At 38.1% G+C, this 72,089-nt stretch overlaps 1 protein-coding gene across 3 annotated transcripts; it reads left to right on the top strand.

Annotated features, from left to right (window-relative positions):
* Nucleotides 1–17,454: 17,454 nt before the first annotated feature.
* LOC139478228 (transcription factor atf-2-like) lies at nt 17,455–40,772 on the top strand. Of its 3 annotated transcripts, none has more exons than XM_071260632.1 (2): nt 17,455–17,650; nt 33,720–40,772. In XM_071260632.1, the coding sequence occupies exon 2, from the start codon at nt 33,763–33,765 to the stop codon at nt 35,380–35,382; it is 1,620 nt and encodes a 539-aa protein (XP_071116733.1). In that variant the 5' UTR covers nt 17,455–17,650; nt 33,720–33,762; the 3' UTR covers nt 35,383–40,772. The 3 variants fall into 3 exon arrangements, with proteins under 3 accessions (XP_071116733.1, XP_071116732.1, XP_071116729.1); XM_071260631.1 differs by lacking the exon at nt 17,455–17,650 and adding an exon at nt 17,972–18,196; XM_071260628.1 differs by lacking the exon at nt 17,455–17,650 and adding an exon at nt 18,207–18,342.
* Nucleotides 40,773–72,089: the final 31,317 nt, after the last annotated feature.

The raw sequence follows: 72,089 nt of genomic DNA on the forward strand, positions 1-72,089 counted from the left end.
TATTTGACAGACACCCAGTGTGTGTCCCAGACATATTTGACAGACACCCAGTGTGTGTCCCAGACATATTTGTGTGTCCTAGACATATTTGACAGACACCCAGTGTGTGTCTTACACATATTTGACAGACAACCAGTGTGTGTCCTAGACATATTTGACAGACACCCAGTGTGTGTCTTACACATATTTGACAGACACCCAGTGTGTGTCCTAGACATATTGGACAGACAATCAGTAAACGTGCAGCACATTTTCGGCAGGAAAGCAGTATGTGTCCCACGCGTATTCGTCACGGGGAGGCAAGGTTACAAATATTTCAAAAATATAATATGTTGTGCATTCAGTAAACGATGTATATTATTTTGTTTTCTGAGCGTGACTGTCAGAGGTCCAGGGTTTTCATTACTTTAATACACATTCACCCACTTTGTTGTATTCGTCGATACAATTGAAGTTGTGTTAACGTAGGTACTTCAACTTTAAATTCACACGTATCTATATATATGTACCGATATATCTTAATAGTGTTTCTATACATATGCAGCTATGAATGATTAATAGAATTTATAATGAAACGAACCTTTTTCCAATCACACTCCATCAATATCAATTGTATAAGCTTAAATGTTACGTTTCTGATATCATTATATTCGCGATATATTTTCCCACTTCGTGGAATTGTCCTGCGCATTTGTTGCACCAGCAGTAAGCACAACGTAAGCTGTAAGCTGTCAGTGCTACACAGATAATTAGTGTACTTTATCATGAAATTGTGACCGAAGTAATTTTTAATTAATTTACTTCATTAATGCATCGTATCATATTTGTACTAAGAGCATAGTCCCCCTTTTTTAAACGAAATAAGAACATTGTTTTGTTACGCATGTCTAGCGACTCTATTCCTGCATTAAGGAGACTAGTCCATGTCAGTATCGATAGATCACATTAACTCTATTTTCACTGAGCGCTGATTCGTGCAGATAGCTGGTTTAAAACGGAATGTAACACGTAATGATAGGCTCTAAATTACGAAGCTTGTGTATAATATAGGATCGTTCGTCCCAGTGAGGTCAGTCTTAGTTCTGTTAGGGTATCTGTAGCTGGAATTTAATTTCTTAAAGGATATGACTGATTAATATTAATCTTGAAGTGTGTTTTGGTGCATAGTGGTTCAACTCCGCTTTGTATTTCACTTCTAGTTCCTATTGATAAAACTGAAAAAAAGGATTCATACATGTAGGTCACAGCCTTTCATCCTTTTGAGGAAAGCACGAGCTTGTGTGGAGGTGACAAAATAACGTCATAATCTGGACGACTCTTGGCTTAAGACCCATGGTCACCAGACCATGTAAACTAAGAGATGTAACCCTCACAGTGAATTGCGGTGACTCAAAACGCGTGACCGCCTCCGTGGTCTAGTGGTAGAGCGTCCTCCCTTCGATCCCCGGCCGCGTCATACCAAAAGAAATTAAAAGATGGCACTTGTTGTTACCCTGTCTGGCGCCAATTGTTAACTCATGCTTTGTTGTCAGTTTGTTTACAGGGTCATTCCGCTTTGGACCTGTGTGAAAGTAGGAAGCCATTTTTTAGGTCTGTAAACCTTTCATTAGGTATCCATCGTAGGGAATATTCTAGACTAACATTTAGTCTCTGAAATCTTATATTACACAATATCCTTCTTGTCTCTAAAAATAAAAAAAATTCACTATGTTGATTGAATAGAGCTAGCTTGAGCTGGCTAGACTTGCTTATTCCACGGTCATGGTGCAGGACTAGGAATATTCTTCAAACTGTATCTAATAAACCATGTATCTATGGTGGTATGTATCCAGATATATTTGTGTTTCTATGGTGATTAATTGTATGATTTACTAAAACATCGATCTTAATGCAGTTTCATTCATCATCGGTCCAAGATGAACCCAGCAAAGCGCATTTGACTGTTTGTATTTTTACGTTTCGGTGTAGGATCTAACAACGTTATCGAGCAAGTGAAGCCTGACCCTATTTCACGCGCTTTGTGTACATACAGGCTTCTCCACTCCACTGTCGCCACACCCAACCTATTCAGCTGTATAAACTCTACCTCATACTGGGTATATGCTTCTCATCCATACTCTGTACTTCACTTGCTTGATAATGGCGTTAGAACCTACACGGAAACGTCGCTTCTAATTGTAATAAAGCTGGTCGTCCACGTATCCACTTACTCCAACTTCGAAATTCTTCTCAAAGACATTATTTGTATTTTTAATAGATTAATAGTGTTATGTTTGGTAGACATTGACAGCATAACGAACCGCCGTTCAGGTAGAATGTGTAGGTGTGTTGATATGAAAGTCTTGTCAAAACGATTTTTGTTAGATTGGATTCATACCTGAGAATGGGGGCAAATATAAAAAATACAATATAGAGCAAAACCCCGTGATTCTGGACAATACCGTTCACAGTGCAGTGGCCCGTAGTAATGTCTTCGTGGATTTGGGGCGATGGGGTAGCCGTGTGGTTAAAGCGTTCGCTCGTCACGCCGAAGGCCCGGGTTCGATACACCACATGGGTGTAATGAGTGAAGCCGTTTTCCGCTGATATTGTCGTGATATTGATGGAATATTGCTAAAAGCGGCGTAAAACCTTACTCGATCACGCTTCGTGGATGATTCGTTTGTACGTAGTATCTATTAAGCCTTATAACACTTATAGATGTTAACCACGGTAACTGCTCGGAATGCAGATTCGTCCAGACTAACGGGGTTGCTGTAGCTCAAGAGTCCGGTTGTGATACATTAGATTCTTATTACATTACATAATCAGTGTATTGATGGCATATACCTTTTGGCCTTGCATACTGTAAGACACATAAACGGGCTTCACCTTTTGACATGTGGTTCGGGTACCTTTGGTTTGCTCCGAGATTTGTATATGGGATTTGTCCAATGTTTAACAACCATCGAAATAGTGACTAAAAGCGTTGAAATAAAACTGAACCTCGCTCAAGCAACGAAATTGGTTCCCGTTTGGACTAGCCGGACGACAAGTATAAATGAATGAAAAACTTTTACCAGGATTGTAATACTAGTATTATATTGTATTAAATATAGGAGTATTATCAAAACGTAAATACTTGCTTGTCTTTGCTTGTTTTACAAAGACGAAACCCTAGACGAAAAAATGCACACGCAATCGAAATATTTATCGACATTTGAAACAGACGCTATCGGTAACACTTTTTCTTCGCCTACAAAAGTTCTGAAACACAATATATGACGTCAATTATTGCCATGACAACCAAAACACCTGTTAAAACATGAATGGAAATATATTAGAACTGCACCAAAGACGTTTTTTGTCAAAATATTAATTAAACCGAATATATAGTGAATACTATATTCAAATGACCATTTCTGATGCAACTTTTTCAAATGTTTGACTGAGATAAAATTATATTTATTAACTGATATTCATACGCTGAGAAAAGTTAGCTTTGTTTTGGGTTGCTAGTCCCCTAAGAAACTATTGGAAACAAATCAGACTACGGTCCATATTCTTACCTCTTTGTGAATGTCTGAATATATGATAGCATCAAAACGAATATACCTGCACGTATATCAAGATAAAGCACGTTCATATTTCAACATTTTGAAATTTGTTTTACACAAATCCTTCATTATCCTTGACTAAAAGCCTTTGTCGGAGTATACGGTCATAAACGATCGGATCCTGTTCGATAGGAAATGAGGGCAGTGTGGTAAACTAGGTTAAAGAGTTCGCCCTTCACAATGAAGACGCGGGTTCGATTCTCTACATTGGTACAATGTGTGAACCGCATTTCTAGTGTCCCTGTCGTGATTTTGCTGGAATATTGCTAAAAGCGGCGTAAAAATATACTCACTCACTCACGTGATAAAAAGTAATGCTAAACCAAATTGTACATGTGATGACAGAACATGACAGAACCCGTTTTATTGTCTGTAATTTCCCAGCCATTTTGTCCAAAACATCACAATTGTACCTGTTTTTTTTTTGCCACTTGTCATGACCAGGTATCTATGGCAATACTGTTAATTATTCGTCAATAATGTTGCTATGCTAGTATTGTTAATAATGTTGGTCGACTATCATTGGAAATTACGATTCACGGTTATCATTGACAATCATGTAAATTCCAAACAGTACTGTGTTGCACAAAGACAAAATATTCAATCAAAGGTGGATATTCCTTAATCTAAAAATATTTTATCCGGGATTGTTGCACGCAAACCGGGAATGCACTAGGAGGTATGATGTAGGCGTCGATGACGCGTGCAACGTACGCGTGTGATATACTTCTGACAACTGTCAGAATGACAAAGAAGCGTGACGTGCTTTGACAATGACGTTTAACCTTAAGAGGAGGTCGATGGTCGAAAAAACCCAAAACACTTCAGTTGTTAAAACCTTTTGTCTAAACATATGTTCACTTGGTTTAAAAAAAATGTACCAGATCCTGAATAATTATTTTTCAACATGTTATCGTGGTGTATTTAATATCATGTGTTGAGGCATGCATGAAAACAAATTTGTGATATATTATTGCTAAATGTTTTTTCTGTCTCGACAGGTAACACACAACTCTCAATATCCTGAGTTTTACGGTCTGCGGATCAATAAACAAATTAATGAAAACACGCCTCATGATTATTAGTTTTATTACATTTATTGTCACCTGACCTCCCTTCAGTGAAGATAAATGAAACTTGTTTACGTTCGGAACACATCTATTTGTATGTGCTGTGAAAATCAACATGACCTGAAGATTCATCAGCTTTGAACATATAATATTACCACCTGATTGTAGAGTTGTACATCGGTAATATATACCTTCACATTTATGTTGATATGAACATGTAAGGCTTCTACGTTGACAGCTGTATACATTCTAACCATTTTCTATAATGTGTGTCATATTTCTGTGTTTTTCCCCAAGCAATTTCCCGGAAGTGCATTGTTACAAATGCGCTACACGTCAATTTCTATGTCAATAACTTGCCATTGGCACTAAGTACTGACAAGAGGAAAGTACATCTAAGGAAATGCTACCTTTGTCATTTGCACAAATACCTCAAAGATGGTCAGTAGCCGTGATCAATAATTCAACATTAATTGGTCGTTTCCCAGACTGCCCACCGCCGACTTTCACAATCCCGCGTTCTATGAACTAGAAATAACACGGGAGGACCTTTATTCCTGGCTCACCGTTTGACCACGGTGTTGAAATAGACACGCTGCTTGCAGCTGACCGTCGGTCAGTTAAGGTCATGGGAGAGTGGGCCCGTGTATTAAACACGAAAGCTGTTACCTCCCTTGTCGTGATGATTTCTGGTCATGCGCAATCGGTTACCACCTGTAGGCGCAATCGCCAAGGTTAGCGCCGGTCATTTCGGGATACCCTTTGCTTGTATTAGCCGGCAGCTGGTATCACGTGACTGGTCATTATTGACAGGAAAACGTTTTTGCCTCAGGTGGTCGCCTGTTTGTCTGCCTCGGTAGCGCATGTTGCATTTTTGCGAGCACATTCTTTCCCCAGTTGCAGCATACGAACAACTCTTCGGAGGCTTAAACGTTACTCTTTCAAAAAAACCCCGCCAAATTAGCACGAACTGGAGGAGACGTACGTCTACGTATATCTAGCAAAACATGATTGCAATTAAGAATGGAACAACTAAATTGCAACAGGTTCGCGATCGACAGAAATTTTTTCCCATCGCACCATGAACATGCCGCCAAGACACATCATGTTCTGTCTGCAGGCGACTTATTGGAACAATTCCCGGTGTTATATTTCCTTAATAAAGGCGGTTTTTATTAGCCCGGGACTGGCGGTTTCCAGACATGATTGTCTGTGCATCTGTCATAGACAAAATTGACATTTGCAATGTAAAAGGAGTGTATAATAACATGTTTTCTGGATCCAAATAATGACCGTTTTGTTCATTGAGTAGGCTTCATGATCCAAAATGCAATATATAATTCTATATAGCCTGTGGTCTGTTATTTCCATGTTTACGTTTCCATTTCTTGGTTTTTGGTTTCAACCATGTGGTTGTCATGACAAAGCCAATTTGGATTAACTATCATAGGACCTCTGTAAAAGTATCAAGACTGTCATCGGACTCAGGAACGTCTCTACTTCTTGATATATGTAGGAATGTCTCTTTTACTCCATATAAAGGTTTTCAAGACGCCCCAAATCACACATATTTGATAGACAGTCATTATGTGTCTTACACATATTTGACAGACAATCAGTGTGTCTTACACATATTTGACAGACAATCAGTGTGTCTTACACATATTTGACAGACAATCAGTATGTGTCTTACACATATTTGACAGACAATCAGTGTGTGTCTTACACATATTTGACAGACAATCAGTATGTGTCCTAAACATACGCAGTATGTGAATCATATATTATTCACGAGACTGAAAGTGTGTCTTACATATGTTTGACAGACACTCATTATGTGTCTTACACATATTTGACAGACACTCATTATGTGTCCTAAACATACGCAGTATGTGAATCATATATTATTCACGAGACTGAAACTGTGTCTTACATATGTTTGACAGACACAATTATGTGTCTTACACATTTTCGACAGACACTCATGATATGCCCTAAACATACGCAGTATGTGAATCATATATAATTCCCGTGACCGAAAGTGTGTTATACACATATTTGAAAGACATTCAGTATATGTCTTACACATATTTGACAGACAATCAGTATATGTCTTACACATATTTGACAGACAATCAGTACATGTCTTACACATATTTGACAGACAATCAGTATGTGTCTTACACATATTTGACAGACAATCAGTATGTGTCTTACACATATTTGACAGACAATCAGTATATGTCTTACACATATTTGACAGACAATCAGTATATGTCTTACACATGTTTGACAGACAATCAGTATATGTCTTACACATATTTGACAGACAATCAGTACATGTTTTACACATATTTGACAGACAATCAGTATATGTCTTACACATATTTGACAGACAGTCAGTATATGTCTTACACATATTTGACAGACAGTCAGTATGTGTCTTACACATATTTGACAGGCACTCAGTGTATGTCTTACACATATTTGACAGACACTCAGTATGTGGGAAGACCATGATGTAATATATCCGAAATGCAGTGAAAGAAGCGGGAACAAAACCATTATAGACAATTGCTACAAAGAGTATTTTATCTTAATGGGAACATTGGCGTTAGTTTATAAGATAGCAGGTTTTTTTAGGGTATCAATTATGTATTTAGGGTCTCTAAAAAGCTCCGTTGTAATTATAAGTTTAAAATATGACCTGCGTTTACAAAACAGGCAAATATACATATCCTGGGATTGATACTTATATGTGTATGAATTTAAAACATATCGCATTCAAGAGTGAAATGACAATAAATAAATAATGAGTATTAGTTAATGTAATGGTTAATTTCAAGCTTATCTCATCCACTCCGAGGAAAAATATCGGCTGCAGGAGCAAAAATGCATTGACTATAATAGAAAAAATATCTCGTGTATATTTTGTGTAAACATTAAAAAGGCATCACACCTCTACTTCACACGTCATTCAGTTTACGTTCCAGTTTGTGAGGCAACTGAAAACACCAATGTCCTATGTCTTGGATTTACATTGTTCGGACTGGTCATGGCAATCTTGTAGCTGCCCAGACATACTAAGGTATGGTCGGTAGAAAATGTGTAGTTATCTGCTATCAACTGACTGCTACTGTAATTTTTTACTAAATCGCCAAAATCATAAAAAATGTTCGCGGTCCCGATCTATTCTAAAGACCCTAATGATCCGATAGTTAGACATTAATATTGAAATCGTAGAACTTAACAATATGCCATGCACTGAAATGTAGACAAGAACAAACTCAGACATACGATATTGTGACATTATGAAAATATGTTTCAGCTACATCTAGATAAGGAAGTTTATAAAAGTTTCACAGCGAGAGCTGAAGATCAATGTGTCTCCTTACACTTCCAGATAATGGGAATACTAATTCTCTATGAGAGTTATTGTTTCAACGATTATTTCAGTGACCTATTATTATTCTGTCTATTTGTGCTAAGTTTAGAAAGATCGACAACTAAGCCTGTCTACAGTGTTTGAAAGCGTGTGTCCTATTACTATAATAGCCAGCGAAATAACAAATGTTGTAAAACGATAACAGCAATATGTCCACCACAATCTGTTCACATCAATGTATAACGAGTCAATTGCCCGTCGTTATAATGCTGTGTATTTGTAAATGAAAGAACGTACACACGCAGGGTATGGACTCATTATTTCATTCTTATATAACACATTGCCAGGGATTGTTTAGATACACATAGTTTGATAAAGATTTATTGGTACTGCAGTTCGTAACGAATAGACATATTATGTTCTGAAAAGTGTTTGCAAAAATACCTTGATGTCATCAGATACCTTCCCCAGTATGAATTCGTAATATTAACTTCATTTCGACTTCTATTTAAATGTTTTGAAGTATACAAAAAGCATTGGGTCAGAGAAGTTAATGTTATTACGAATATTTTCTAAATTGATTGATCATTCCAAAATTAATAAACAATTGCAATCGATCAAGTGCAGTATAGGGAACAATAAATACCATATTGAAAACAATGTTAAAATATTGTTTCGATATGATGCAGTTTTATGTTAAATGGACGTAATAGAGTAGAAATATGCGTATATAGATCATGTATCATTTAGAGATTAACATCTTTTAATGGGCTATTGTCTGGAGATTTACAATCTGAATGGGCAATGGTATTTCATAACATGTACATAGTTGTGATTTTAGAGAGTGATTAAGTGAGTGAGTTAGTATGGTTTTACGCCTTTTTTTTAGAAATATTCCGGCTATATCACGGCGGGGGACACCAGAAATGGGCTTCACACATTGTACCCATGTCGGGAATCGAACCCGGGTCTTCGGCGTGACGAGCGAACGCTTTAACCACTGTGCTACCCCACCGCCCTAGATATATATGTTATTGCGTATCATATCTTTCATCATGGGTCAGTATTGTTAGCAATTGGCGTTTGAGTGTCTAGACTGAATAAAACAATCATTCATATGATATTTGAAAGTATGACTTGAAAAGAATCATCAACAAATGTCTACTGCAAAGGCAATACAATGCACATTGTTTGCAAAGAGCTTTCATCTATGATTAATGCGAGTGTATCATGGCATACGCGTGTCATGTGTGGACAAAACGACATAGCATAAATATGAAATATGATATCGAGTTTTCTTAGGTTGGACGGCTCCTGGGCATCATGATTAGTTTAAAACTGACGTATTTGAAGTGGATAAAAACTATTAAAGGTAAGACAAACCTATCAATTTTGGAAAAGGTTATATTGATTTCTGTTTGTAGTGTCTGGGTGGACAATGTTTGACATTTTATCACAGGAGACCATTAGGAATGACAATTAATTGTTAATAGGAGCTCTATAATATTTGCCGCATGCATTTGGTTTTACACGTTTGTGAGTTGATGGTGATTCTTCGGCGAATTCACTTTTCAATAGCATAGTAAATGTTTTGGTATGTTCAAGTGACAAAGTAGACACAATTGCTTGACAATGGAAAAGGAGCTGCACCGAAACGTCGCGTTGTCAGTAAATAAAGTTGTTATTCATAAATTGTGTCTACTTTGTCATCCGTCAACTTCCAAGTAATGCCTCTCAAACAATGTATGTTCAAGTGGTTGATGTCGTTTAATTTCCGGAAAGCAATTGTTCAATTTAAATGCATTTATAATATGAATACTTCTTGGTAAACTAAAAATATTAAATATACAATCATGCGGATTCTATGGAAATTGTTGTTAGTCTTGTCCACATAACAATACTTGGAAGAATCGGTGACAATAGTTAATGTTAAAATCATGACATCTCGAACCGACAGAATGGGTAAGCAAAGAATAGATTCATAGTATGTATGTTCAATGCCATTTCAACAAAATTATGGTGACTTTCAGTTTATAATTCTTCTCAACACGACAGAGACATCATGCATATTTGATATAATTTCTTATATATCAGTTTTATTCAGTGATTCGAAGCAACGATGGCTCGCCTGCTGCCTTGGAACTCAAAGCATTTAGGTTCGAATAAGTATCGGCGATTATCTCAGTGTTGAATGTGTTTTTGAATGGCTATTGACATACATCATTCAACTCACATGGGGCTTTCCAATTTACATTACCTATTAAACACAGCAACATACACCATTCAGCAAGATTACCATATTATACAGCCTAATACACTTGCATGTTCGTGATGACATCCTTTATATCAGTACTGAATACCTTTTTCATCAACTTTCTTGGAACAACAGCTCAGGAACGACTCCGTCGTTTGTGTAATACAATGAAAAAGAACTGAAATCAGATAAGATTCCTTTTGCATCAACATTCTAGATCTGACAAATGAAAAACATCAGTTTATCTTAAACAGTCATTTTATACAATGATTTGAGACAGCAATATTAAACTGCTCTCATTTCAAGGTCATAAATCGTGTGTCGCTCAGGAAAGACTCCGTCGCTTGTAAATATAATGAAATAAAACTGAAATCAGATAAGGTTTCCATGGTTACAGGGTATTTTTGTCAGTTCCTCTGAGTTTGCCACGTGACTAATTTCGTTGAAATAACCAGGCTGCCTGGACGATTTAGGGTGGCAGCCAGTAAACTATTGGGAATACAAACGAAATATCCTAAAACCTGTCATCGAGGTCAGAGCTGCAGACCCGCCAGTGTGTAATAAAACACTTCTTCTCTGAGGCGACTGACCGCAGTGATGAATGCTTGACCCAAGCATGACCTTGTGCTGGGGTTTATTTTTTATGGCGGATGAGCATGATCATGTTTCAGGGCGGATGAGATGCGCAGGTGGGGGCCGGACAAACAACATACATCTGCATCTCGGATGCTTCGCGCTACAATCACCGTCGATGAACAACGTAGAAATGGTGACAAGAGTCGAGAGAAAATACAGACCATGCATCTGCCCTTCTTAATGGTCATGACCTTACAGCTATTACGGGTTGTCGAGCTGTTTGCTGTGATACAGTGTATAGACAGGATGCTACATCTCGGGAACATTGTCTCTCGATCAAAAGTCAACGCTTAATGTATCCTATTTGTATTGATCGTGTCAAAAAAAAACTTGCATCACATTCTAAAACACAAGCAGTTTCACATCTTGCACATTAACGTTCTCAGGACATGTTAGCTACGATGCATTAATTTCTAATTCATCTTGCCGCATATATTCATGTATATGACGATTTGGCAGATGCTTAGTTGAGAGGAAAGGGTCGTTGTCAGGACGGGTACCAGAGGGAACGGTCTTGTATGCAGCGGTTACCCAGCTGATAGAAGCAAGTGAGTGAATTTGGTGTTTCAATGATATCATTGCAAGCCAGCTTGATGTGGGAAGAAAGTGATGTAAGTCTAATCAGTTTACCATTTTGTTCAGTTCCACGAACAATGGTTAATGTTGACATAGAACCATAAACCGGGCGAATATCAGATTCGAACCCATGACTTTAGTTATTTTGGCACACGTAAGTTACTTAAATGTTCACAGTAAATTACGCACTCATAGACTGCTTGGCCACCCGTGCCTAAATTAAAATATTTCAAATTAATTGATGATGACGATTGGATTCATGAACGAGTTATGGAGACACTCATACCTGAGCAAAGATGTATAATACTTGATAGAAACCAACGTCGAGGGATCATGATCAGGACTGTTTCTGCCTATTGTCTTAAACCAAAGGTGCAACGGGAGATTCTGCAGCGTACGTTTCATTACATGCTGGTGGTCTGCTGGAAACGCTGGTACAACAATATATCAGTTGGGTATCCCCTGTAGTTCACGTCCTCACATATAACTTTGTGCAGCAATGTATTGTTATATTCCTTATGAATGTCCATTACACGAAGCATGAAGAGATTATTAATTTTGCATATGCAGAATAAATGAACACGTAATGGCAGTTGAAAAGATCCAAACATAAGAGTCCGAGGTTAATCTATACGTAAAGGTTTAGGACATTTGAATTTCGCCCTCTTTTTCAATACTTATTTATGGTCAAGGTATCCTTTGAAGGAGCATATCTGTGGACTTTGGTACACTTTAAAATTTCTTAATGCGGATCAGGGAATATAGACATCGGCTGTCGTGGATAAGAGGCGACGAGTCCTCTCTGGAAATTAACCGGGGTAATAAATAGGTATTTTAGGTAAAAAATGGTTGTTTTGTGCTTAGTGTCATTAGCGTTGATCTAAGAGACAGGACACATAAATAATTCATGCTTTGCCAGACACGAATCTACACGTTTCCGTCCACCCTTTTTTACCAATGAGGCTATGAGCTGATCATATATTCACTTCATCATCTACTGGTAGAAGGGCACTGACGTCCGTCCAACAGCACGCTGAAACTCCCTTTGACTCTACAAGTAAATTAGTGTAATAAAAGACTCAATGTATTCAAACTCCACAACATTGGTCCATCCGTTTTACAACGATAATAAACACAATTGTGAGGGAGGGAGACTGGTTATACGCTAGGCAGTATAGTTAAATTATTGCGTGTTGTAGTTACATTGGCGTAATATAAGTTGCTGCATGTCTCAGACGTTTACCAATTTGGTGAAACCCACGAGTACGGGTATGCTGCCGACAAACCTAGAAACATAATCGGGATGAAACGGGATTCGAACTCATAACCATAGGTTTCTGGCGTGGACAAGGAACGCAACTCTGTACAGCGAATTGCGGCGCCTAAGATGACTGGGCCACCCATGACCCATGTTTAACTAGGCGTTATGTCTGTTAGATGACGGCGTGACAGCTTGATATTGTACGTGATGCGTTTCATAGAAATTAAACACTTACCTAATCCCACAAACATGGATATCGTTATCGTCTGTTTGTGTTCATGTGAACTTAATACCGCCGGTTTAGTCGACTGGGCCACCCGTGCCCCCACTTGATATTGGTGGGATTCTATGGTGATGTTGGTTGCGGATGTTGACGTGCGAAGTCGGGGTTGGTGCTGATCATATTAGGTGATACCTGTGAAATATGTGTGATTCGAACAAACGATGACGCTGAAAGCAGGAGTACTTCGCGGCATTCGCGTATACGTAATCACAGAACACTTGTTTGTTACACTCTGGCAATTGATTGTACGTTACCACTGCAAACACGCACTTGCGTCAGAGTCAGTGTCTCTGTGAATATAAATTGAAAATAGTGGTGAAGAAAATTCAGTTTATATCTGGTGTTGCAAGTAAAGAGAACACTCTGGCAAAGCGGACGTAAGTTACTCTAACTATTTTATGTTATCTTGGGGGCTTCATATCAATGTTACCATGCATTTATTAAATTAAATATATTTTACTCTTTAGATAAGCTGTACATTGTGTCAATGTTGAATCCATTCTTATGTTGTCTGCCGATTTCGAGTCATTCTTATGTGGTAGGTACATTTTCATGTTGAGTGCCAATTTCGAGTCATTCTTATGTGGTGGGTACATTCTTAAGTAGTGTGCCGATTTCGAGTCATTCTTATGTGGTGGGTACATTTTCATGTTGAGTGCCAATTTCGAGTCATTCTTATGTGGTGGATACATTCTTAAGTAGTGTGCCAATTTCGAGTCATTCTGATGTAGTGGGTACTTTCTTAAGTAGTGTGCCAGTTTCGAGTCATTCTTATGTGGTGGGTACATTCTTAAGTAGTGTGCCAATTTCGAGTCATTCTTATGTGGTGGGTACATTCTTCAGTAGTGTGCCGATTTCGAGTCATTCTTATGTGGTGGGTACATTCTTCAGTAGTGTGCCAATTTCGAGTCATTCTTATGTGGTGGGTACATTCTTATGTAGTGTGCCATTTTCGAGTCATTCTTATGTGTTGGGTACATTCTTATGTAGTGTGCCAATTTCGAGTCGTTCTTATTAGAATGTGGTGGGTACATTCTTATGTAGTGTGCCAATTTCGAGTCATTCTCATGTAGTGGGTACGTTCTTAAGTAGTGTGCCAATTTCGAATAATTCTTATGTGCTGGGTACATTCTTATGTAGTATGCCAATTTCGAATCATTCTTATGTGGTGAGTACAAAGTTACAAAAGATGAGGTATTACGCGTGTATGTCTTGTTAGATTAAAGATATGTATTGTTAGATAAAAGAGGTAAAATGATTTCCTGCCGGGAACGTTAACTGATATCAATGTTGTAGGTCTTTCTTGAAACTCAGTAGATGTATGGACATTTCAAATAGAAATAACATGATTTCGACCAGAGTTGATACAGATTACCTTCCATGAAGATAAATACCGTTTATCATTTATTATCTTTGTCGTCTTATCTAGTTCAAAGTTTAATTCAATGTTGACTATTCATTTCTTGCGTTCACATACAGCAAGGCAGTTCTTTAGCCGCTAATAGCATACAGTTTGTAGTCAGGGTATTCGTTTTATCAGATAGCATAAATTATTTGTCGAACATTTTCTAGATATACTGATAAGATAAAAACATTCACTTAATCAGACAAAAACACTGAGGCAAAATGTCACGTAACTCAAATATTATCAAAGAGGAAAGGGGCAGCGGGGTAGCCTGGTGGTTAAATCTTTCGCTCTTCACGTCGATTCGATTCCCCACATGGGTACACTGTGTGAAGCCCATTTCACCGCCGTGATATTGCTGGAATATTGTAAAAAGCGGCTTAAAACCGTACTCACTCACTTAAACGCGGAACGTATCGCGATCATACAAGGAATCCCGTTTAAGTATTTTATTAAACATATGAATTAGATTGCACAAGAAAGAAAAGTTATCTAAGCTCCGGAGACTGGTTTGTGTTAACACATTCTTCCCAGTATATATCATCCATTTAGATCCCATTACATATCCTGCTCATTTTATCATAAACCAGCATAAGTGAATTATATGGACAGCAGACATGGACTAAATTATGAATAAAAACACACAATTAATGTTTTCAATTAAACTCTTCTTCTTATTATTTGAGGATATTTACACAGGACAATGTTTGCAGAGAACGGCACTTCTGTTTATTATAAAGGGCATATATATGAAATAACGTACACACCTGCATTACAACTATATACGTGTACTCCATAACTTTGCAGTGTAACGTGATGCAATTCCGTGTATTAGCATAAGCTGTTGAATGAGTTGCTTTTGCTATTTAACAATAATTATGATTTGCACGTTAGGTACAATGTCAGATATATTTGGGCATCCACAGACAGTGTATTAGCATAAGCTGTTGAATGAGTTGCTTTCGCTATTTAACAATAATTATGATTTGCACGTTAGGTACAATGTCAGATATATTTGGGCATCCACAGACAGTGTATTAGCAGAAGATGTCGAATGAGTTGCTTTTGTTATTTAACAATAATTATGATTTGCACGTCAGGTACAATGTCAGATATATTTGGGCATCCACAGACAGTTGCGTCATCTCGTATGGAGATTATCAAGTCAATATACAACTAACATGCCGACACATGTATTATCATTGACGCATAATATGCGATACGATTCGTCAATACAAGGCGCGCACTAACCACCACATAAGCAAATAATTCCGTACAATTATTCTGGTTAGAAATCCGATATATTCCGTTGCACAAACATTCATATGCCTGTGGCAGTGTATTCACGGTATGTCGGGTCTTGGTTCGATGTAATATTTGTTGTTGCTGATAGTATGCTATTCGGACTATGAACATCATAGTTAGAGTATTTATTCTGACCAACAGTTAGGAATGTTAGACATACAGATTTGTGACTGTAACCAATTCAACGTAGGAAACGGTGACTGTCATATCTCATATGACCAAGGGCACATTGTGATACTCCGCGTGCCCACGACCTTGTTGTAAACAAGCTCACGTCAGGATATGAAAATTCAAGCAGGCGGCCAAAGCAAATATTCCGAATAAACAAACCTCAAAACAGCCGTGAATTACACTACGCTCAATGTGTAAAATCGTTACCCCATTTGGCCTCTTTCCCTACGACAAACACACATACTGTTTCCATTCAACCGCAGTATGTTCATTGGTGTATTAACTGTGATATTTCTTAAGGTAGATATCCTTCTTTACCCATCCATATTCGCTGTGCGTTACCCATAGTAACAGGTCAATTGCCTCTTAACGAATAAACTCAATGGGTTTTAGAGCGTAAACAAAATTTGCCTGGCCAAGAGAAGTACAGCGTTCTCATGAAATGCATTGAAGAGGAAATACGACTGAAGCAATCTCGGAGTCTTCTAGAAGCAGTCGAGCTTTACACAGCTTGAGAAGCTCTCGTGACTCAACCTCGATCAATGTAGTTGGACACAACATGGCAGTTCAACGCGGCAGTTTCACGCATGCTCACACGAGTGATGACGTCACGAGGTCAATGGTAAAATCCACCTCGACCTCTGTTGACCGAATTGTTGCAGTGCTATCGCAACGTGCACCATGTATCTATGCCGAGAAGCAAAACAAAGAGTCTTGGGATTTATGTGGGCGTGTTTCATTAACGATTGTTATTTTATTGGGATCGTTACATATTATCTACGCATCATATATCGAGAAGTGGAAAAAAGTTTATCATTGCGTCATCAAGGCAATATTTTTTCAAACAAATTAATGCATTATGACGAGCTCCTTGTATTGTACTTGATGTGAAAAAAAGCACAACCATTGATTCTTTTGTTTGAAGTCACAGCTGGCATGAATGTTAATTTATTTTTAAAAACATTTAGACATCAAAGGTAATTTTTAATACATATTTTTTTCATTTATGATATTATTCCAAAAATAAAATTGCTTCCCAGAGTTGCATCTTTATTAATAAAGTACATGTTATTATGAATTATCAGTGCGCGTCATCACAATTCACAAACTATGTAATCTTGTAACCATCTGTTTAATTACATATTCCGTGTTACCGTTAGTCACATAACAAACTATATTAAGAGAAATGATTGATCAGTAACTAGCAAGAGCTGACCCTATTTAGTCCCGGTAACCTTGTTATCGTGGCTTCATGTGCAGTATTACTATGTGTTATATAACATATAACAGCCGAGCGAATAATAGCCACCGGTGGCCGAAAGCACCTGGTATTCTGAGGACACGCTCAGGTCAAGGGCTATTTTTACCACAAAGCCCTCACGGATGACCATCTAAGCGTGAGAATCACTGACCACAGCTGCCTTGGACATTACCTAGGGTAATTTGAATACAGTTGCTCTCTGAACAGTCCCGGAGTTGCCACCATACAGCACTTTCAGGTCATGTGAGTTCATGGTACCACGTGACCAGGCTTGTAGTATACCGAGGCCTATATGTGCGGACATGTTACATAACTCACTATTTCCAGCATGACCTCGAGTGGCCGACACAAAACGAAGTCAAAATGATGTAACTGAAGTCCATCTCTAGGCTCGGTATGCACAAGACAATGTCCATCAACCGGCATAAGCTTGTGGCTCAGATAAACGTGAGTAGAGTTTTTTTCCACTGAGATATCCTTTGTGTCCATTGGACATGATCGACCTCCGCGATAGGCTGTGATCTCGGCTAGGGTCTGTTTCTGACCAAATACAACCCCAGTTTTATTCGGTATGTTATCCATATACTCGGATGAGCCTTTCTAAACATTTATTGGTTTCCGCAAGTGTCAGTGAGCTGCGATTGCATGAATTTACCGTAACCCGCTCATGGCCTATTTTTAGTATGGCCGCATATTGGGGTCACACAAGCTTGAGAGCTAGTGATAGACATTAGCGTGCGGGGCGCACACCAACCAGTAGTGCTTGGACATTCACCATGAATTGACTGTTGCTGAAGCCGAAGCTTCTTCGACATCTCTGCTTCATTGTGTGATTATATACATAAGTCAGCACACTTGCACTTTTAATTGCATAAAGTGCAGGACCACATTTTTAGGTTGTTTATCATCACCTTACATAAGGCTTGGCTTCGAATTACGCAACCACTCAACTATGCTGGACTGGGGGTGTCTCCGCCTTACGCAACACCATCGGTAAGTCAGTTAGCAGTACGGTCGCCTTCTGAATAGTTGTTTTTTTGAGGACGTTGTCCAGTTTCCGTACATTTAATCTTGATTGAAATGCCTGTTTTAAAGCGGAAAAACGCCAAACCACGTAAATTGGTTCCGGTTGACGTGGGGTATGTATAAATGATCCTCTGTTTATTTGTTGTTGTAGGGTTGATTATTTCACGGGCCGTTCCTTTAATTGTTGTTTTATTGATTTTCAGTTGTATTTTTTATTTTCATTATTTTTTCGGGTTTGAATTTTTTCGACATTTTCGTATTTAATGAACCTATACTCATATATGTATGTGAATCTGAACAATAATGATTTTGAAAGTGTTAATACGTAAAGAAATATTTTTGGTTGTGTTCATACAAACCGTTTGTAACTATGCCGATTACATTATCTTGTGATGATACCATCAGAACGTGTTATCAACATAACAAAAAAACGCATGTTACACAAGAGGCCTAGCGGGGTATAGAAAAGGGTGGGTACGGAATGTTTCGGCTTGGCTGTTGACAACCATTGGTTGCTTCCAACAGTGCGTGTATGTAACAGCTAAGGACCACATGTCGCATACTCTGCTAACAGGATACATGCCTTTCTCAGGGACACATGCATGAGACGGTTCACTACCTTCAACCGGTTTATTATTGACACATGTATATTCGAGAAACATATTCAACAATTGTTATTTAACACTTTTAAAGTTTTGTCTTTTTTAATGATTCTCGGTCACAGTCAAAGTTACCAACCGAAACGAAAACATATTTCTCTCTGGTAATGTTGTATGTAAAACTGTCAACCTTTACAGTATTTGTATATGATAATATGTAAGAACATGTTGATATACTAGTTTTCTCTTAATAATGTTATGGAAATTAGTTATTGTTTGAACAATTGTGGTTTCGGGCGAACTTTAAGATGGTCCTGCGCACAAAGACAAGACACATGCTTGTCAAGTGTAACTGATCCTTGTAAAAAACGTGTTGTGACCTACCGATGACCCCAAGCAGCATCAGTCAAGAAGACATTGACGAAACTTCTTTATCATGGTCACCACTCCCGCACCTGCTTAAACGTTGTTCCGGACTTATCAAAGTAAATGTTTTTCCGTACCTCACAACTCTGATATTCTGAATTCAATTTAAAGGCATATCCTTCATCAATGTTCAGATAGAAGGCGTGCGATGTATTCCACCACACCCAAGGCCTCACCTGGGTCTTCAGTTGTAATGTAAGTTCTAGTAATCCTTTGTTATAAAAAATCATTGAGATTGACATGATACACGATCGAGAAAATACATTATTAAGACTAAAACTTGACAGATTGTTATGAAATACATCTGACCAAATAATATTGTGAATCTAAAACTAGTCAGAGTACTGAATTGCTAGTAATGAAAAATATGAAAAAGAAATATACCAATAAATGACATGTCTATACAACAAAACACCTATAGATTTGACGTTTAAAAGGAAATGATTAACTATCTGTAATGATTATGCTCTATGATAGTGGGCTGTTGCCTTGTGCTCATGTGGCTTATGGTTCATTGACAGAATTCTATCGCCTAGCTGACACCCATCAATATGTGCACACGTTTTTCAAGTTCATGATTATGTGGAACTTCATTCACCTAAATAAAGGTGACCTGAAATGTATACCACCCATCCAATGGAGTCAACAAGCTTGTACGTGTTATTTTATCTTTCACTGTAAATTTGGAGTAAAACATTACCAAACATGTCAAGACATGCGTGGTAAAACGCTCTAATACGCAATAGCCTTGGTTAACGTGGTGTGCTGGTCACAGCATGAAAGTTGATATTTGCTTGTTACGACAAGTGACACGCAAAAGCTATTGGTTTACCTAACGATCAAACGCGTTTACACACTTATCTGTATATGTTACTTGAACAATGTGTATACAATGCATTCATCTTTGTGATTGAAAGGCACTTGAAGTTTAGGGGATTTGTCAACGGTCAGGTCTCAAAACTTTTCGTATGTAATTTCACATGTTGCTTGAATAACATGGTCACATGCCACGTGAATAGATTTGAATAGATGTAAATAGATTGGTTTTAGAACTTAATGTGGCGTACGAAAGTATGAATTCAGTTCGGACGCATTATGATTACATGACATGTTGATATTGATATTCACGATTGTAATAATTTAGTGCTGAAGCACCAGTATGATTCATTGCTGATGGTGTGTGTAAGACATAAGGGCTGCCTTATCATCCTTACGCTGTGGTGTATGATGCTGATATGAAAGCAGTTACCCTCACAGGTAATCTATCTATTATCAATAAAGCGCAGAGAGGTAGCAAGGAGACAATTATACGAGCAATATCCATATCATGATCGAATGATGCTGTTCATGTTTTTGTAACCGGAGAAACACAGCGGGGGCACCACTCCATCTGGAGAAGCATTCAGTTTCTGGTTCTGACTATGAAGACCTTGAGGAAATGTAACCACGACAATCATGATACTATATTGTGAGTTCGTGAATAGCAATATGATTATTTATTTCATTTGGTTTCACGTTCATGTAACCTAGACATTCCAGCACGAATACGATACCTGTTCCATGACGAAATGAGTTAAAAGTTCCATACATTATTAAGCATGCCGTTTGGACATCTTTGTTTGCATTATCATTGTGCATGGTATATATGAATTATTTCTAGGTGTAATTTACATTATCAAACATATACTTCATCGATGATCTCTTTAGTTCTGCAAATAATGAGCGTTTTGGGAAACAAGTGAACATATGATTAATATAGATGAGACGTCACTGCTACTCTCGTCTATGTTAATATATGCGTATCCTACTTTCTGTACAAAATAATCAACATTTCGATCTGTGGACGCTTATTACATAAAACGTTATACTCCATGAATTAACCATTTCGTGTTAGTTATATGTGCAATGCTTTTTGATTTATCTGTATGATAAATGAAATACGCCTTTCAATCTAAACACGTACTGCAGCGTTGCATTACTCAGGTCCAGGAAGAAAATGAAACAATCACGATTTAATTCCTATCACATATGAAGGAAAATTGAATTACGATAGCCATTGTTTGTTGGGAATTATTTCTGAAGTTTCAATTTAAAATGGTCCAATCGCGTCGCAAGATTGTACCAGACGGTGCACACATATTCGCGTCCCAGCTTGGCTATTTTATTTCGTGTCGTGGCGTTATTAACAAAATATATTCTGATGAAATTACATGTCTGTTGTGGTAATGACAAATGGAAACGCCGCTTCATGAAGTTCTTGATTGCGTCAGTATTATTTAAAATATTCCTGATAACAATGTGACATATGTTTCAAATTGTAAAATAATCCATTTTAAACTTGTTTAACAATTTCACCCGACGTCTTCATGAATATAATTAGTATAAAAGAAAGGTATATACCCCCGACATAACAATAGGAAAAATGACGAACTATTATGGTAAAAGGTACTGTTTTCAAATGAATGCATATCTTAACGTGCAAGGAAGACTGTTGGTTATTATATTCCGAATAACTTTTGTAGATTATCTTAGCCACGTGTAATACGTTATGTACATGTTAACACAGAGGCTGTGAGGGATGTATTCTTTAAAAGAATATTCCTTGTTTGTTTGGAACACTTAGAAGGAGTAGTTGTTATCAGTTAGAACAATAGAAAGTATCCTACCGTGTATTGTGTAGTTTTAAGGAGGTGCTTCTGCATAGTGAAGACGTTTAAGACGAAGTTTGATGTTAACAAAGCCTAAATAAAGTAACGCTTACTCGTTGGCTCGAGGTGTATTTTCAGTTATCCACAATTTTCTTATATTTCTTTTGTATACAATGTCTTGATATCTTATCTGTAACTCCGGTGCTTTTCAGTCACGATACAACAACAAACCAAACAGGCATGAAATGAAAAACAGGTGAAACATTTAGAAATGTACGTAGGTATAATCTGTATGTAGCGCCATTGTAGGTCATTCAGTGTAATGTTCGTATGATTTGGTAGTGTGATGCAATAGTAGGATGGGCCAGGATGGGATATTATGTGTTAAAAACAGTTCAACTAGTACATATGCACAGAGCTGTTTTGATATATATACAATTTTCGTATGATTCAGTCAATATCTACCGCACAACTGGCAACATGTGGCCAGCTCATTACGACCACTTGGTGATAGATAAACGAAACCTCATACATAATTAATTGAGGGATAAATCATGTCACAAGTTTTGGCACCATCTAATTCGTCACTGGAAAATAAGATCAAGTAAGAAAAGCGTCAAACACATATGTCACAGAGCTAAGGGGTTAACTAAATTAATCAATAACTACCATTTGATTCGCGTTATTCCAGCTACGGGATTATCGATTTCTCCTACAAATCTCCCTTTAAGAGCAAAGTCCAATGATCAACGTTATACTTCCATTACTAGAATGAGTATTTATGGAACCGTTTTTGTGTGTTATTTTTACAACTATTATACAACTTATACTGGTGGATAAGGATGTCTTTCTTTGCTTGTTTTTTTGTTTAACGCCGCACTAAGCAATATTCCAGGTCTATGACGGCGGTATGTAAATAACCGAGTCTGGACCAGACAATCCAGTGATTGACATCATGAGCATCGAGCCATGCAATTGGGATACGGTGACATGCGTCAACCAAGTCAGCGAGCCTGACCACCCGATCCCGTTAGTCGCCTGTTACGACAAGCATAGTCGCCTTATACGGCACGGCACGCATGGGTTGCTGAAGACCTGTTCTACCCCGGATCGTCACGGGTGATTAAGATATGTTTACAAGTCTTCACGGTCAGTAAATTGAAGGGCATTATTAAGAGTTGTGGTGGCAAGGATCCCATAGTACTAAAACGTGCTTACTCTATTAAAAGGAACATTATCATCATTATAATAATTTATTATTTCTATCTAAAAACAACAACTGTACCACCAAAATAGAAATAACTTAGTGACCAAATAAATAAAATTTCAGTAGATTATGATGCTCTTACATACGTATGCGTGCACCAGTGACGATGTTGTGTCACCGCGTATACGATCCTCTCCCACGGTTACGCACGCTGACTTTCTACTGTATAGTTCTATTTATCAGTGTTCAACTGAACATTACGAAAGAAACAGGGCCTCTCACGCGGAAAGACCTGTAGTTTCCCAGGTGTATCACCCACTAAATGAAATCGCAGCAGTTTTATGTTGCATAAATCGGTGGTCTGAAACCGACGCAACAGGGAATCGCCATCGACTAATCTTCAAGGTTGTCTCCGGTTGTAATTACACGAAACATCGCGTAGGTTCTGCTCTTAACACGATGAAGACAGTCATATGCATAGCAGACAGACAGACAGACAGACAGATATTTTATTTTCGTCTCACCAGTGTACATCTTAAAAAAAACATACATAAAATAGGTGTTTGTACATAAAAATACTAATACAGCACCACTCATATAAAGTTATGAGTGACGATACACAGAACTGGATGATATGTACAGATAAATACGTTTTATCCATATAGAAATAGCTTTCTGCAAAGTAATATTAAAAAGGCAGATTTTGGCAGTGACATATACCTCATGTTTAAAAAGGACACACAATTTCTCATTGTTTGACAGGTTTAAAAAGTTGGACATTTTAGCTGTTATATCCGTAAATAATGTAGACCGTAGATCATCGTATAGTGGACATTGGAATAAAACATGTTTTTCATCTTCAAGATGATCATTACAATTAAAGCACACTCTGTCTTCAACCTTTAAATTATAAATATCTGCCTGTTTCGATTCTTAAAGGTGCAATACCACATCTAAAATTTGTAAGGTCAGATCTGTAACTCCGGGGCATATAGCTCTTGACATAGTTTTCCCTATAGCATATAACTGATAAAGTTAACACCACTTTACCGGTTAACCGAGCTGCTGATTGAAGGGCTTACATTCAGGGCAAATGCGCGTTACTATGCACTATCACAACTTGAATTTATTTAAATGTGAAGAATAGTCTCATCAAAGTGAAATCAAATCCGTCTCCACTTATTCAAGTTTAAACACGCAATATCCGAAATGTGGTTATTTCATTGCATGTATTATTTCCTTCCTGGACGAAAATATTTATCTCGGGTCAATAACCGATTGCGTACACAGTGCAGTGAACGCTGTTGAAATTGGTAATTGTACATTGATGGATGCTCGTAAAGTATTATTGCGAGCGAACAGCTGTGACATAACACTCTGTTCATAGCAGGAGTCGTAAAATATTATGGTAATACATAAAAACGTAACTTGGCTTAGGACAATAACGATCGTCACATGTTGTCTGGATATGATATCTTTTCATTATTATTGTCACGTATTAATCTCCTGTGGCAGTTGAGGTGCTATGGCCGTGAAGGTCCGGGGTAGAGTAGGTCTTCAGCAACCCATGCTTGCCGTAGAAAGCGACTATGCCTGTCGTAAGAGGCGACTAACGGGATCGGGTGGTCAGGCTTGCTGACTTGGTTGATGCATGTCATTGCATCCCAACTGTGTGGATCGATGCTCATGATGTCAATCACTGGATTGTCTGGTCCATACTCGATTATGTACATACCGACGTCATATAGCTGGAATACTGGTGAGTGCGGCGTTAAATAACAAACAAACAGACAGGTGCTAAAGAATATTCCCCTGTAGGCGTATCAGGATCCTGGGTTCGAATTCAATATATTCTCTGATTAGGATCCCTGGTTGTCAGCACCATAGCCGTGCTTCTGGGTTTCATCAAAGTGGTAATAACGTCGAAGACGTGATAAGGTGCATCACCACATGATATGACTGAACTACTGATCAGGGCGGTTCTCAGGCAACACACACGATCAATATTACAAAGAAATGTTGAAATAAATGCTTTTCCGAAAGGGTATGTCATGGGAAGATGTACAAATGTCCCTAACGCGTTATGATACATTTTACATTTTACTTTTTACTTAGTTTATTATGTTGAATATGCTTATTATGTTTTGTCATATACAATGCACAGATGCTGTTTTTTTACTTGTCAAGCTGTTGCAGTCCATTAGCATTGTGGAATAATACCATCCTCTGCATCGACTGCCTGAGCGTGGGTGTTAAATGATATTCCTTGTGTTGGTTGAATTTGTACAATACTTCAGTGAGAACCCGGGCGATAACCTCAAAAGAATACTTTTTTCGAATTATATTCTATACATGACACATCGTTCAGTGATGATAGCTTCGTTGCTTTTAGTACTACTACTAAGATTTCAATTAACCTTGTTATGCAAGAACCTATATTGCGACGATAAGGATAAGGTTATGGTTATCATACAAACTATCCCACCACAACTGAATGATTGGAGTTTGAACGGGTTTTGTCCATATAACAATGGACCCTAAACATAGGGAATCGAACTCAGCTCTCGGTGGGACTTGGGAACGCTTTATCGATTTCACACGATGAAGATTTCACACCGCCAACTAATGAGAATTTGGCCCAGTGTTCATTATGTTAACAAAGACGCTTTTCACACGTTGTGACTTCATCTCATTTCAAAGTTGGAATATTTTTTTCTTTGCTTGTTTGTTTTTTATCGCAGCAATATTACAGCCTAATTACGGCGGTATATAATTAATGGAGTCTGGACAAGACAATCCAGTGATTGGCATCATGAGCATCGATCTACGCAATTTGGAGACGATGACATGCATCAACCAAGTCAGCAGGCCTGACGCCCCAATCCCGTTAGTGGCCTGATTTCATTGTATCTCAAGGTGTATTATGCACATGCTTCTGTTGGCGTCTCTATACAAGATTTGAAAATATTGCTCAAGTGGTAATGTAGAGCTATGTATGCTGATACACGAGTGCTGAAAGTTCAGTGACAAGATGTTGACAGTTGATTAATGCATTTTGACTTTATAACGGGCTGTAAACATTATATGCAGAAGCCAATACTCAGACCTCTTTTCAAACCATGCTTCTGTCACTTTCAAGTCATATCATGGACGACAAATCTGTATTTAACCTTTGAATTAACCTTCTATGTCCCCATGTTTGAATCGCACCTTTGACTAATTACCGCCATCTTAGTTCACTCTCTGCACACATCGACCAGTATGTCTACCGGTATACTGTTTTACTGCGTGAAATATACAGAGTACATTAATATATATCTATATACTACGCATTTATTTTAAGAACTGTCCATTTCATTACGGTCATAGATACGGTTATGGATAAATATGCACATCATATTAATAACAAGAAAACAGTGTAGTTGGAAAACAGATATTAAAAATTATCACTCAATTTTGAAGGCACCTATATATGTGTGGGCACTATGTTGGATTCATAATAATGACAATGATATTTTTTTTTGAAACCCTCTTTTGAAATGTGACACAAACGTACACCAGTCAAGTTATATCTTTATTATATGTGCTATTTGATTACTTGATCATAGGTCAAGATAGATAATAATGTTTTATTTTTACATACAGAGCCATACAAGCCATGATTATAGAATATGCGCCTATAGGTAAGGAGAGAGAGAGAGAGAGAGAGAGAGAGAGAGAGAGAGAGAGAGAGAGAGAGAGAGAGAGAGAGAGAGAGAGAGAGAGAGAGAGAGAAATGAAATGAAATGGAGAAGGAAAGAGAGACAGAGATATCCATGCATGATTTCTATATATATTTAATTTATATATTTAGTAACTAATGATTAGGTCAACTTAAATTTTGAAGAATTCGCTGTATAATAATGTTTCATACACACTTCTTATTTTCTATTTCCTAATTCTAAGAAATTTCCGTTCAACACTTTAACAAAGATTGAATAAGTATAGTTTTACGCCGCTTTTTGCAATATTGCAACAATATGACGTAAGGGACAGATCAAGGTTGATTGGGGTGAAACGACGTGTATATAACGTCAAAGAAGCTTGAGGGGTGGCTATCGTGAACTTAAATATAACCCGTGATGTTACTGTTAATTGCCACATAACCATAGTCTCACGCTAAGCATGGTCAGGTCGGCTTTACCGCAGCACTGTGGAACCCTGGTGTGATAATCTTCTAAGTGCATATTATGATCACCTGCGATACGTGTACCTGAAATGCTGACTGTATATGACAGTGCGAATGTCAGTTAACGTCAGCCACAGGTGGCAATAATTTCCTTGTTGGATAATTAGTATTCAGCCAACACGTACGCTTAGCGATTCAACACTAACGTATTCGCATTTACAAAATGTACATGATCAACTACGGCATTTGAATATTGATGACTGGTTTCTATCGTGTGTACTATCATGCTTCGGTAAAGTGGGTATATAGTATTTTCATTCAAATATTAATTAAACTACTGCTATCTATTATAAATGATATGTATTGACTGCGCTTAATGAACATTGTAGACTCTATATCTGCTGAATTATTCATGTTATAAAACGTGCAGTGTTTTTGTTGTGAACCTATTTAACCACGAACAAACGCATTGGTTGTAATTGTGCTGCTCCTTCTGCTGTGTTTAATCCCATATATAACCCATCCTGTTTCTGTGGCAAATTTGAAATTCCTTTCACGAAAACATGGGAGATCTGCGCAGTTGAATTATTCCCACCAACAAAGCAATACTTATTTTCACACATGGAAAAGAATTATTCACCTGTAAACCTTTTCAACCAGTTTTGGGATTTCTCACGATCAATGTTGGCTAACATTTCCGCGTGTAACACAGTGAGTTGTGTCTATTGCTCATCTATTGCAATGGTACTCAGGAATGCCACAGAAGAGCTTTGAAGTCACGCGTGTGCTATGAAGTCATAATATCCGTGGTTGCTCAATTATTATCTTTTTAACCTTATCTTGTGCCCTTAAAAATGCACTTTACTTATTGTGTTTGGTTTCAATTTCCTATGCGTCTGAATTCTTGTGTTCGATGAGTCATATATACGTATACCAAAGACGTCTTAATCAAAATAGCTAGGTCATTTACATAGCTGAACCAAACTCAGGGGAGCAAATAGTGTTAATATTTTAAGCAAATTTAAGGTGTTTTGGGATGAAGGCTTGTTAACTGGAAAAGGAAGCACGCGTTTCATTAAATTCTCTAACGCTATGAAGAAGTTGCAGTGTGTTTTGTTGTCTCCTCCTAATTAGACCTGAGGGATATCACCCTCCCTCTCTGTGTCGGATTCAGAAGCCATCTATTATTGTGAGATAACAGATCGATCCTTTTGTGTAGATTTGTGTCCAACCTCCCCAAGAACATACCGTGGGGTTGGGTGTGGTGTGTTCTCTTTGTTCGTTAATCCAGATACATGATGTCAGCTTATCTTTGGACAATTTTGTTATTGCCGGTGACCGTTCACCCGTGATCTTTGGACTTTGGGTATATCCTGACACGGCAGATGTATGGGTGGAAACGGTATACTTATATCCCATGAAGTTTTTCGCTTATAATGAATTACGATACCCTTAACATTGTTTGCAGCAATCTTCGGTCATTTGACACAAAATAGAATTACTGACAGCCTGCTAGTCCATCTTTCATAAACCTTTCCATTCCATAATGATATGTATGTCCATCCCATGTTAATAAAAGTGACCGTTACCTTTTCCATATTCATACGAAATCTCTGATAAAAGCAATAAAATGAGCATGTGTTTACGAATCACAAAGCTAAGATTTGCTTATGCTATTTGTGAATATTATTTCGATCTAGTTATCACTGTTTACTTTTTCCTTCCATTGATAACTAGTTTGTGAAGTTATGTTTTAGATCTCAAAATGTTACAAAACAAGTTTCTTTTCTAATTTGTAAAGGATAAATCCACAGTGTAACGAAACACCATACACCAAAACACCGTTGCTCTTACATCTGCATATTTGCTGTCAAAATGAAGGTAAAAAAGAAGATGATGATTGTTATTGAAGTTTCGCGCATTGAACAGCATAAAAGTTACTAGTTACATCGGGTATGTACACAGCCTTTCCAATATGAACACTAAAAAAATTAAAACAATTAATTAAATCATGAATACAAGCACACCCATTCATACAACTCCAACTCCACGTGTCTTAAGTATTAAGTATGAACATAAAGTACAGATTGAGGCAGATTATAGGAACACCTAATCATCTCGACTGCGATAACAATCACCATTCATATCCGTCGGATTAACAGGCGGTTTCACACAACTGTGAACTAAGCTGTCTGTGTTTACGTTAACGCTAATATCCTAAGTGTTGTTGCAGATTGGCTTGGTAGTTACGATTCTACAACAACTGTTAGAAGGTGTTGGAATAAGATCAACTAAATTAGCGGCTTGTTTGTACAGACAAATCAAGTATATCACATTGCAATAAGAGAGTGTATGTGTATACTGTGACATATTTCATAGACGTTTCTGATGAATACATAGGCCGTGTGTACGTGATCTAGACTACCAGTTGTCGGACTTCCATGTTTGTGGAAGCCTCGGTGGCTGAGTGGCTGATTGGCTGAGTCCGAATTCACCCCCCCCACCCCCACCCCCCAAAAAAAGAAAAAAGAAAAAAAAGGGATCTGTACTTTACTAAGGAAGCGTTACTCCAAATATAACACTTGTTACATTTGACCACTTTCTAAATGGCATTATGTGTTCATACAGGCCAATGTCGGAAGTATGTTATGTTTCAACCATGCCTGCATGATGACAACTGACTGGAAATAAGAACATATCATTTCCATAATTAATATCACGGCGTGCTGATGTGTGCTTAGTATCAATAATTACACTGTGTACTGCCTGGTGAAGGGGGGACTGAGCTGTATTTTATATACAGTTATAATCATGAATACTTTATTTCACAAACAAGATTCCAGTGGAATGGTTGGTAGGTGTGTGTTGGTGTGTGTGTGTGTTGGTGTGTGTGTGTGTGTGTGTGTGTGTGTGTGTGTGTGTGTGTGTGTGTGTGTGTGTGTGTGTGTGTGTGTGTGTGTGTGTGTGTGTGTGTGTGTGTGTTGGCTATGATGAAGCAATTGTTTTTAACATACAGTGAACACGTAAACGTAGTGATACATTGAGTACAATATTGGCGAGTACACACATTTAGATGGACTTCAATATAGAGTAGTGTGAACATCGAAGAAAACAGCCTTTTGGATATCTGTCGAAAAGACGTACCCTAATGCCCCTACAGATATACAGTAAAGTACGGTTATCACGAACTCAAAGGGACAACTAATTTTATTTCCTTATAACCGACGTTCGTTATAAGCATATGTACAACAAATATACAGCAAATGAACGGGACCAAGAAATAGTTCGTTACATCCGTGAGTTCGTTGTAAGCGTGTTCGTTATAAACGTAGTTGTACCATTTAAACATAATCGAGTGTAAACAGACCTTTATGTAAGACGAAACGAATGAAATGTTTATGTTGTTGAAGCGTTTAAATGTTCACGACATAGATTGGTATGGTTCCTCTTTTGGCACAGTTCAATATAACTCAATCCGTGTGCACTTTAAAGGCGCAATGCGTCACGCACTGAGAACCATACACGCATACTGGACATCTCCACGTCAAATGGAGGTCAGGTACGTCGTAAACAAAAGTTTTAGATATGCGCATATGTTTGTTTCCTGTGAGGTGTTGTAAACAACTTTGCGCAAGTGAATACGTGTTATTGAATAAATGTCACCATGTTACAGCTGTCGCAAGGTAAGCACATATGCACATGTTTATAACGTGGCAAACCCACACACTCACGTATGCGCAACACTATTACAGGGGGTCAGCGGACCAGCGTGAACTCGATTTTCTTTCTCAACTAGAAGGGTAACAGTAACATCTCACCCTACAGGGTACCCATTCACTACTGGGTGAATAAAGTTCTATTTCGAACAAAGTCACTTGTCTTGGACTGCCGAAAGCCTAGTAACGTTTAGGAGCCACGCCCCCGAACACGGCCGCCTAACCAAGGAGTCTCCGCGACCAACGTTGCTTAATTTCACCTGATTTGTGACCTGTGCGCTATACACAGACCACGTTGACCAACGTTGACCCACTTGATCCGGTCCACGGAAGCTAGTGGTCAAAAGCACGACGACGTTGTAGATGACACACAATCATACGCTGTTGCCATCTCTAAATCAGTCAGCACTTCTCACTAGCATAAGATACTGGGGTCTGTGGTACTAGATGTAACATCTGTCAATAGTGTACTTAATGCATCACGACTTATACGTGTACACTATATGTTTGATTTGAAAAAAAAAAACGTTTACTTTTTATTTCATGATAATTATATGTGTGTGCTCTCACCCATTAGCTACAAGGGCTAAGTAAAACAGATGAATTTGTTTTGGTAGAGGATAAAAACCGAACAGAAACTTTATACATCAGGTATTGTAAAATACGAATACTTTATTCAGTATTGCTATGATTTGCATGTGTACATCTTTGTATTCATATGGATACATCCAAAAACAAATACTATGAAATTCAATTCTACATATGCTTACAATGTAATATACATGTCATGACAGTTGCATATGTTATGCAAAAAAATATCATAGGCAAGGGTTTTGTACGTTCGAGAAACTGGAAATGTACAATGCTTTATCGCACGATGAAACATTCAGAAATTGAATTTTCCCGAGTTGTTTCTGTCTTCATTTAGAATAGTTTGTTGTATCTTTTCCCTGAAGCTTTTTAATAATAGCCGGTCAACGAAATAAATCCAAAAACATTGTATTGGAACTGGCCATATTGATTATTTATTTATTGACTTTATTATGTAAAGAAATGGCCAATACTATCCACAGCGTAATGGGTTTATGTAACGCTGAACCATACAGTATCGCCTCATAAGGGGGCTTGATACGTTGCCAAGTACCTCGCAACGCTTACACTGTGACATAAAAACCCAGAACAGGTCGTCGTGACCTCATTTGACGTAAACAGTTTGAGTCACAGTGCATAAGAGAGGGGTCAAAGTGAGGGGGTGAATGCCCAAACTGGCATTAATACTATTTAAGTAATGTGCCGAATCTCATGTAGCCTCTTGTTTAATGCTTACGTTTTCACTTTTTTATATCACTACAAAGCGTCAGTTTTTAGTGCCTGACGTTTTAATGGGCTTCTGAGGGACTTCTTGAGGCATATTTTTTTACCGGTGTAGGGCCTCAGTGTAGCATTATGGAACAGCACGATGTCCTTCACCTTGGTAGCTGTGCTAGGTCGATCGATGGGAGTGTGTAATAGCCGCTCTGCCCAGCAAGCAAGGAAGCGGAGAATAACGTTTTACGAACAATAACAAACATCAGTTAACGATCGGTGCTTCAGTGACACGGAGTTTGAACGCTGTACATACTTTTAATAGTTAATGCAATGGACTCTATAGCTTTTGGACATATATTTACATTATTTACACGCCTACCGATGAATCAATGGATGTTGAATCCAAATAGTATGAAAGACGTCATCTGACAGTGGTATCTGTATTGTGAGCAAATAGCTGTTGTGCTGCTAAGTATTGTCGGCCCAGTTCTGATTCCGGATCAGTTGATGTTAATGTCGTGAAACAACATTTTTACATACTCATCTTGTCATATGTACCTCACAATATTATCACTGGATGCTGAATAAGCGCCATCAAATCAGTATCACCATTGTGTTGTATTGGGTGGCATCTCATTTGTTGTTTATCCTCCGAGTTGTCTTTTGTTTGGTATTAGCGATTTTCAAACAATAGGAATCATTTCTAATGACTACACAACTGACATATATGAATATCACAATGGCAAATCTGGTGTACAGCTTTTTTGTAACAGATGTTGAGGGTAGTTGTCATATTTGCAACGCCTGTTTCTGTTTTCTTCATGACAATATGCTGCAGTGACACGTTGACGATAGCAGCGCGGCCTTCACATATGTACATTCATCACTGTGTGACGTTAGAAAAACAAATGGCTCCAGGGAAAAGTAATAATGTGATTGTGCTCAATGTATCCCTCACCATTGACATCACTCATTGTTTTAGTGCTTCACACTCAGTGGCTATGAAATAGACACGAATACAGCGAATAAAAATCATCCACACAGTGTAGACTCTGAACACCAATATGAGCGAGGTTCCCACAAGGGGTCTATTTCTGTATCGAATTACGACCGGAAACCCGTTGAGAATACAGTGGGATATCAATGTCTGTCTGTATCTGTGCTGATTTTCAACCGACACCACTATTGCTCATACCGATACTACGAATTACCCGAAGAAACATCTTATTCGACAATACAACATGTGTCATATCTTCAGCATAAATTGAGAGTGTCCGTAATATCGATGCAGTATTTGTTAAATAATAAATCGTTACCCAGAATCTTTTTGCAACATCCAATCACTTTTTCTGTTATGTACATTGATATAAGCATAAGTTGTGTTTTTGCGTCTTACAGGTTTGCTTTCGTATTTTCAGGTTTGGGTCTTTTCGTGAAAGAAAGCTGGTTGAACTGGGGTTGATGATGTACACGGAGGGTGAAGACCGTGACAAGCAACCAAGAATGTCTACCTCACCTTCAGAACAAGACTTCAGTGTTAATAACACGAATACGGATGACACGGCTACCTCACAATACAATGGTCGATGTTTACCTCATATGTCAAGCATGCACCATAATGATCAGAATAGGTCAGAAGATTACTTGTCGAGTTCACCTGGGAGTCCTGGTACGGACAAATCGTATATACCTTCAAGGAAACAGAGAGAGTTCATTCCAGAAAATAGGAAAGACAACTGCTATTGGGAGAAACGTCGGAAAAACAACGAGGCTGCTCGCCGATCTCGAGAGAAACGCCGTCTGCACGATTTTGCACTGGAAAACAAGATATGTGACCTTAATGATGAGAACCGTTTACTCAGGAAGGAACTCATTGCAGTTAAAAAGAAGTTCGGAGTTCCCCTGGACAAATGTTTCACCTTCTCGGATGACGAACAATCCGATACCTCGGCAACGTCTGCTTCTCAACCAGGAATGGCTCCTCTCGCACGACCCGGAGAAACTGTAACAACAAAAACTCATGTTCCCCATCCTGACGTTCTGAGTCAAGCAACCATATATACCTCGCCCCCACCTTTGCTTGCAGTGGCAGGGGCAGTTCCTATGTCTGTTCCTGTACAGGGTATACCATACACCAATGGTGCAGCGTTCCCTTACTACCTCATGCCATCGTCTGAAGCTCACAGTAGAATGAATCACGAAATGAACCCCTATAGAGCTAGGTCAGATGAACGAATGAATTCCGAGCCTCAAGATCCAGTCCCAGCATCATCAGTAGCATCAAGACCATCCTCCCTATATCACCAGGTTGCTGTGAAGAAGGAGCCTGGGGAGGAAAGAGACAGGCCTATTAATGCTTGTATCAGCGGTCCATCTTCTACTGCTCCCCAACAATCTCCAGAGATGCCGATCAGAGGGGAATATCAACATCATCTGCATGATCAAGATTCCCAACCTGATGCATGGATGGATTCCAACAGCAACAGCTACACAAGTGATGATGCCATTGACGAACCTCTACAACTCACAGTCAACACGACTGGCAAAGATATGATGTTACCTAGCCGCATGCATTACTCTGCTGATTCCAGAAGCCCCCCAACAACATTACCTTTGAAGCTTAGACACAAAGAGTTCTACACTCCATCTAGCAATTCTTCACCATATTCCACGCATCCGTACATGGATGGCCTCGCTCAACTTTCGGAAATAGCACTGGCTCAAGCAAACCCGCTACCTCTTGTTAAGAAATCTCGCGACTACGGTTCCAGAATGTCACGTCGAGCTTCGGTTTCCGGAGATATGGACCCTAAAATGCTTGATCCAAAATATCTCGAGAGACGGCGCCGCAACAACGAAGCTGCACGAAAATGTCGGGAAAACCGAAAGGCTTTAACAAGACTACGGGAAGCCAAGTCAGATTACCTCGAAGGAGAAAACAACAAGCTCAGGGATGAAATGGAGGGGTTGACAGAAGAAGTGAAACAGCTCAGGGATCTAATTGAGAAGAAACAGGTGGAACATGAAATTAAACAACAGCACCACACCACGGATCCACCGGATACTTCATCAAGCTCCTAAACTACCCATATACCACCAACACATTTCTTCCGCTTCAAGGTGGTTGTTACAATCCTGCCCGAGCACCATGAGCCGTTGTAACCAGCAACTCCTGTATGCACGCCCTTTCTGGTATGTGATCGTGTCTGTGTATTTTGAACTTGGACATGACTAACATGGTATACCCTCGAAAGCAAAACGCCCGAGGTGCGTGTATCGACTTCTATCAGGAAGTACCTGGGAAGACTTCAGTGCTAGGAAGGTGGTAATTTTCCACGTCGTCACACCCAGGGCCGTTATGCTCAACTTCACTGGCATTGTTATGAACTGCGAAGCTATGTAGAAGCTTGTGAACTTATGGAGTCCTCTGTTCCTGAAAACAGGGCTCCACAAATCAGGTCCCCGATTTCTCAGGAAAAAAGTGTTGCATCTACATTGTGCTTTGTAGTGTATGCACCTGTATGTTGCACTTCGATAATAACGGTATTTGATGAAGGGGTAATCTTAATATTCACTGACATTAACCTTCATTTTAAAGCAGTGAGAAATATATTTATCGATAGATTTACACGTCTGTATTAATGATGGGTTGGGTCACTAGATTCATTGAGATCTTTTCTGTATTTTTGAAGAGTAGTTAGTGTAAACAGTTTATTATGCATTGCCCCTTCATCGTTGAGTGTGTCTTGCGCAATGTATCTGTATGATACAGCAGATGTTAGTTCACGTGATGTAAATGCACAAATATATTATGTATATGTTCATATGCCATAATTAATCATATTCGGGTAGATATTTCATCGCCAAAGTAAGCATTTGGAATCATTGTTTTAAAGTTGACGATTTATGAATGATATGGTATAATCAGGAACTACACCTGTTGTGTTGGTTATTTATTAATCAGGAACTAAACCCCCCAAGAGGTAGCATACAATATTTATTTCAAATCTTTCAAATTGTAATGAAAAGGGCCAAATTTGATATGTTTTTCTGACTGAAAATGTTTTTTCAAAACAACCCAATTATAAAACAACACGCGGAAGAAATCTCAGATCGAGGCATTTAAAAACATATTTTGCTTCCTATTTCATACCAGGCATTGTTTGACCAAACACGGGTGACGTCTGTGCAACTATTACATAGACCTTTGTACAATATTTCTCGCGTATGGATAACTCAGGTTTCATATCTATATCTTTTGTCATGTTATGCGTAGATTTTGACTAATCCCCAACTATGGGTTAATTTTGTTTTCCTGTTTTATGAAATGTGTGTGTGTCGGATAACCTGATTATGATTGGGCAATTATATTGTGTTTCGTGTGCGTCACGTCCCATGTCGAAGTTTTAATAGTTGGGCATGAATATAAGAAACCTACTTAATATTCAAAGTGTCAGTACAAGCACAGGGAAAATATTTCAGCATCTCTAATTATCAACAAGTGTCAATTGTTTCATCTTACAAATAGACCGTACAAAGGAGTGACGTTCCAAATTCAGTGAAACTTGGAATAATATTCATTCCTATTTCCCCGATTCAATCGAATGAATCGCAAGCCGAGATGAATATTTTGTTTTGTTTTGATTCTTTCATATGTTGTTATGGTTTTCATATTAAAAACTACCTCATTTCACATACGAAATTGTTTACGGTCATGATGGGCATGACAGTCAGACAGTTTATTTTCAAAGACAAGCAATTGTTCTGAGTCAGCTTAGTGGTCTTCATAAGCAGATTCTATATGAAACGACGTCTCAAGTTGTCTGTAGTTTAAGGCATGGTTCATAATTAGGGAAAATGTTAGTAACAGCTTCCTGGTTTAGTCTGTTTTAAAGATTTTATCATATATAGATAAGTATTCGTATCGTAGCATTGCGAGCACCATGAATGTCCCAGAGATACATAAATCATAATTTCAGACAAGGGGAAATTGTTCACAGTTACCTAATTGATACATTGTAAGGTAGTATTAAGTTCTGTTTTGCAACGATAACGATTAGTAGAGAAGAGAAGTTCATGAAATAATAATTCTAGATGACATTATGTTGAGTTATCTATTCCTATTTCAGTTTCTTCATTAAATTAAACTTAGTTTATGGTATTTATGAGAGCGAAACACTGTGTCTACTCGATCAATCCGATTGCATGTACAAAATTAGTCTGGCACTAATATCGTAGGATTATTCATTAAAAATGTTACAAATATACCTTCTTAGATATAAACTGCTAACAAGCTGAAATATTGATTACCCAACAACTCCCCTGCACATTTTATAGCCCAAACGTATTTGTGTTTCTTCGATGTATGTTTTCACTCTTCAGGCCAGACACTTTATCATTCGTGGTTCTCAACCGCTGTTATTTACATTGACTGTATACTAGTATCATGTTTATGTCTATTTGGTATTGACATTCATAGTTTCAAACTATCTTGATTCTTAAAACACGGTAACATGTCATGTTAAAGATAGAATGGGTGAGAAAGCAAATATTTGAATATTAAGCTACGGTAACATGTGATGTTAAAGATAGAATGGGTGAGAAAGCAAATATTTGAATATTAAGCCACGGTAACATGTCATGTTAAAGATAGAATGGGTGAGAAAGCAAATATTTGAATATTAAGCCACGGTAACATGTCATGTTAAAGATAGAATGGGTGAGAAAGCAAATATTTGAATATTAAGCCACGGTAACATGTCATGTTAAAGATAGAATGGGTGAGAAAGCAAATATTTGAATATTAAGCCACGGTAACATGTCATGTTAAAGATATGATGGGTGAGAAAGCAAATATTTGAATATAAGCCACGGTAACATGTCATGTTAAAGATAGAATGGGTGAGAAAGCAAACATTTGAATATTAAGCCACGGTAACATGTCATGTTAAAGATAGGATGGGTGAGAAAGCAAATATTTGAATATTAAGCCACGGTAACATGTCATGTTAAAGATAGAATGGGTGAGAAAGCAAATATTTGAATATTAAGCCACGGTAACATGTCATGTTAAAGATATGATGGGTGAGAAAGCAAATATTTGAATATAAGCCACGGTAACATGTCATGTTAAAGATAGAATGGGTGAGAAAGCAAACATTTGAATATTAAGCCACGGTAACATGTCATGTTAAAGATAGGATGGTTGAGAATCAAAGATGGCCAACTTGTACATAGCAAGCACATTACTTCACTTTATTATTTTTACCTCTCTACAACTGACTCCATTTGGGGTACTCCTGGCAAACGTGGTGCAGATTTATACATAGTTATGCCTCCTTAAAACATATGTTTTGTTATTTGTGATGTCTCTCTTTGCAGATATTGTTGAATTTGATATTTAAGAAAGAAACATTTAGCTTGTTTTATATGGAGTAACTATCCATGATTAAATTTCAATCTGATTTTATCCCTTTCGATCATAATCATTACGAGACATTTCTGTCTATTTACTCCCGATTAAGCAGGAAACTGGATCAACTAAAAAAACCCGGGAATTTTTATTATCCATTACCTTTATTCAGATGCCCTAACACTGTATTTTCATAAATCCCTTACCAGGAAAATGCTATCACGTTTTTGTTCACGATATTTTTTCCTGGTTGTTTCAGTTTACGGTTTCGTTTGAATATAGACGTGTTTCTCTGTTTTCTGGTAAACATTTTCCCGTTTTGTGCATGTCCACGTGCATGCCTTTGTGAACGACTCAACACAGGTTGCCTTGCGGGTTTCCAAGTGCTGTTGTTGAATAGGTGGACGACCTACAAACGGGTTTTGTGCTTTTAGTGTATGCATACTTACCATCCGTATTAAGGTTTTGGGTTACCGTTGCCTTAATTTGCATTTTAAGTGCTGTTCCTTTTTTACTCTGGTGCCATAGATCGCGTCATCTCTTAGTGCCTGGATGGAAGCGTGCATCTTCTTCCAAGTTAAAATTCCAAGTGTCATATTATTTTGTTCCATATGACATCTCACTTAGTGAGATTTATCATTTTTCTAACATAATCGGAAAAGTAAGGTAGTGCCATATTGTGGATCTAAACATCATGTTGCGTGTGGCATGTGACGATTGCGGTAACTGTTTTACAAATGTATATGTTTCTTTTTTAAAACAAGTGCTATAATTATATCAATATTCGTTGAAATTATATGGAATTGTTGTCATACATTCTTCTGGAGTTATATGAGTCGAAATGTAGTGTCTTAGAGCATTTTGTTCTGCGGACATGGAGAATGTTAAGGCGAAGTATTTCTTAATGTTCCTGTTTTTTCATCCAAGGTTATAGTACTATGCTTGTGACACATTCTGATTGTTTATGCTTTTAGCTTAACTATAGAGTTATTCAGTGTTCCTTTTACAAAGAAATCCAAACTTATTATATTATTTTTAAAAGATTGATATAATATAATGTTTTAATCACATATTTAGCACAAATTACAATAGAAACTACCGATGCTTGACAATTACTAAGACAACGTATGATAGCAAATTTAATGTCAAGGTCGTACTATAACAGTCAGTTTTGAAACACATGCTTGCATAGTTGTAGTCAGATGTTTTAAGTCTTTTGTCATAGAATTGATCTAATACGTTTGCCTGATTTACATTCATATTTGATATGCATGTATGTCGTGATTTGTGTAATTAGGTTAAGCTAGACGTGTGTGATTTATTACATCTCTAGTAGAATGTAGTTTCTGTAGTCATGGTTTATTTCTTAAATGTCAAAGTAGACTAAATGTGTATAATCATCTACAAAACGGGTTCATATGTGAATAAGACGTGCTCTCTGTTCAGAATTTGCCATATTTTGATAGGTATGTTACATGGATTTACAGAAAAGGTGGATTTCCTCTTAGGAAATTGAGGGAAAAAATTCTGGAATCATATAACTTTTCAGGTTGCCGCCTTTTCCCCACTGTTTTCATTTCATTGGAAATTCATATGTTCATGCTGTGTTATCAATATTATGTATTTGTGAGACGGGTAATCTTGCTATTAACTAAACTATTTGTTAAATATTGATATTATTGACATTGTGTAACACAAATCACCTCATAGGTTTGTTTCAGCAAATCGGTCTAATTTATTAAAAAAACTATTTCATTCCAAAGTTAGCGAACAACGTTATCTTGGACATTTAAAGTAGTGTTGGCGACCAGCTGATGTCAGGGATGACCTTTCGCAGCAGTGTACCAATTATCGTAGATAATTCATACATTTATGTTTGTATATAACTTGTAAAACATGTAAGTTTAGCCTGGTGTGTATTGAGCACATGGGGTTTGCCTGTCTAAGCCCATCCCTTTCAGGGAGCTATGTCTTCTATCTACCTCGAGTACAAATACACTTCACATGCGTTTACCCATCTCATCATTTGGTCGCGCAAATAAAATATTTTTGTCGTCCACGTGTCTCTCCTGTGGTTATTTATTACTGGGTTCGCAGGGTAGAAATGTGATCAAAGAGTTCGTTGCACGCCGAAGACTAGGATTCTATTCCCCGTGAGTGAGTGAGTGAATGAGTGAGTGAGTGAGTGAGCGAGCGAGAGAGCGTGTGAGCGAGTGAGCGAGTGAGAGAGAGAGAGAGCGTGTGAGTGAGTGAGTGAGTGAGTAAACCAGAGGTCGTTTGTTTGTTCGTTGTTAACTTGCACAATGCCCCACGCTGAGCAACAGATGTTCTTCTGGTTATGAAACCTTTCACGGATTGTTCACTGCTGTGGCCAGACTTAATTCAAAGGGCACCAACGCCCGCCTTGGAAATGTTTGTGTCTGCTGTAGCACGGACACCGAGGTTTGTATATATTTAGGATAACCTAGCGGCATGGTCGATGGTTGACACCATCTTGTACAATGTCATATTGCGTCCCTGGGAAGGATATTTAATTATCCGACAAGTTTCTCGGCTAAAGAAACTAATTCACCGATCGATAATTAAGATAAATACGCGATCTTGACTGATATATAACAAGGTTACCAAGGATACGTAAGATCAATGAAAACGAATATTTTATTGCAGGATAAAGTACTGTCGGTGCCTTTGATCTTTTAGCGAAGCATCTTAGAATGGAGGTCACAACGACTCCTACACCGTGTACGCCATGATGTAACTGAAATATTGTTCAAAGCAGCGTAAAATAAAACTCGCTCACCCATGCATTATGTACCAATAACATAATTGTATAGCTCACCTTAAGTAAAAGGTTACTTAAACTGCATTAATTTACATTTGTAGAAAATGAACTAGGTTTGAAATTAATCTTTATGTATATTATTTTTACTGAATGGCATCTACGCGGTAGCGACTACTATCTTCAATTACAGAACAACAGCTGTTGCTGAACATGGGAGGCTGATGCGAACACCAGGTATTTCCAGTCATTTATCCACCAATAAATTAACAGAGAAGCATGAACACATATGTGAACACCACACACATTTATTTGTCTCTGAACGTGTCAGAAAACCTGGAAGCATTAATGCGAACACCCGGTATTACCAGTTATGTACTGCCGAAAGTGTCGGAGAAGACTGGACACATATGTGAATACCGCACTTATTTATCTATCTATGAACGCGTCAGAAAACCTGGAATCATTTATGCGAACACCCGGTATACCAGTTATGTACTGCCGAAAGTGTCAAAGAAGACTGGACACTTCTGTGAATACCTAGTGTAATCAGTCGTTCATCCACTGCTGATCATACCCGAGAAGAATTGACACGTGTGAACAACCGATGTAATCAGTCGTTCATCCATTGCTGAATATACCCGAGAAGAATTGACACGTGTGAACACCCGATGTAATCAGTCGCTCATCCATTGCTAAATACCCGAGAAGAATTGACACGTGTGAACACCGATGTAATCAGTCGTTCATCCATTGCTGAATATACCCGAGAAGAATTGACACGTGTGAACACCCAATGTAATCAGACGTACATCCATTGCTGAATATACCCGAGAAGAATTGACACGTGTGAACACCCGATGTAATCAGTCGTTCATCCATTGCTGAATACCCGAGAAGAATTGACACGTGTGAACACCCAATGTAATCAGTCGTTCATCCATTGCTGAATATACCCGAGAAGAATTGACACGTGTGAACACCCGATGCAATCAGACGTTCATCCATTTCTGAATATACCCGAGAAGAATTGACACGTGTGAACACCGATGTAATCAGACGTTCATCCATTGCTGAATATACCCGAGAAGAATTGACACGAGTGAACACCGATGTAATCAGACGTTCAACCATTGCTGAATATACCCGAGAAGAATTGACACGTGTGAACACCCGATGTAATCAGTCGTTCAACCATTGCTGAATATACCCGAGAAGAATTGACACGAGTGAACACCGATGTAATCAGACGTTCATCCATTGCTGAATATACCCGAGAAGAATTGACACGTATGAACACCCGATGTAATCAGACGTTCATCCATTGCTGAATATACCCGAGAAGAATTGACACGTGTGAACACCCGATGTAATCAGACGTTTAACCACTTACAGTGATAGTCACATATCGCTCTAATGTCATGGGCGTTCAAGCCTTGTCATGAGTGTGCAAACCTATGCAGCCACTTACAGTTATAGTCACATGTCGCTCTAATATCATGAGTGTACAAGCCTTGTCATGAGTGTACAAACCTATGCAGCCACCTAACAGTCTTTGCTTCAACAATAAACTGTGATAGGACTGATAATGCTGATTGTGCATTGTGGCCTTGTCTGTTCTATATATGTTACTAGGTGATCATGTATGTATACAAATAATTATAAACATATAGGCTGTCATACTCGTTTCATGAATCCAAAACACCAATGACATTGAGACAGAACGGGGGATAAAATACACTATTTCAACCAAAACGTTGCAATAAACTGTGCAGAGTGAGGCCCCTTTTTCGTGTCAGGATCCGTTGGCCATGCTCCGTCTGGAACATTAAATACACCAATCTGTGAGCTCTATACGCGTGCTCGCAAACATCTGCTTTCTCATTGGGCCATCATCCAATTACACAGGTGCGCTGACATATAACTGAAATAATGTAAAAAACGGCGTCGAAACATTAAATTCACATGATAAACAAATGCAAAACGCCAATCAGAGAAGTCAAGAATTAAAATATGATCTAGACACAAATGCCATTTATATATCTATGACATGTCAACCATCAGATAAAATTGTTATTAGATTTAATGAGTAGCTGGTCATTGATTTCAGACGAACCGTAATCTTTGAGAGCGATACTAGCGCGATAAATTGGCCAGAAAAGGTTAAATTCTTTCGTCTCGTTAGTGCCAATCCTTATGTAGTTGGTTAGACGTCTGTTCTCCGCGGTCACCGATAGCTTCAGGGCTGGTGCTATCCTCTCCTTTAATTAAGTCTATTTTCGTTTCTGGATTCCTATAAAAGTTTGACGGGCAGGCACATCCGAGTAATACGGATGAGAAGTGACGCAAAACCGACCCTAATATGTCTGAGAAGCAGATTGGTCCCTCCGGACATATTGTTAACGTTGCCAGAATCCGTGGTCGTAACTCTATGGTAGCCGATTTAGATAATATTGCTTTATCTTATGTCTTTGATTATGAGTCAGTCACTTTTGATTTTCTTTTACTTCTGTACCCCCCCCACCCCCCACCCCCCAAACTCATTCACGGCTTCAGGCGTGGTTTTCCTGTTGGATGTCTTTGACATAAACCGTTTTAAATATCAACGGTTACGGCGTTCCCTTGTTGCTTACAACCTTGGCATGTCATATTGCTTCAGTTAAGTGAAACAGTTCTATTTGCCTTGTTGAAGGAATACAACAGGCTCCTGTTGTATAATTTATATTGTATTAAATGGTTTGTACTGAACTCAGTATCTCTGTCAGTCGTGGATGTTTTAAGGATTTATAAATATCAAAACCGCAATATTACATTTTAAATCCAGTCAAGCTATTAGAATCAGTGTTGTGCTCTCAGATTAACAACGTGGAAAATGAAGATATCCAAATAGTGAATTGATAGGATGCAAATTATTTGTTCATTGTCTGAAATCTCCGTTTTTTTTCCAAACAGACATTTATGTATGTATATGAGATAACTCCTGCAGGTACACACAAGTATATGATATGTGTCATGCAGATACAAGTAGGTATATGAGATATGCCATGCAGGTACATGTAGGTATATGAGATATGCCATGCAAGCACAAGTAGGTATATGAGATAGGTCATACAGTTACATGTAGGTATTTGAGATAAGTCATACAGTTACATGTAGGTATTTGAGATAAGTCATATAGTTACAAGTAGGTATTTGAGATAAGTCATGCAGGCACATGTTGGTATGTGCGATAAGTGATGCAGGTAAAAGTAAGTATGTGAGATGAGTCAGGCAGGTACAAGATAGGTGCATGAGATAAGTGATGCATGTACAATTAGGTGTATAAGATAAGTGAAGCAGGTACTAGTAGGTATATGAAATGTCATGCAGTTACATGTATGTACAAGTAGGTTTATGAGAAAAGTGATGCAAGCACAAGTAGGTATATGAAATAACCCTTCCAAGTACAAGTAGATGTATGACATAAGTCATGAAGTTACATGTAGGTATATGAGATAACTCAGGCATGTACAAGTAGGTATATGAGATAACTCAGGCATGTACAAGTAGGTATATGAGATAAGTCATGCAAGTAGAAGTAGGTATATGAGATAACCCATGCAACTAGAAGTAGGTGTATGAGATAGGTCATGCAAGTAGAAGTAGGTGTATGAGATAAGTCATGCAAGTACAAGTAGGTATATGAGATAAGTCATGCAAGTAGAAGTAGGTGTACGAGATAAGTCATGCAAGTACAAGTAGGTATATGAGATAAGTCATGCAAGTAGAAGTAGGTGTATGAGATAAGTCATGCAAGTACAAGTAGGTATATGAGATAAGTCATGCAAGTACAAGTAGGTATATGAGACAAGTCATGCAAGTAGAAGTTGGTATATGAGATAAGTCATGCAAGTAGAAGTAGGTGTATGAGATAAGTCATGCAAGTACAAGTAGGTGTATGAGATAAGTCATGCAAGTACAAGTAGGTATATGAGACAAGTCATGCAAGTACAAGCAGGTGTATGAGATAAGTCATCCAAGTACAAGTAGGTATATGAAATAAGTCATGCAAAGTACAACTAGGTATATGAAATAAGTACCTTGAAGTAGGTATATGAAATAAGTCATGCAAGTACAAGTAGGTATATGAAATAAGTCATGCAAGTACAAGTAGGTATATGAAATAAGTGTTGCAAGCACAAGTAGGTGTATGAGATAAGTAATGCATATACAAGTAGGCATATGAAATAACTCATGTAGGTACATGTACGTAGATGAGATAAGTGATACAGGTAAAAGTAGGTATGTGAGATAAGTCAGGCAGGTACAAGTAGGTATTTGAAATAAGTCAGGCAGGTACAAGTAGGTGTATGAGATGAGTCATGCAGGTATATGCATGTACATGTAGGTATATGAGATTAATCATGTAGGCAAAATTAGGTACACGAAATAACTCATACAGAGAGGTATATGAGATAAGCCATGCAGGTACATGTTGGTATATAAAAGAACCCATGCAGGTACATGTTGGTACATGCGAAAATTGATGCAGGTACAGGTAGGTGTATGAGGTAAGTGACGCAGGTACAAGTAGGTATGTGAAATAAATCATGCAGATACATGTATGTACATGTAGGTCTATGAGATATGTCATGCATTTACAAGTAGGGATATGAGATAAGTCATGCAGGTAAGGAAGGCATATGAGATAAATCATGCAGGTACATGATGGTATATGAAATAACCCATGAAAATTCAAGTAGGTATATGAGATAAGTGATGCAATTACATATATGTATGTAAGATAACTTATGCAGGTACATGTAGGTTTTTGAGATGAGTCATGCAGGTATATGCATGTACATGTAGGTAGATGAGATAAATCATGCAGGCACAAGTAGGTATATGAGATAACTCATACGAGTAGGTATATGAGAACTCATGCAGGTACATGTTGGTACGATAAGTGATGCAGGTACATGTAGGTGTATGAGATAAGTGATGCATGCACAAGTAGGTGTATGAAATATGTCATGCAAGTACAAGTAGGTTTATGAGATAAGACATGCAGATACAATTAGGTTATAAGCACTATAATTGATATAAGATGAGTCGTGCAGGTACAAAACCCCTTTCATATCCAGTAGAAATCCCTGCATAAAGCACAATCGATTGCACGATTACGACAAAACAAAATAATTTGTCCAAGACGTTTAACTTAAGCTTCCGGAATATTGATGATCTGATATCGATATCGTTCAATATATGTAATGACCCGATCCTGATGTTCGCCATCTTTGTACACAATAGATGTATTCACAAGCGATAAACTAGGTTACGCCAGAATAGAAGGTAGGTAATCAGGCCTTTTGCCCTTACTTTCAAACAAGAGTTGAGATAGCCATATGTTTGCATCAGTATTGGTTTTCCGTATAAATGTTGTCGGCTTGCCGATATTGACAACACAGTAGCAAACGCAAGCAGATTCTATTTGATGTGTACCATATGCAAATGTGTACAAAACCAATTACAACCACAATAACATGTTTTTAAGTTTGCAGTTAGAGTGAGTAAATGATATCTCAGAGTATACTGTTTTCGCGATCCGCATATTCATACCTTCCACTTGTTTCTGACAGATGGTCGTTGTGCATTTTTACAAAATGATCTATCTATGTAAATCTTCTATGCCATAATGTTGAGTAAATCGAAGCGGTCTTGATATTTTGTACGCATCCCAATTAAATGTACCCTCCATACGTCATGTAATTAAACTGGCAAACTAAAAAAGTATGTTTGATTGGGACCACAAATGAAACAAGGAAATGGTTATTCGATTGTGATGCGCGTGATACGGGCATCACGGGTGTCTTTGGGGCCTTGGTTTGCAGTGTTTCGGCGACTGTTTTAATCCTAGTGAGTGAGTGAGTGAGTGAGTGAGTGAGTGAGTGAGTATGATTTTACGCCGCTTTAAGCAATATTCCAGCAATATCATGGCGGGGGACACCAGAAATGGGCTTCCGACATTGTACCCATGTCGGGAATCGAACCCGGGTCTTCGGCGTGACGAGCGAACGCTTTAACCACTAGGCTACCTGAGTGTTTTGTAGCTCGGGGACAATGTAGCAAGTGGAAATAAGCTTTTACCTCCTTAGATATAAATACATGCAAAACTTACCTGGATCGTGATTTATGATATCACTACTTTTTAAAGTAATTTGATAGGGCTCAAAGCCCTTGAGTGTTTTGTGTTGACATTCAACTACATACATGTCACAGATTGTTTACTTGTTGACTAGATACACTATTTGAAATATTGTGGTAACAATCAGGGTTCGTAAAGTCAATTTTCTCGAAAGATGTCATTTTAACAGTCTTTTTGCATGTTTAATGGTGCACTAAACGTGGCACACATATACATTGAACCATTCCGAAAATGTATGTGGATCCAGCTCAGCAGCGTCCCCTGGTGGGAGAAAATTCAATTTGGCCGCCAACATGGCTGAAATCTCTAATGATGTCCATTTGTATTCAATATGTCCTAATTATCTCGTCAATCTTAGAAATATATTCAGGATTAATTGCCACAATGTTGTATATATTATAAATCTAGCATGCAGCGACCCCTGATGGTAACGAAAATCCAAGATGGCCACCAGAATGACATAATTTTTTATAAATACCAAATAATTGTCCAATTTGTTAAATTAAATTAAATTTGGCTTTAAAATCATTCCAAGTAATGTTTTACAAATGTTTTAGTGTGGTACTAACATTTATTCTTCTGAAGCAAGGCCTCTAGTTCATATGGCAGATCTCCGGAATCTATGACTTAAACTTGGTAACTGTACACACAGCAAGACAAAAGAATCGATCTTGTAAATGAAGCGACACAACCCGTTCCAAATCCAGTAGAAATCTCTGCATCAAGCACAATCGATTGTACGACTATGACTATGTCTTGAGCATGTGTGTATGAATCACTATCAAATAGTAATGATACCAGGTGTTCGCGAAAAGGTGAGCGTATCCTGACCCATCGGTGGCACCCGTCACAAACACATGCAAAGGCAAGAAGAAATTCCAGATCTGAGAGAACACAATCAAGGCAAAGAGGCGAGTATTGACATTTGATCAAGATATTGGACCAGCACTAAAATATGTCTTTCCCACATAACCGAATCCTTCAGACTTGGTCTGGGAGAGGGCGGTTGTCATACGTGGATACTCAAGTGGAAAACATTTGGTCAAGCATAAGAAAATAATCTTTTTCGGCAGATTGATTATTCTCTGACATTGACGTTTTATATTTCCTTGAACTGGGTCCATGTTTCCGCTGGTGTTCTGAAGTCATCCGAGTTTTATCTTCGGCTCAGTAGCATTTATCAATTATTTTTTACTTGTAAGAACAGGATCTCAGTATTCAAAATTAACATATCGTTTTTAGCTTCAACAAGATAAGTAAATGCGCTGTCGTGTCACTTTCATGTCTGGTAAAGACACGATTGTTTGCAAGCACTCATCATATAGCAGGAATACTGTCGTGCTGCATTAGGCAAGCACTTAATTTTATATGTATGTGTGGTGGACCCGTGAAGGTCCGGGGTAGAATAGGTCCTCAGCAACCCATGCTTGCCGTAAGAGGCGACTAACAGGATCGGGTGGTCAGGCTCGCTGACTTGGTTGATGCATGTCATCGATCCAATTGTGTGGATTGATGCTCATGATATCAGTCACTGGATTGTCTGGTTCAGACTGGATTATGTACACAAACCGCCGTCATACAGCTGGAATATTGCTGAGTGCAAGCAAAAGCATGTGTAAGTGATGGGTGCTACCGGTAGGTCGGGACGAGCTTACCCTATTTGACAAAGCCGGTCCTAAGGAAACTGCTGTGTACCACTGTAAAGGAATATGTTCCTAGTAACAGAGTTATGGAAATTATGTATTATCATTCCTGGTCATATGTGAGAAGTAAGTTGATATCATAGGTTCGGTCCATGGCAACATTACTTATACATACATTCCAGATACGAATCCAATATCACATGATTATAGTCATTTCAAAGCAAAGTTATGTTCAACAGAAATGACTACAAGAGATGAACGGTTAAACCTAACGCCCTAAAGCACGCAAGGCGTCTTAGGTGGACCATGTAATTCCTCCGTGCACGTAGGTAGGGGGTCATTCCTGATTTTGACACTTAAGTGAAAGGTCGTCAAATCTCTCTCAGCCATTAGTATTGTTTGTTTTCATTATCCACAGTCTCTTGCTTTAATACAGTGTTTATGATCAGATTGCTAATGCGTCGTCCTTAACGTGATGAACGACAAAACTGGTGCAACTGAGCGAGAGGTAGCTAATATGTTTAGTGTGTCTCAGTCAGTGATTTGCAGACTTTAGAACAGGTTTCTGCGGACTTAAATGGTTAATGATCGGCCCCACACAGGTTGCCCTAGGTCTAGGATCCATTGCTCGGAAACCAAGCCCTCAAACGTCCAGTCATCCATGTTGTTTGTGCCCTTACGACACAGCGCCAACATGTCCGGGGATTGTCATGTTACACCTACGAGAAGTCCTCGTCGTCCGTCGTGTCAGCCCACTACCACGGCCTCTTTGTATTTCTGTAATTGTCATTCCTTTTCGTGTATCCTGTACTTTTTCTGGCGAGTATACGATGTCATTTAAAACTGTGTTTTATTCATCATATTCTATTTATTTATTCTTATCAACTTATCTAAAGCATACAGATATCAAATAATATCTATATCTGCAGTATTAAAAAAATTAAGTAATGTTTTATTTTCGTCACCTCCAGGGGACACCGCATACTAGATTTGAGTTATATACAGCACTGTGGCAATTAAACCTGAATAAATTACTGTGATACTTTGTAAAAATTGACCAGATAATTAATATATGTGAGTACAAATTGATATCATAACAGATTTCTGCCATGTTGGTGGCCATCTTGTATTGTCGTCACTATCATGGGACGTTACTGAGGTGGATCCATATCCAGAAATGCATCGAAACGGTCAATGCATATGTGTGCCATTTTTGGTGCTTTTAACCCAAAGTGCACAATTTTCGCCTTCATCACCCACTAGTATCAATATCATGTGTTATGAACCTAGGTCCCGTTCCACAAAGCGAACGTAGCGCTACGACTGTCGTAAGCTAATGTAAGAGTATGGTGTTACAATCACCTTAGCGCTACGATCGCTTTGTGGAACGGGGCCCAGATACGTATATTACATGTATTGTAATACTAGATACCCGATTATATCTGTTTTTTATGTTTCTTTCTAATTAAAATGTGTTTTTGTTGGTGTGTCAATCCTATTAAACTTTTCCACGTAATGACATTTGACTTAATCAGCGTGATGACTGAAAATTACCGAAGAGATATTATTGCTGACGTTATTTCTAAATCTTAATGATCGTAAATAGGAAGAGTACTTGGAATTAATGAGAATTTTAGTAAAACACGGCGGCCATCTTGAAAAATCCTTATATTGGTAAAGAATATATCTTTGTTAATAAATGTGTTTACTTATTTTATGATGTTTCTAGTGATCAGTTCTCCAACATTTGTATTGCCAAAGAGTTTCCTACATGGGAAATAATCACTATAATTTTACATCAGAGAGAACGATTTTTCATTATGCCACATGTCTTGGCTCCAGTACGTTTTATGGATGGATGTTAACATGAAACCGATTAAGCGGTCTCCTTTATTTCTAGTTCATGTTGGTAAATCATTGGAAGAGATAACTGGCTATTTGATGATAATTAAACGAAATCAGGTCATCGATATACCTGAAGCTGAAGGTAAACGTCTTGGCCACATTACCTTGTTTTGACTTTGTCAATTCGAGCAGAAATTCCGATTCCTATGCATAAAGAAAAACGTCTCCAGGAATAGGAGCTCAATTGGTACCCATTGAAATGCCTGGAATGCTTCTCTACAAATATGCATTTCACATATTGTTTTCTCAGTAAACTTAAGATTGCACTTGCTTTCATTTTTGGAAAATTGACTTGAACCTCTGAAGAAAGAGAATTAACCCATATCTATGGCCACCACGTTTGGCATCAGAGCCCCATGAATCAAGGTATGAAGTTTTTCCTTCAGTTTGACATGTGGGATAGTGGTGTACAGAGTTGAAAAATCAAATATCTTGACATAATTGAATTTGGTTCTTTTCTGAGATTGTAAAGGGCCAATCAATTGGTAGGAGGCTGCTCGTGATAATTTGGTCCATATGTGAATAACTGACCAAGGTGATATCTGTCAGTAACAGAGAAGTCACCTGTGATTATATGGCGAACAGGTTGGTAGCAGTTTGATGAATCTTGGCGGACTCAAGTAGTGGTATCTTTATTATGGTAAATCAGAAAACAAATACTACACATTTCTTGATTATGATTTAATGATAACGAAATGTTGTAATCCGACCGTTTAGGGCGGACACTGCTTAGGAATATGTACACATGTTGATGCTCAATGTGCATCATAAAATGTGAAAAGGTAGACTTCCGATAATGTTGGAATGCAGGGTGTTTATGTGAAATGCAAGTGACTGAGGTAAAATGAAGACATCATTTAACAGAATTTCCATGACAGCATGGCGTGTCAACTTGATGTGACTTTGTGTTATTGCCACTTTGAACAGTATTCCAGCTTCAACATGGCGTGTCAGCTTTGTGATGTCAGGTAGGCTGCAGACGTCCACCAATGTGGCAAAGCGGACGAGAAAAGGACGGGCAAATCTGAAATTTATTTTCTGCAAAAAGCGACAGACCACTCTTCAGCCCGTGCCCCTAATTACTTGTTTGTTTGCTGCTTAACGTCAGTTTGTCAACCACATATATCGAGTCCAGACAGTCCAGTTATTGCCATCATGATCAACGATCCACGCAATTGAGATACGATGCCATACAATCAAACTTAGGTTCTATTCTTTCCCGTAGTCACCACGGAAAGCCAATCAAAGATTTGATGAGGGCCTGTATCCTTACCCTGAGTCTCCCCGGGCAGACAGTCATAGGTTGCTGGGAACCAATTTCCTAACCCGGAGTCCCCACGGAGAGACCGTCATAGGCTGCTGGGGACCTATATCCTCACCCAGTGTCCCTAAGGGGAGGCAATCATAGTGTTTCGGGGACCTGTACCCTCACCCGGAATGTTGCTGGTGACCTGTATCCTTACCAGGATTCCCCATAGGTTCCTGGGGACCAGTATTCTTAATTGGAATCTCCACGGGGAGACAATGACAGGTTACGGTGTACCCTTATACCAATGAATACTTTTGGTAGTAAAAAAAATCAGATTATTATAAGAAGTAATAAGTTTAGCTTTAGGCATATTTAGCTACCACCTACAGCTACATAAGGCTAGTCCTCTGCAGTGAAACTTTATTATGAAACCGTTTATTATGCCATACATGTTATTGCAACATTTATCATTACCTTGCCCTGCTAAAACAACGCCACACACATTTTACAAAAAAATGATAAAATAATTTCCTATTTTTAAAAAAAATTCTTCCCATTTATTACTATTACATATAATGAAGTAATGAGGTAACAAAGCTTAATTCTAAATACTGTTGCCAAACTTCTTACACACTTACAAAAAAATAATTTCCTATTTCTTATGTTTAAAAAAATATTTCTTCCCATTTATTACTATTACATATAATGAAGTAATGAGGTAACAAAGCTTAATTCTAAATACTGTTGCCACACTTATTACAAACTTTCTATCCCAGTCGTGAATGGGTACCCGGTAGAATGAGATTGGGATGTGACTGTTAAACTATTAGCGCCTAACTGGCAGCTTTGCTGTATGCTACCCAGGGATGTATGCTTCCCATATACATGTGTATGCTTCTTCAAACTATACATGCATTGATAGAAATGATGTTTTTAACAAACTATTTCAAAGAAAATAAATCCCTATCCTTTAACATAAGAAGTCTCAGCAAAAAGCCGAGTTCATTGTACAATTGGAACTAGATAATAGGCATGTGTTTATCAATAGCCATTAAATAGTGATGATACCGGATATTCGAGAAAAGTTGAGCGTATCCACAGGAGGTACTAGTCACACACGCATGCAAAGGCAAATCGAATGTTCAACTGAAAATACAAAATCCCGGTCAAAGTAAAAAAAGAGAATTGCATCAGACATCGTTTGCAAATGGCTTCCACGTGAATGTTACAACCCTAATCAATTTTTTAACAAGCATCGCATGACAGTGTCCTGAAAACCTTCGTAGAGAGTACATGCTCGATTGTACCCCAAAAGTTGTGGTGTAGACACCAAAGGCTGGATCTTGGAATATTATTGGACTTGGAAGGACCTTTGACCATTGGAAAGTAAGTAACCCCCTCTTGTCATACGGATATATTGTGAATAGAAAGTATGTGTAGATATAAATGTGAAATAGATAGGGCTATTATTCTGGTATTTTCTGTTTCCAGCTCAGGTGGGTAAATCAGTGGAAGAGAATTAACTGTTTGACCATCATTGAACCACATCAGATCATCGATATACCTGAAGCTTGATTTTGGATGTGGATTCGGAGCATTATAAATATGCCCATTCTTCTTATTATTCCCGGGCGTGGTTTAAGCCTCGTGGTTTAAGCGTAAGCTCGTCACACTGAAGGCCCTGGTTCGATTCCCCACATGGGTACAATGTGTGAAGCCCATTTCTGGTGCCCCCCTTCGTGATATTGCTGGAATATTGCTAAAAGTGGCGTAAAACCAAACTCACTCACTCTTATTATTCCCACATTTCCGACGCTATGTTCACCATAACAGATGTTTACTGATATGGTTTAGTCTTGCCTTTTGAGAGTCAATTGAGGATGATTACATTGATCTTGGTTCTGATAATTCTATTCGATCCTGATAATGTATTGTATTGCTTGTAAGAGGCACTTTCGATTACGATCTGGTAACTATAACGACCCCAATTACTACACTAACACTCATATTCTTGCATATGGAGGGACACTTGACCATTGGAAAGATAAAGTAATCCCTCTTGTCATTCAATGTTATAGTTTGTTATGCAAAGATCACTATGTGAACTAGATGAGGCTTGTATTCCAGGCTCAGGTAGGTAAATCAGTAATAGAGAATTGACTGTTTGACCATTATTGAACGGTATCAGATCATCGATATACCTAAGGGTATTTGGCCAAATTCCCTTAAGCTTTTGCCAGTCCGAGCACAAATTCCCGCTCGTACACATCAAGCAACAGATCAGCTAGGAGGAGAACTCACTTGGTACAATAAAGAGAGAGCTGAAAACATCCAATTCTGTGCATATATGATCATTATATTGTTGGTGAAGACAAAATCACCAAAACCATGGTGTATTGTGTATCTCGATGTTTTTACTATGTATATACCAGGGTGAATATATATACACCGATTACTATCTAAAAATATACAATGCGGATATACATTCGCGGCTTTCGACGAGTAAAGAAATCGATTTTCGGAGTGTAGACTGTAAAACGTCCCATTCAGGTTCTCGAGCCGTTCTGGGTCATGTTGGACATGAAAAAAACTGTTGTGGGAGAGAAATCACCGCCAAAACACAATTTGACTGAGCATGTTTGTGGATACATGTAATATAAGAATTAGTAAGCATGCTCAATGGACCAGAAACGCTGTACTATTGCAGAGTATTGAGAACATAAACAATAATCGAACGTCTTCGCCACTGTATAATGTTTTAAATTCCAGACAACTAATGTTCATAGCGCGTAAAGTATTACCCCTGTAAACGGATCAGTGGGCATTCATGTGCTTTCTCGTCTTAGAGAGTACACTCTCATTTCCCCCCCCAAATCTATGATTTTTCAATACCCTGTCAGTGTATAGATATATCTCCAAATGATTTCAAGAAAACAATCTCACATCCGCAAAATAATTGTGTCAAAAAGATGACTTGTATAATCGATCTTGACACCCACGTGTAGTTAGTTACCAAGGAATATATCACTGACAATTAGTGATGACATAAGGTGTTGGTTGTGTGTCGGTTTTTAATGGCAATATTTAAGTATATGACGCGGTATACAAGGGCGGTAGTGCGACATCGCAGTTTAAGTGTTAGAGTTACCATGGCGTAAGTGTGACTGTGCTGTTTAAATGTAGGAGTTACCATGGCTTTAGTGTGACTGCTGTTTAAATGTAGGAGTTACCATGGCTTTAGTGTGACTGTGCTGTTTAAATGTAGGAGTTACCATGGCGTTAGTGTGACTGTGCTGTTTAAGTGTAGGAGTTACCATTGCGTAAGTGTGATTGTGCTGTTTAAATGTAGGAGTTACCATGGCGTTAGTGTGACTGTGCTGTTTACGTGTAGGAGTTACCACGTCGGTAGTGTGACTGTGCTGTTTAAGTGTAGGAGTTACTACGTCGGTAGTGTGATTGTGCTGTTTACGTGTAGGAGTTACCACGTCGGTAGTGTGATTGTGCTGTTTAAGTGTAGGAGTTACCACGTCGGTAGTGTGACTGTGCTGTTTAAGTGTAGGAGTTACCACGTCGGTACTGTGACTGTGCTGTTTAAGTGTAGGAGTTACCACGTCGGTACTGTGACTGTGCTGTTTAAGTGTAGGAGTTACCACGTCGGTAGTGTGACTGTGCTGTTTACGTGTAGGAGTTACCACGTCGGTAGTGTGACTGTGCTGTTTAAGTGTAGGAGTTACCACGTCGGTACTGTGACTGTGCTGTTTAAGTGTAGGAGTTACCACGTCGGTACTGTGACTGTGCTGTTTAAGTGTAGGAGTTACCACGTCGGTAGTGTGACTGTGCTGTTTAAGTGTAGGAGTTACTACGTCGGTAGTGTGACTGTGCTGTTTAAGTGTCGGAGTTACCACGTCGGTACTGTGATTGTGCTGTTTAAGTTTAGGAGTTACCATGGCGGTACTGTGACTGTGCTGTTTAAGTGTTAGAGTTGCCATGGCGGTTGTGTGACTGTGCTGTTTAAGTGTTAGAGTTGCCATGGCGGTTGTGTGACTGTGCTGTTTAAGATTTAGAGTTGCCATGGCGGTACTGTGACTCTGCTGTTTAAGTTTAGGAGTTACCATGGCGGTACTGTGACTGTGCTGTTTAAGTGTAGCAGTTACCACGTCGGTAGTGTGACTGTTCTGTGTAAGTGTACTTCCATGGGACAGTGTGATCAGTACTAGTCTTCCGTCGAAACAGATTCCATTTAGCGGAAAGGGCAAATCAGTTAAATTATATGAAGACATGTTTATCTAAACATGTTTAGGAATATGCTTAAACCCTAAACGGAATACGTACTTGGTGTGTTCTATCTAAACACGTTCAGAGTTTAAACACAGGGAATGAAATATCGCCTTAAGCCTCAACACCATCACACCACTTGACCACAACATCCACATAATCAAAACATGTTTAGAATTTAAACATGTTGAAGAATGTTGAAAAACAACAACATGTGTAACGGAACGTGTCCCGCCGAGGTTGAAAAAGTGTTTTGTTCATAAATGTGTTGTTGATCTGTGACTTACTATGAGTGAGTGAGTTGGGTTTTACGCCACTTTTATCAATTTTCCAGCAATATCACGGCGGGCACTCACAAAGCTCACGATGAAAAAATATGTCATTACAAATGGACCCTGAACGTTTTTAGTTAACCCCTGTCCCACCATAATTCTGTTTCCCAATTAAGCGCTACTCCCCCCCCCCCCCTCTCTCTCTCCCCCCTACCCCCAAACCCCCCCACACTTAATAGCGCCACTTAAAGCATATTAAAGCAGGGAAAAAATATAAAGGCAATATTTGCGATAAAAAACGTTAAAACCTACTCGTATTCCGGAAACTACAGAGAGTTAATGAGCAGAGTTGTCATCACGTGACATGACGTCGTAGTGGATCGTTAACTTACTGTTTCTGTATAGTGTTTGGTAGATTACTAGCGCTCGCCATGGCATCACCTGACAATGCCAGTGGCCAAAACGTTGACTTGTCGCAGAACGATTTTACACATATTCGTCCATATCGATTTGAGCCAGTGGTCAGTCAAAATAATCTTGACAGCTGCAGCGAGAAAAGCGAGCAAGACCTACCGAGTGAAGACGATCTGTCTGATGTCAGCACGGAAAGACTAGGGAACATAATTGGCGTTAAACACTATCCTCACATTGATAAATAAAATAGATGTTTGTCAATAAAAGATTATTCTTGTGTAAGATGTGCCAGGTGTAGATTGACGCTTAGCATTGTCGAACCATTGTTAATTGTGTTGTCGTTATGCCAAATAATTAGCATAGGGCTATTTTTGTTTTCTATACAAATGGATGTAATGTATTATAATTGTATTGATGGTTGGTTCAGTTGATACTGTCGTGTAAACAGTTATAATGATATGTTCTTCATTGGTCATTAGAGGGATATCAGAGGCAGGCATTTAACATAGTGACAGTGACTACTCGAATTGTCAAAAGGCACCTATCAATATAACATTGACTACCATATATTAGAGAAAGAGACACACACACAAACGAAGAATGAAATATATTTATTTAACAACAAATAAATGAACTAAAACTGAAAATATCACACTAAAATATCTCTCACAGTGAAACATTCTCCCAAAATATACGCCAAATGCACACTTATCTAACCTTTTTGTCAAGAAATAAATTATCCCAGATTTAGACAGAGAATAACTGAAATAATCGTTGGTGGTGGATCCAGAGCCGGTATTCAGGGGGTTAAACCACCCCCATCCCTCTTTTTGAAATCCAGAACAGTAAAACTTCCCTCCCTACCGAGGTTTAAAGCAATTCGTTCGAGAAAAACTGGACCCAGCCCTGATTATTATTAATTGAGAATAAACATATATCCAATAAAACTGACACTCAAATACTTTTTATCATTGACATTTTTCGTAAAATCATTCACACGGCAAAAACAAGTGTTTGATATTTTTTTAATTTTTAATTTTACATGACTAAGACATATTCATTTGTATCATCTATCCTGTTTTCATATACAAACGATATATATAATGTACGTGGTGGTGATTATTATCATTACAATGAGGACTCAAATAATTCCAGGGGCTTACAAATACTGTGCATGCAGAATATTCTCAACTTCAAGTCTAGTTTATTTAAGACGTCCCCAAAATGAGGCTGCCAAACCCCTTTTGGTGCGCGGGATTCAGGATCTATTTAGAGGGTATTCAGTGCTCAGCGATGTGGTATGCGGGACTCCTACAAAATCGTATTTAGTATGCAGATTCAACATTCATCAAAAATTGGTGTACACAAAAGTTGCCGCCAAAAATTAACTACTTTTCGATATTTTTCAGAATATTTACTTAAAATCGCACACTTTTCCCAGTCCTTTTGAGATTTGTGTTGAGTAGTATTCTGGTTTCAGGGATGAGCAAATGAGGCTTAGCGTGAAAAAAATAGATTGTACTCGGGATTCAGGGGTTGGCACATAAACAAATAAAGAAACTATCCTCCTCCATGTTTTGTGAATAAAAGAAAAGAGATCTTTAGTGGAATCAGAAACGGGTTTCAAGTACGCAAGACCATGAACTGAATATGTGAATTTATGTACACCAAAACTGTGGCACATATATAACCTTAGCATGTAATCTTATCAATGTGCTTGGTCCTTTGTAATTGTTGTACAAGGTTAATCAGTAATGGATTATATCGACAATGAATCGTAAAGACCGTTTAGTTTGTGTAGATCTCTCTCGTAGAAATATGCCTCCAAATGCAAGAAACACAAAACGGCATGTCCAGTCGGTTTCCGTTTTACCCCCCTCCCTGACATCGCTTTATCCAAACATTCCTCCTCGCCTGTCGGCCTTTCCGCTTGGCAAATTCAAGATACTTTGTTTGGTGAACTAGTACATCCCATGCCCACACAATACCCAATTTTGCGTCTTCAATACACCGGGAATAACGGAAAATCACTTCATTGTCATGTAGATTACCGAAGATGCACTGTAAACGAAACAAAATGGCGGACGTGTCTCCACTAGAAAGTCACAGGTAAAGCGCGGTCTCCAGCTTGGATTTCAATATGCATACGCGCTGGTTGTGGGATCAGGGCAGTTGTTTGTTGCTTTTGACATGAAAACACACATGCTTTTGGTGTAAATATGTACTTTGTAGGACTATCTAACATATTTAAAGGAATATGTTTACAATAGATCTCCTTTAAAATTCCAAACATGTTTGGATTATGGGAATGTTGTGTTTAGGTGGTGTTTAGGCTGTGAAGCGATAGCTCATGTCAGTGTTAGACCTCGAATGTGTTTAGACCACAAAAAGTATCTATTTTGTTTGCATTTAAACACATTCCTAGATATGTCTTGTATAGGTTTAGATTCTAAACACTTGTTTTACATTGACGTGTGACAACGATGTTAAGGTACAGCGAGTGAGCGAGTGAGTATGGTTTTACGCCGCTTTTAGCAATATTCCAGCAATATCACGGCGGGGGACACAAGAAATGGACTTCACACATTGTACCCATGTCGGAAATCGAACCCGTGTCTTCGGCGTGACGAGCGAACGCTTTAACCGCTAGTCTACCCGACCGCCCCGACTTACCATGAAGGTAGTGTGACAGCGCTGTTCAAATGTAGGAGCTACCATGACGATCAATGTGATGGCATAAAATCCTGATGTCGCTTAGTCTCGTATGGCTGACGCTTTAATGGTGGTATACATCCAGGGGTGTATGCACTAGCAGGAGAAACGGATCTTTTCGAATAACTTGGAAGATAAAGGCAAAAACTAAATTATCTTTCCAGATCAGGTGCCTCAGGTATGAAATGTCAAATGCAGTTATGACATTTGTTCTCAAAAGAACAATGTATATCGAGATTGATGTGCTTCTAAATGTCTATTATGTGAGTTATCTTATTATTTCCACTGAAGGCCACACACTTATCACAGAAAACTAACAGGAAGATACTAAGCAGTTGGATTCAATTTATGGAAAAAAGATGACTTCGGCGTAAATGCGACATACTTTTATTGTTAACGCAAACCCGAAAATGGCTAAACTTTTTCCGGAGTGGACACGGCATAATTTATTTAGTTTGTAATAAAATAAAATAAAATAAAATAAAATAAATAAAATAAAATAAAATAAAATAAAATAAAATAAAATAAAATAAAATAAAATAAAATAATAAAATAAAATAAAATAAAATAAAATAAAATAAAATAAAATAAAATAAAGCTATGTCTACCCATATATTTGTCAACATTTACGTCACGCTTACAATATGAATGCTATACCACAACAATAAACTAATCGCAATCAGTTCCCAATAACACTCAACAAGCACTCGGTTTCAAATGAGCACCACATCTATTTTTGTAATGGTGAGAAGTTGCAATATTCAAAGCAAATTAAGTTATCTTATAAACAGCAATAATCAGTTTCTTGGTTGTAAAAGGTTCAGCTTATAAGATAAAGACGTAGATATTTTAGTGTCATTTTATTTTGACGTGATGGTAACGGATGCCATCGCAATGATCTGCAAAGCCTTGTGATGTAATTTCATTGTATCTCACCAAAGCGATATCTCTCGTAGAAGCCAGGAAGGATGTGAAGTGTTCAAGAAATCAAGAGAGTCGAGATTGAACAAAACGACACCTTCCATGAAGCTGAGAAGAGGATTGTAGGTCTTACTGCAACCACTTCTATATATCTACTTTTTCCTACTCTGCTGCTGTCTCTCATCCTGCTGTTACTACTGCCTCTATTGACTGCCAGACTGATCTGACAAGGGTCAAGTCTGTTTAGCCTCTTCTTACTGCTTCACTACAAAATCAGCTTTGACAGAATCTGTGATTCCTCCAAAACCAAAATCGGTAACAAATGTCGGGTCTCAGACTCTAAAACCAGTACCAGAACCAGAACCAGAAATTGTTCATCTTAAAGAGAAAGAAAGACAGATATTGAAACAAAAGCAGCAAAACGAAAAGCCGCAAACGTCACCAGAGGTCCCCACAGAGGTCCTTAACTCATTTGGTCCTCTGGATATGGAGGTTACCCCATCTTCACATGACACCAATAGGAGTACCACAAGTCTCCCTCACGTTCAGGAGATATACATGTATCTTTTGTGGAAGTACCACGGCGAATCCACAAAACACTATACAATGGATTTGCAGGTCTCATAGAAGAATTTTAATGAAATACAACACAATTTCTATAAATTCAAGATTTTAAACCGTCGGCTTTTTGCCTCCAAAACAATTTTCCCCTAAAACACAGATCAATTTGATATCCGTCAGTACAACTCTTACATGTACCATTCATCCCCCCTCCTTGGTGATACAGGAGGTTCTTCTATCCTGGTGAGGCAGGGCATACTAATATCCCTGTTCCACTTAACACTACTCTTCAAACAGTTGCTGTCCGTGTAACTTTGAACACAGTGTTAACATTATGTTCACTGTGTCTTCCACCTTCCTCAACTATCCGTGCTTTAAATCAGATCTTCAGAGTTTGTATGATCAGCTTCCGAAGCCCTGCATAATCATAGGCGATTTAAACGCCCTAACCCCCTATGGGGGAATATTGATACAATTAGTAATGGAAAAGTCCTTGAAGATTTTATCTCAAGCAGTGGCTTATGCATCTTCAAAGATGGATCAAGTACCATTCCGCCACTGGCACATACTCCGCCCTTGCTATTTCACTGTCAAATATTTTGAACGAGTTTAAATGGTCGGTTCATGATGACCTTTGTGGAAGTGACCATTTTCAAACAAAACTTACAACTATCAATCCCGGTGACGACTCACCTTCAACAAATTGGAACTTTACAAAGGCCAATTGGTCTTTATTCCAAACACTGTGTAGAGAAAAGCTTAAACCTGACAGTTTCAGGAATGTTCCTGATCCTATACAACTATTGTCAGATCAATTAAATGCTATTGGAGACGAACACATTCCAAAGTCCTCTACAAACCCTAATATACGTAAACCATGGTTTGAAAATGATTGTAAACAAGCCAGAAAAAATGGGAAGAAAGCTGACATCCTATCGTGCACAACCTGCATGATGTTAAAATTACAAGCACCAAGGCGAGACGTACTTTTAAACAAAATAAACGTCAATCACGGAGAAACTATGTATCTAAAATCAATTTCCACACATCTATGTCCAAGGGGTGGAACATGATTCAAAACATAAAAGACAAAGGATCAAAATCTGGAGTAATCCCAAAGACAGTAATACACTATTAACCACTAAATCTGAAATTGTCAACAAACTTGGTGAAACCTTGGCAAACCATTCCATCCAGCTATAACTCTCAATTCTAGAGATTTCAGAGGAATAAACACTATTCTTTGTTTAACTATGATAATGATGAGGACAAAAATGAAACATTTTAACTCGATGAATTGCATACTGTCCTAAATCAAGCTCGTGACACTGCAGCAGGAGCTGACAACATTCACAATCAGCTTCTGAAACATTTGCACGATTCATGTTTGGAAACTCTACTTAATATATTTGATGAAATATGGACAACCAGAAATTCCCCTCCTTCAAGACAATTCCATTACCATTTCTATACCAACGCCTGGACGAGATCATACAGATCCATCCAATTACCGTCCAATATCATTAACTGGCTGTGTTTGTAAAACCATGGAGCGCATGGCCAACAATCGTTTAGTCTCGTACTTGGAGACCAATAACCTCCTAAGTGACATCCAGTGTGATGTCCGAAGAAACAGAAGTACCATTGGCCATTTGTTTAGACTCATTCATAAAAAGATTCATTGTCAACAAACAACATATCGTATCAATCTTTTTCGATCTAGAGAAGGTATATGACGAGGAAACATGGTATTTGCAAGAATTTGGATTGAAGGGCAGATTACCACAGGTCATAACTCAATTTTTGAAATAACAGACAATTTAAAGTCTGAGTGGGCTCTACCCTATCTATCTTTTCAATCCAGATAAGTGCGTTGCTCAAGACAGCATCCTGTATGTCACACTTTTTAGCATCAACATTAATAGTCTTACCAATTATTAAACAATAGAGTTGATGCTTCACATTTTGTGGATGATTTCAGTGAGTGAGTATGATTTTACGCCGCTTTCCAGCAATATCACGGCGGTTGACACCAGAAATGGGCTTCACACATTGTACCCTTGTCGGGAATCAAACCAGTGTCTTCGGCGTGACGAGCGAACGCTTTAACCACTGGGCTACCCGACCGCCCCGTGGATGATTTCACCATTTCTTGTTGTGGTAATCATAAGACAATAGAAATACAGCAACAGCTCTGTCTTGTGGAACCTGTAAAAGTAACTTAGAACAATGAGACACTATGCACCTTCAAGGCCTAAGGCTTCGTCTTGGAGCTTTAAGGACCTCTCCTGTGGACAGTGTGTATATTGAAGCTGATGAATCTTCCCTCGAACAACGCCGCATAAACTTTTCACTGAAATACATAACTGAATTGCATTCAAACCTGTGAAACACAGCACACACTTGTGTTTTAACTCTGTATTTGTCAAACCTGGTTGCACCACTTGGAATCTGAATTCAACCACACTGCAGTTAAACTAGCTCTAAATATTATATCACCTTACTGACTTCTTTCTTCGCCTCCCTGGCAGATGGTGAAGCCAGAGGTAGACCTCACTCTAACCCATCTAAAAGTCTCAAACAAATCCTTTGGTATATCAACAAGCATATAACCAATTACGAACAAAATATAAATCTCATAGATCCATTTTTACAGATGGGTCCAAGGAAGGTGGCAAAGCTGCAAATGCCACCATCATTGGATCCAAAAATGTCCACTCATGCATCCCAGGTATAATCGTCAATCTTGACCTATATTAAACAACAAAATCAATGTAAAAACTTCATTTCAAATTCATTGACTTCGAATCACCTTATAATCCTAGACATTTAAGAACTTTACAATGTTCATCCTACTGGACAATATGACATCGACTTTTGCTGGTTACTGAGTCAAGCCGATGCAGCAGCTAAAGCAGCTCTTGACAAACCGTTACCTCCACTCCTTACCCCGTACAACGATTTCAAACCAACCATTAAACTTATACACTGGATCAAATGAAAAACAGGTGCGATACCCAGGTAGGAATCAAGAGATTTTACGAATTAAACCCCAAAATTCAAAATACCTACTGGGGTTGTCATTCAAGACATGATGAGGTTGTTTTACGACGAAGTCGTATTGGCCACAGTCGGTTTACACACGAATATCTGCTTTAAATAGATGAGGGAGAAGTGTATCCCTCGTGATGAAAGGCTCACTGTCAAGCATATATTGCTTGACTGTGTGGCATTTGCAATCGCAAGGGATTCACATTATCAAACAGTAAATCTGAAAATTCTCTTCCCGTTTACGCGGCCATCTAATCTTAAGCTACTTTAAAGACATTGGTCCGTATCATAAAATTGCTTGTTTTAAAATTTAGTGTGATACCTTTATCAACAAACATTATTGTAGGCTCTGCCCAGAAGGTTAAAGTACCGTAAAATTATTATCCACCTGTGTGACATTCCTATCATAATCGGTATAACTATCATCAACCCATGTTTTAAGCCAACTCATTGCTGAGCATTTTTAAATACTGGCTTGTATTGTGCACAACCACCAGTGGCTAAAGTAATGTCGTAAATCCTGCTACGGTATCGTGCAGGAAGCTGAGGCACGGTAAGACCCATTATCCCCAGCGAGATGGCTCAGCTTTGATGGCCTATAGCCTGTATTTTTCACTGTATAAATAATATTGATCTGCCAAATTTGGTTTGACAAATTTATTTTTAAATATAACACTGTATCCATAACACAATTTGTTCATATATCAACTTGTTCACGTCGCTGAAAGATAGCCGACGCGACGGGACTCCCTAACTCACTCACTCCTGTGGAAGCCAGTTTTGGATGATAAATTAATGTCAAAGAGACATGGTTTCACAGATCACTTTTTGAGATGAAACCCATCACCATACCTAGGAAGCATTTTATCTTCAACGTCCAGAAGAGTAGGTTTTTCAAGACATGTACCCAAAATATATTGAAATGCTCTCTGAACATTCGAACCAATATGTCCACCAAAACAGGTTACCAATTGCCAAAGTCAAAGTGTGACAATAATTGGACTGGTGTTTGCAGATTTGAGTGACATCTGTCACTCAACTATATACATATACATAACAATTGATAGAATCGCGCTACTGGATGAGGTATCGCTGGTACAAAAACATCGGAAATATACTACTACTACTACTACTACTACTACTACTACTACTACTACTACTACTACTACTACTACTACTACTAAATCCGCGGATTACAATAGGACGTTTAACCATTCTGGCGTTGAGCCCTAATTTTGTCCAATATGTTTTAACTTTGCACACCACTTTCCCACATGAAAACGTAAGAATAAACGTTATTCCTTTATCAATGGGGCATTTGTCACCAAACGTGGGGACCATAGGCATAGTTACATCTATATTTCTGAAGGTTCAGGGCAATTTTACAAAAATGACAGCAAATGTCGTCTGAAGGTTCCGAGGAAATAATATGAAATGCTTGACTTCGTCGTAGATAACATATGTGTGAAATTTGGGGATAAGACGTTTAGGTAATAAACAGGCATTTTCAATTCTCAATACGAACTGTGCTCCCTTCTTGGGTGATCTGTTGCTTTATTTAAACAAGTAAGAATTTCCGCGCAGAATGGCAGACTCGGAACAAGATAATATGTCCAAGACTGTCAACTTTATCTTCAGGTTTATCGAAGATCTGACATTCAATAATGGCCAAAATGAATAGCCAGCTCCTTACCACTTGTTGACTCACCTGAGCTAGAAATAAATGATTCCAGTAAAACCGCCTAATTTGTTTCATATTTAGATCTATGCATAAAGATTCAGAGTGACACAAAACCACAAGACTGTATGACATGAGGGATGACTTCAACATTCTCTGTATGTCCAGCAATATTCAAGTAGCTCCAGTCTAGTACTACAGTACGGTATCTACATTGCACAAAGTTTGAGGTACAATCGAACATGCTCTCTCTACGTAGAATGCGAAGAGTGTTATACGACGCTTGCTTAAAAATTGTTTAAACAGGGTTACATCCTTCAAGGCCTCAGTAACCCTTTTTCAATACAGGTGATGTCTGCTGCATTTCCCTTTGTTGACTTGAACCGTATGAACCCGTGTTTTGTCAGGTATTACCTTGTAAAGTGTACAGCTATGGAACGGAATCCTGCTGTACAACAAAAGTTAATAATTAATAGTTACTCCATCTAAAATTCTATCACAAATGTTGGGAGATGATTGTGTGAAAATGTTAAGAATCGCAAAGGGGTATTATGTATGAATTTCTTAAGCCAGCTTACGACTCGGGTATTTATTCCCGTTCACCTTGCGATACATATCCACAAGAAGATGGTTATTGAACAATGGCCATACATAGCCTTTTATCAATGTGGCTGCCGTGGCTGGCATATTTAAAAAATCGGATTCGAACCACTTGAACCAATTCAGGTGTCTTCATTGGAAGGAAGAAGCAGTTGAAGTTTCCAATGGTTTCTGTGTAGCAACTTTGTACTGCGTGTGATCAATATTGATTTGTGTCACATTTCTATGAAGTAGTGAGAGAACACCTGAAGGACATTTCGTCGTTCTTTACTACATGATATATTATTTGAAGGGTCGACAAGTGACAAACGTAGCTACTCATGTTTCGAACAAAAGGCTATTGATATGTATCGCAGGATGAACGGAAATAAACACCCAAGTCGTAGGCTAGTTTAGGAAATGAATTAAATAATACCCCCTTCACGAAACTTAACATCTTCACAGAATCGTCTCCCTACAACTGTGATGGAATCTTTGATGGAGTTCAGTTAATGTAACTATTAACTATACAATCTTCTTGCACAGCATGATTCCGTTGCCAAAAGTGTGCACTTACAAAACACCTGACAAAACATGGGATACATGTCAAAACATGGAAATGCATCAGAGATCACTTTTTGGAATTGTTCATTTAGTTACTGAGGCTTTGGATGATGTAACCCTGTTTAAACAAATTTAAAGCAAGCGCCTTAACTGACACTGACTCCTTTTAATCTTCGTAGAATATTAACCTCAAACGTTGTACAATGTAGATAACGTACTGGAGCTACTTGAATATTGCTGGACATACAGAGGATGTTGAAGTCATCCCTCTTGTCATACAGTCCTATATTTCTAGCTCAGGTGGGTACATTAGTGGAAGAGTGTTGACTATTCGACCATTATTGAACTATATCAGATCATCGATATACCTGAAGATTAAGTTAAACTTCTTGGCCAAATTCCCTTGTTTCGATTTGGCAAATCTATGCACAAATTCTGACTCACTTACTTTACTGGTTATTACTGTCTATAAGATAAGAGGATTACAACATCTCACCATTACAAAAATAAATGTGGTAGTTAATTGGAACCACATGATTGTTGAGAGTAATAAGTATGATTAGTTTGTTGTCGTGGTATTGCATATATTTTGCCAATGACGTAAAGTTGACAAATATATGGGTGGACACAGCTTAGGTAATTATACAAAAAAGGAAAGTCTCGATTTTCAATATCTTTCCTTTTGGGATTATATTTATGTTTTATATATATTATAGGGATTTGAAGAATACCAGAATATTCCCTGTCAACTCCGGAAAAGGATTTGCCATTTCTGTGTTTGGGTCAGCAATAGAAGAGTGTCGCATTTACGTACGTGTAAATCTGCACAGTAAGTACTCTTTTATCCCCAAATTGAATCCAACTGCTTAATATCTTCCCCTTTAGGTTTCTGTAATATGTATGTGGCTTTCAGTGGATATAATAAGATAACTCACACATTCAACATTTAGAAGCGCATTAAGCACGATATACAGCACATTAAGCACGATATACAGCCCATTAAGCACGATATACATTTTTCTTTTGAGAACAAATGCCATTACTGCATTTAACGTTTCAAAAGACATTTCATACTTTTGTGCAATCTCAGGGCACCTGATCTGGAAAGAGTTATGTCATAATGTAATTTTGACTTAATCTTCCAAGGTACTTGTATTCGGATAGATCCGTTTCTTCTGCTAGTGCGCTTGGGTGCAAGCTCATGGGTGTATGCCATACGAGACTAAGCGACATCGTGATGCCAGATTTTAAGTTTATGCAATAACAGTGACAGCCAAATTCCTACGCTTAAACGGCGCTGTTACACTCCATGGTAAGTTATGCATACACAATTAAAGCCTCAGTCATAAGTGACGTAACGACATCATGATGTCAGATTTCAATTTTAAGAACATTTTCCCCGAAAGAGAGTTACCATGGTAACTCCTACACTTCAACAGCGCTGGTACATACTGTCAGTCATACACTTAAATATCGCAATTACACTTCTTACATGATAACGTTGTCCCACAACACTTTAATTAACGTGTTTAAAATGCAAATTATTAATTGTCAATTCAGGAGAATAACCAGTCTAAATTTTCGGACGAAACAGATTCCTTTTGGCGTAAAGAGCACAATAGTTGTGAAAATTATGTGAAGACATTGTTATGTCTAAAGACTTTTAGGAACATGCTTAAATCCTAAACCTAATACATAATTAGTCTGTTCTATCTGAACTCGTTCAGAGTCTAAACAGGAAATTAACTCTTGTCTCACATCTCAAACACCACCTAAAGATATCATTCCCAAGTTCTAAACATTTAGAAGAATTTAGAACAGCGTTGTTACTCCATCGCCATGGTAACGTCTATACTTTAAATCTCGTCATTACACTATGTATCTATTCCTTTACTATGTCTATACAAGGGGATAAATCATATTCATCGATTACACATATTGAGTAATATAAATTGATTTCTTTACTCTGTACATACTTGGGAATATATACAGAATTCAGGAATTGGTGGTATTCGCCGAGTAGTATAATGTATCCTGGAGGATATCTAGATATAGAAAATATATAATATCACATAACCATATATATATGCACTTGCGATGATACTGTTGCTACTGCTGCTGCTGATTTCAAACTTTTCCATCATTTTACGTTACATTGTGCTGAACACAAATGCCCCTATTAACCACAAGTTAAAGCCGTTCCGTTAAACACTTGCAATATCTGAAATAGCAAAGCATCATTCAAAGCAGTGTGTAAAACATCTGGGGCGACAGAAAAAGACAGCGAATTTAAGATATGCACTGAAAACCGAACGCAATACACCATGCACATGAAGGTGAACGGTTTTATTTTCTAAACAAACATTGCAATGTAATAGTATTGTATACACAGAAGTGGATGCTTTGAGCTCTCTCTTTATTGTGTATCCCACCATGTGGGACCGTTGCTATATTTAAATGAGTCAGAATTTGTGCACAGATGTGCAAAATCGAAACATGGAATTTGACCAAGAAGCTTAACTTAATCTCCAGGTATATCGATGATCTGATATCATTCAATAATGGTCAAACAGTCAATTCTCTTCCACTGATTTACTGATTAACAGCCTCATATATTATGTCTTTAGATCTATATTTAAAAATACTTTTCACAAGATAATACTAATACGGCAAGAGGCATTACTTGATATTTCCAATAGTCAAATTTTCTTTCAGTCGAGCAGTATTCCAGTAGATTCAGCCAATGGTGTCTTTATTTCACAATGTTTTGGGTACAATCGAGCATGTTCTTTCTTCGAAGATTTTCAGGACAGCGTCCTACGATGCTTGCTAAAGAGTTATAGATTGTATAAGAATATGCCTCTTTCAAGCAATGCAATACATGATCGGGATCGTATAAGAATATTTGCACAAAAATAAATGTTATCATTCTCATTAAACTCTGAAAGGGCGAAAGAAAACCATATCAGTAACTATCTGGTAGGACGAACATAGCGGTAAAAGTGAGGGAATAATGATTATTATGTACATATTTATAATGACCCTAGTCTACACTCTAAAGCATGCTTCAAAACACTACATTATTACACCGGTCAATGGATGAGTGAGCATTCAAATTTCATTCTGGAGTGTCAACAACCAAGCTGCCTGTAACACATTACAATCTTAACTTACCGGGTACCCATTGACAGCAGGAATAGGAAGTTTGTTATAAGTATGACTGCAGAATTAATGCATCCCTTTCCCTTACCGGATCGGGTGGTCTGGCTCGCTGACTTGGTTGATTCATGTCATCGATCCCAATTGCGTGGATCGATGCTGATAATATCAATCACTGGATTTTCTGGTCCAGACTCGATTATTTATAGACCGCCGTCATATAGCTGGAATATTGCTGAGTCCAGCGTTAAACAACAAACCAACCAAACTTAACCACTTTATTTTTACACGAGGTCCATTTACTTTTTCTGGTGAAGTTGCAAATATTTAGTGACAGCTCTTCTGAAATTATGCATGGCATGTTTATTAATTTTGAAAAAAGTAACACATACGTAATAGGCATTGGATTGATAATAATGATTATTCCCGTGTTCACACAACCCAACCTCCCCTTCACATAGAGTTTACACCGTTCCTATAATATCGAAATTAATATCATGTTTAATGTGTTGAAAACTATAACATCTTTCGTATATCAGTCAAAGACGCTGTCATGATTATATATCAACTACATTGGATATATGCTTACATCCTGTGTCCTTGAAGCCCTTACAAAACGTTTTTAAACGAAATGTCATAAGACTCGCAGACTGTGTGCGTTGAAGAAATGTTTCCCCTTAAATTTTACTTTCAAGCTAAAAAGAAACCAATGTAAAGATTAGATAACGTCGTTCTTATTAGTGTGTTTTATCACCGCTTATATATTACTTACGTGAACGACATTGAAAACTTATGTAAGTTTGTTATGTACATTATATCCTTTATGGTGGTATTACAGAAGACGAATACTACTCATGTTTCTTGATAATGGTGCAATGATTCCGAATTGCTGTAATCCGACCGACTTTTGATACTGTAAATTCGTTTCTGTAAAGTGACCCAAATACTGTATAATAATGTATATGTTTTAATGCAATGCTCACATAATGCTTTAAAGTTATCGTACATAAGACCCGTGAAGATCCGGGTTAAAATAGATCTTCAGCAACCCATGCTTGCCGTAAATGGCGACTATGCTTGTTGTACGAGGCGACTAACGGGATCGGGTGATCAGATGCATGTCATCGTATCCAAATCAGGAAACATGAGTTGTATTCGTCTTCTGAATTACCATAATAAAGAATACCATGTTTATTATTATCATCAGGATACACTAACAATGTGTCAAGATACCTAATTGTTTCACAGCAGCTGTCGTGGCTGCCAATTCTTTACGTAATGTATCCTTAGCTATCAGGATGAATGTGTTTTAATGTGTTCAACACATGTTATATTTTAAGGAATCAAAAACATTGGTTGCATGGAAGACCGTGACTGTACATTTCTAAATGTAAAAATAATTTTATACCAAAACTTTTTTCAAGTTCCAT

Source organism: Haliotis cracherodii, unplaced genomic scaffold (genome assembly GCF_022045235.1).
Source record: "Haliotis cracherodii isolate W230 unplaced genomic scaffold, xgHalCrac1.p SCAF_4, whole genome shotgun sequence".
Classification (NCBI taxonomy): domain Eukaryota; kingdom Metazoa; phylum Mollusca; class Gastropoda; order Lepetellida; family Haliotidae; genus Haliotis; species Haliotis cracherodii.

Excerpts from the sequence above, each read along its gene's own strand:
- LOC139478228 (XM_071260628.1), top strand. The coding sequence starts at position 18,284 with ATGCCTGTTTTAAAGCGGAAAAACGCCAAACCACGTAAATTGGTTCCG. Across the intron at positions 18,343-33,719 it reads TTGGTTCCGGTTGACGTGGG|GTTTGGGTCTTTTCGTGAAA; the intron begins GTATGTATAAAT and ends TCGTATTTTCAG.